At 38.2% G+C, this 72,089-nt stretch overlaps 1 pseudogene; it reads left to right on the top strand.

Annotated features, from left to right (window-relative positions):
• Positions 1-23,301: 23,301 nt before the first annotated feature.
• On the top strand, positions 23,302-24,022 carry LOC125095239 (14-3-3 protein zeta/delta-like; annotated as a pseudogene).
• Positions 24,023-72,089: the final 48,067 nt, after the last annotated feature.

Here is a 72,089-nt window from a genome sequence, read left to right as displayed (position 1 = left end):
CAATTATATCAAATAGTCCCTTGTATTAACAATTATATCATAAATAAATGTGACAAATAAAAAATGTAATCACAATTAAAACTATAAAAAATCTTGGCCCAAGGGATATTTATAATACAGCTAGAAATACCGGAATCAAAACTAAAAATTTATAATGTTTGATCCTTTCTAAGTTCTTCTGCAGCTCTAAATACTGATATCAGAGGAATGATTCTTGTTGCATGCCTCTGAAAGTCTGAGCAGATATTTCATGAGAACTTGCAGCTTGCCAAATGTCTTGACTGAGGCAGGGACTCTGATGGCTACAGGTGACTAAGGTATAGCCTCTGTTTCTGAGAAAATTACCAGCCACTGGACCAGACTGGATGGAAGATAATCATCTTATATAATAGATTTAAAAAAAAAAAGCCATGTTAGGGGAGCATGGAGGAATGAGACATTCTATCTAACTCGAGAGACTAAAAGAGATATCTAAAGCTATGCGATGATTAGCAACAGGAAAAAAATATCACATTTGACCTGCTTGGGAATATTACCAGAGATGTTGGCTTGAGTGGGCACAGGTGGGCACAGGGAGGCCTGGGACACAGAGGAGAGAGATCCCAACAACCTGGAAGGCCCCGGTCTAACTCCCATCCCTACCTTTTGTCAGGACCAGAATCTAATTTCTCTTGAAAAGAATAACAATAATGTCAAGACAGTCACACTCCATGCCCAAGGTCAAGAGTTTCTCCTGATTAGTAGTAGAAGCTGAAGTGTGGACAGATGGGTGGTGGGAGGCCTCCATGCAGAAGCAGCAAATGAAAAACCGGAGGCTTCAAAATCTGCCATAACTTCCAGTGTACAGTCATTAGTCGAGGTTTTTCCAGGCCATCTGTGGGAATGACATTCACTGTGTCTCCTTCCTTGTGGTCTGAGTTCGTGCTCTGAGGACCAATAATACCAGGCTTCCCTCTTCAGTGAGGTGACAGGCGTATTCCTCAGAAAGTCATGAAAAATGTCAGAGATGTTTGTGGTAGAAGAAAATAAATATAATAAGAGGTTTTATTGACGGTAGGAACTGAAGAATTTCTACTGGAGGGCAAATGATAAAAGCTTCTTTCTTAACTCCAGAATGAGCGTTGGCGGTGGTGGAAATTTGGCTTGTATAATTAAAACCAGCAGCCCGGTGTCCCATGATGTGGATTTTGAGCTAAGATTATCAGCAAGTGTCTTCCATATTGCTCTTCATAGATTTCCTGAGTATAGTAAGGAGACAAATTAAGAGACTCTTCATTTACTTACTGGTTCCACTCCCTTTTTTGGTTGTATGTTATTTAGTTACCTGTAAAGTTTTATTGGTGAACAAAGTGAGCAACTTTACTTTTAGGGAGAATACATTTTTGTTTTTTGTTGTTGTTGTTTTGGGGGTTTGTTTTTTGTTCATTTGTTTGTTTATTTTTACGTAAGTTGCTTATGGTATATCTCTGGCTATAAGAACTTTTTTCCTTTTTTAAGAAAATATTTTTTTAAATTTTTATTTATTTATTTGAGAGAGAAAGCATGTAAGAGCAAGAGGGAGCAGGAGCAGGGAGAGGGGAAGTAGGAGAGGAAGAAGCAGACTCCCCGCTGAGCAGGGAGTCTGACCTGGGGCTCCATTCCAGGATCCTGGGATCATGACCTGAGTGGAAGTCAAATGCTCAACTGACTGGACCACCCTGGCACCCCTATAAGAAAATCTTCTAAGATCATGGTGACTCTTCAAGAATGTAAGCGATGTAAAATGGGAAGTGTGAGGGAATCTATTACTCTGATAGGTCCTGGTTTCCTAAGATTGTGCTGGTCGGGTAGCAATAGTTTATTTCTTGTTTCCACAGATATTGGCCAAACACCAACCTTTGCCTAGATACATCTATCAATATTCTTCAGATGAAGGCCTCATAGGTTGGTAAATTGCCAGGGAGTCCAGACGCATTTACCTTCAATTTTGAGGGAGATCCAATTTTTATGAAACACCTAGGGGAATATTCCAAGGAACCACAAACCTCAAGTTTATTAATATTTCAATTCTAGAAAAATCTGCCTATACTTCTGATTAACTAATGGCCATGTCATGGTCACCGAAAAAACCCTAAAGAGATAGCATCTTTGTGATGAATAGTCTGAGAAATTATCCATGTATTTTAAATATGCTGCAATATCATAAAGCAGATAAGGATCCTCTTAGGTACTTTGTTTTTCTTCCCCACACTTTCCTTTCTAGTGTGGCACCCCTTATCTCACTTTTTCAGACATTCGGAATTCTCAAGACTTGCCTCTCTATTCCATCTACCTATACTTCCACCTCTCACAGAATCTTCTTATGAAAGAATCTAATCTTTTTTTCATGATTATTTTATTATGTTATGTTGGTCACCATACAGTACATCATTTGTTTTTTTGATGTAGTGTTCCATGATTCATTGTTTGCATATAACACCCAGTGCTCCATGAGATATGTTCCCTCCTTAATACGGATCACTGGGCTAAGCCATCTCTCCACCCCTCTGCCCTCTAAAACCCTCAGTTTGTTTCCCAGAGTCCATAGTCTCTCATGGTTCATCTCTCCCTCTGATTGCCCCTCCCCTGTCATTTTTCTCTTCCTTCTCCTAATGTCCTCCATGCTATTCCTTATGTTCCATAAATAAGGGAAGCCATATGATAATTAACTTTCTTTGCTTGACTTATTTAACTTAGTATAATCTCCTCCAGTTCCATCCATGCTGATGCAAAAGTTTGGTATTCATCCTTTCTGATGGCTGAGTAATATTCCATTGTATATATGGACCATATCTTCTTTATCCATTCATCTGTTGAAGGGCATCTCACTCTTTCCATAGTTTGGCTATTGTGGACATTGCTGCTATGAACACTGGGGTGCATGTGGCACTTCTTTTAACTACATTTGTATTTTTGGGTATATACCCAGTAGTGCAATTACTGGGTCATAGGATAGCTCTATTTTTAACTTTTTGAGGAATCTCCACACTGTTTTCCAAAGTGGCTGTACCACCTTGCATTCCCACCAACAGTGTACGAGGGTTCCCCTTTCTTCACAACCTCTCCAACATTTGTTTCTTACCTTGTCAATGTTTGCCATTCTAACTAGTGTAAGGTGGTATCTCAGTGTGGTTTTGATTTGAATTTTCCTGATGGCTAATGAAAATGAACATTTTTTCATGTGTCTGTTAGCCATTTGTATGTCTTCTTTGGAAAAGTGTCTGTTCATGCCTTCTGCCCATTTTTTTGACTTGGTTATTTGTTTTTTGAATGTTGAACTTGAGAAGTTCTTTAGAGATCTTGGTTATTATCCCTTTATCTGTAGTGTCATTTGCAAATATCTTCTCCCATTCCGTGGGTTGCCTATTTGTTTTGTTGACTGTTTCCTTTGCTGTGCAGAAACTTTTTATCTTGATGAAGTCCCAGAAGTTCAGTTTTGCTTTTGTTTCCCTTGCCTTTGGAGACATGTCTTGAAAGAAGTTGCTTGGCCAATGTCGAAGAGGTTACTGTCTATGTTCTCCTCTAGGACTTTGATGGATTCCCGTATCACACTGAGGTCTTTCATCCATTTAGAGTTTATTTTTGTATATGGGATAAGACAATGGTCGAGTTTCATTCTTCTGTATGTAGCTGTCCAATTTTTCCAGCACCATTTACTGAAGAGACTGTCTGTTTTCCATGGATATTTTTTGGTGCTTTGTTGAAGATTAGTTGACCATAGAGTTGAGGGTCTATATCTGGGCTCTGTACTCTGTTCCACTGATCTATGTGTCTGTTTTTGTGCCAATATCATACCGACTTGGTGATCACAGAAAGAATCTAATCTAATCTTATGTGAGTCTTGATGCAATTTTAAGTTAGTATGTTACTTGGGACTCAGGGAAAAGGAAATAAGGATGGAAGTGGGAGAGTGTTTTACATTTTTTTTAATTAATTTTTTTTTTTTTTTTTTTTTTTTTTTTAGAGAGGGAGATTGAGAGCATGCAATGGGGGTATGGGGGTGGGAGAGACAGAATCCCAAGCAGACTGCATGCCCAACATGGGGCTCAATCTCAAGACCCTGAGTTCATGACCTAAGCTGAAATCAACCTGAGTCAGATGCTTAACACACTGAGCCACCCAGGCACGCCTAGGACAAGATGGTAATTTTAGTTTAATTTTTGAATAGGTAATACTGTCCTATGATTTAAGGACATTTCTTATTTCTTTTGTATGGTTCCAGAATTTTTATGCATCAGAAAGAAAATATAAATATAATTTCAGATCTCCTTTTTTACTTAAAATGTCACATATTATGTACACTATTCACATTTTACTTTCTTTACTTCATACATCTTGAAGATCTTTATCAATCCATAGGAAGTATGTTTTTTTTTTTTATTTTTACACTCACACAGAACTCCATTTTATGATACACCATAAATTACTTAATCAGTTTCCTGTTTAGGAACATTTGAGTTTCAATCTTTTACAGTTAAAAACAAGGCTGCAATGGGGAACTCTTTCAGAAGCCATTTTGAAGATGTACCCGTATATCTTTGGAAAACTTCTCAGAAATGGAACCTGGGTCCAAGGGTATGTGCACGTGTAATTTTAACAGATCCTGCCAAATCACACTCCCACTGGCAATGTCCAACAGTGCCCGTTTCCCCACAGCCTCAACAATCAAGTGTGTTACAATGAAAGATTTTTAATCTTCATTGAACAAATTTCCAGGATTAGAGAGCTTTTAAAGAACAAAAGAATCTTGTTTTATACCTAAGAACCTTCTCAATCTTCTGAAACCCCTTCCCTTGGGCAGAAACAAGAAAGCTTGCTATGTTCCAGGCACCAGACCAATGATCAGGAAAACAAAGGTAAATGGGTGTAGTTTTTACACTCCCTTATCCTTCCCCTCCTAACTCCCTTCAAAGCTGCAAAGCTTATTGATTTTATATTTCAAAGTAGAAGGCTTATTCATTAAACTTACCTTTTCTCCATCCTTATGTGTGCAATTATAAGAGCTTCTTAACTGCTCACTCTCTCTCCCTCCCAGCTGCAGTCTACAGTCTCTCTTTGCCTAAAGCATCCTTCTAAGATATGACTTGAACCTTGTCACTTTGTCACAACCTCGAATGGCTTGGCTTCTGGGACAAGGTCTAGGTTTCTTAGTCCAATCCTTAAAGTCTCTCACAATCTCACAATAAGCTGTCTCTTCCGTAGATCCCTCGGACCTCAGCTGATGGATGATGTGATTTCCTTCTTCTGTAATTCTCTTTCTTTTCTTCTTTGCCTGGAGAATTCTCTCTCAGCCTCTAACTTTGATTTCAAGTGCCATCTCTTTTTCATGTTTCCTCAGAACTCTCCTCCAAACTCTACCATGCTGATTAGAATTAATTATCACCCCCTCCTCAGGTACCTGTAAGATTGTCCTATACTTTTGTTTCCTCCTCATAAGTGTGAGGTCACTGAGGACAGGGGCCACTTCTTATTTATCTTTAGGTAGTGAGTGCTCAGGACCATGGTCAGAAAGGCTTGATAACTTGGATTAATTATTTAATAGTAGTTGGTTGGTGAAGGTTCTGGACCAGTCCCAAGATCATATTCTAAAGATAAATAATTTCAGTCTTATGGCTGGTAGAAATAGAAATGAATAACTTTGAATTCAGTGAACCTTTGCATCTGTTTTATCACAAAGTTGTGTTGAATTTCTAAGTTCAGATTCATGAATCTAGCCAACATCTGGGTAAGAATGCAGCTTTTCACACAGTGGCAGAGAATGGTTAGACACTCACCCAACCATTCCTCTTCTTAGACACAGAGCTGACAGCTGTTCCTATCAGCTCTTGAAGTTAGGTGAGGCCATGGACTGAGTTCAGGCCAATGGAATACGGATGGAAGCAATGAATGCCTTTTCCAGGTGTGACATCTTAAAGACTCCTGTGAAATGTTCCACACACACTCTATTCTCTCATTCCCTGCCTTGATGCAGTAGGTCTTAGTGAAAAACAAAGAGACCCTAGAAAATGGTGGAGTTCCATATATTAGAACCATGGTTACTAGTGTATATAATGGACGGTGTATATTAGAATTATATGGAAGGGCACTCATCAAATATCCAATTGGATTGTGATCAAATTAAATAATAAACCTTCTATTGTGTTCAGTCACTAAGGTCATACAGTTGTTTGTTTCTGCATTTAGCTTATCCTGAAAATACACGATAGGAAACACGCGTACATATTCATGTTATTTAATTGACCTGCCACTCAGGTCCTTCACCAGGGGAAGGGTGATTTGCACATGGGCAAATGGAACCAAGTTAGAGTGGAGATATCACCTGCTCTCCTTCAGAGGGAGCTCTAGAAAGAAGTCTGTGGATCTTACCCTGTGGCTGTATGGTCAGCGCATGAGCAAAGCAGATGACAGGTCTTAGTCAGGATTCAAATGCCAAGATGCTTGACAGTGAGGGATGGTGTCATTTTGATAAATGTCTTCTCTTCTCATCATTAATTGTTGCTCTTTATGTGCAGACACTACTTTGATTGTTCTCTGCACACAGACACTGTACTCCCACATAAACATCTTCATGTAACTTCTTTTTAGGCTTGTCCTAATTCGCTGGTGAAAACTCATTACTCTGAATCCACTGTCACCATAAATCCTGCCTCAGCTTCAGAATACTGAAGAGAAGAGGCTCTGCCAAAGTATTTTTCAGCATAGCTTTTGTCTATTTTTTCTTACGTGAGGTTTATCAGCATAAGTTGACCTAACGCCATTTCTAAACTCTGTATTCGTTTTCACTAAGCATCATACGTATAGGATTCCTTTTTCTTCTGTAATACTCATCCTCTGGGAAACCTTACTTAGTCTCATGACTAAAATAATCTATGTGCTGGTAGCTCATAGTATATACCACAAGCCGTTTCTCCAGAAGCTTATCTCCAACTGCTTACTTGCTATCCTTCCTCTGAGTGAGTAATATGTATCTCTAATGTCAAACTTAGTTCCTGGTCTTTTCCCTTCTTTCAGTCTTCCCAGCTCAGTTGATGGCAACTACGCCCGTCCGCTCACACACTCTCTCTGCGCTCATGCCTCACTGTCAGTCGGTCAGCAGCATACCTGGAATTCAACCACCTCTTACCACCATGACCAATATGAACCTTGCCCAACCACCACTATCTCCATCTGGACCGGTGCAGTAGACTCCTACTGCATCCCTCTCCCTCCCCGTTTCCCCTCACCCCTAACCTCATAGACTATCCTTAACACGGCAGCTGGAGTCATCTTGTTAAATGTGAGGTAGATAATGTCAGTCTTCTGTTCAAAACTATTCTAATAGCTTCACATCTGTATTAGGCAGGCCAAGCTCTGCTGCTGAAATAAATGTCCCTTAACAATCTCGGTGACATGTGGTAGCAAAGCTTTATTTTTCATTCAAGTGATGTCTGACATGGGTCAGATGGTTCTGTTTCCGTTTAGAACTCTTGAATTTAAAGGTTATGGTAGTAGAGCAGGAGGATATGAAGGAAGCAGAATGTCTCTTTACTGCCTTGACCCAGAAGTGATACATATCATTTCTGCTCAGAGTTGGGACCTGGCATATCCCCAGCTGCAATGGAGACTGGGATATGTAGAAGAACATATGGTTATTCTGTGAGTACTGACTCTGGTCACATCATTTATCTCAGAGGACTAGCCAAAGTCCTGCTATGAACTATAAGACCTTATAAGGTCTTATAGACCCCCTGCTTCTCACATTTATAACCCCCTCCACCCCATGACTCTCTAACTCCATTCCTGCTGTTCTCTTTGTCATTACCATTATCCCAGCCTTACTGGCTTCCTTGATGTTCTTTGCACAATTCAGGTACACTCTGGCTACAGAGCCATTCACCTGCTATTCACTCTTCCTGGAATGTTCTTCCCCCAGACATCTGCATACCTCACTCCCTCACTTCAGGTTCTAATTCAGAATTCATCTTTCAGCACCTGCCCTGATGTTTTATATCCCCTTTTCTTACCGTACTTTTCTGTGTTTTCTTTTATATCCCCTTTCCTTATAGTACTTTTCTGTAGTATTATCCAACACATATACTTTTTCTTAATTATTTTGTGTATTAATTATTTCACCTACTGAAATAGAAGCTCTGTGAGGTCAGACCTTTTTGTGCCAGCATCTAGAATGAGTCTTGCACATGACTGGCATGTAAATAATTGTTCAATGAATGAATGAATGAATGATTTTTTTCTAAACTGTCCTATCATCCTCTATTATCCTTTCCCTCACTCTGAAATGATATAATCCTAGACTTCTCTAACTTCAGCTACCTTCAGGCCAGACTTAAGCAAACAACCTACAACATATGTCTGTGACAAAAAAAGATAAGAAAATCAATTCAGCAGATGTACCTTGTTAATGATAGAAGTAATGATATGCTGTATGCAGACAACAACATATTAACTACTTCTCTCTGTATGCCTGTCTCTGTTGAAATGTAAAAACTGTCAGCACTAGTCTTTCCAACATATATTTCACTCAGACCTGACTCAAATGTTTTTCTAGTTTGCTCCCCTGCAGAATGGCACCACTCTCGAAACAGTGGTCTAAATGTTTGAAGAGTAAGAAACCCTTCAATCTTATGGCTCTGTATTATGCTACACAACTCCTCTGATCTTCCTCATAGGTACAATTTTATATCCCTAAAATTATTTTTAATCATTTCTGCTGCTTGTTATTGGGGAATAAAAGCATTCATGTGGACAGAGCCAGTTGGAGGTAGGAAGTAAAATCATGGTTTAGGCTCTTCCACAAAAAGAATTATTCTGCTGGGAGCTGCCCTCATTTAGTGAGGGATGATTAGCACCTACCGTTGGTTTCCTAGCAACACAAACTTTTCCTGTAGCTAGGATGGAGGGTCATTTTTACATCTTCTCTTTATTTCTCTTGGATTCTAGGAGAGGAAATTAGTCTGGAAAATTCCTACCACATCAGATGTATTGCAAAGGTGTGTGGGGAGAGTCAAGAGGAGCGGGGGATGACCATGAATTTTGAGAGAAAGATAAAGAGGAAGGAGAAGAGGAGAGGAGGGGATGGAGGATGGAATTGGAGGAAAAATTCTTAATGACTTTAGTCAGAGGGCTCAGAAGAGTTTTGGGAATTTATATGATCCTTGTAGGCCTATAGAGGCCAAGAGAAATGATGCTTACTCATCAACTTAAAGCTTCTTTTGTGGGATGAATTGGTTGAACACACAGACCTCTGCCTAGACCTCTGCCTTTCTTTCCTTTTATGTGCCAAAGCTACAGATTTTTGTCCTGTCTAAATTCTGTAGGTCTTTTACACAATAGCTATATTTGAAAGTTGCTTCCTGATTGCTTCTGTTCACCTCCTAGAGAAGCTACATTTTGATTAAATACACCAGTTTTGAGGTCCCAGTTAGGTCTGGCTTCATCCTCTGATATCCACTTATTAGCTATGTGATGTTGACTAAATATTTATCTCTGGAGTTTCAGTCTCCTTATATGAGATTAGGAATAATAATTCTTGCATGGGAAGACCCCCCTAGTGACTTTGGCACTAGCCATGTGTCCTTTCTCTTTATTAATATTGCATTGATTTGGTTTGGAACATCAATGTGTCTAGCTTTAAAAGAAAAGATGGTCCAATGTAATTTTCAAGGTTTGCTTATGGGATATTTCTGGACAATTAGCTATAAGCAAATATAAGCAGAAGACTATTTAGTAGAGCTTCCAGGAAAGATACTGTTTTTTCTGATTAAAAAAGAACTGACCCAGCTGGAATGAATTTTCTGTTCCCTTCTCAATACCCTCCTTCAATACTGGAGGTCAGACAAGATACCAGAGGTGCAGTACTGATGAGTCACCATGACCATGAGAGCCATCCACAGAGGCAGAGCATGAAGATACCAAGAGCCCAAATCCTTGTAGATATCCTCCTGTGTCTGGACTTGCTCCCTACCTCCAGATGGGCTTAAATATGATAAAAATAAACCTCTATTTTTAAGCTGCTATTTGCTGCTTTTTGTTGAGTTTTTTGCTATTTGCCATCAAACTGATATGCTGTCTTACAGAGATTGTGAAGATTGATTCAATACGATAATTAGTCCAACTACTTACCACTAATCGTTCCCTTATCTATAATTTCTCTGATTCTGTATTATCGATCAATTATTTAAGAAATATATTGAGTCAACATCAAAACAAAAGTAGATATTTCTAATTCCTTGTAACTTTTGTCATCGTAGGTAGAGTTCACCTGATATAATTCTATGACTAATCATGATTTTTCCCTCTTCCCTCTAATATTTCCTAAACAATGTACAGAAAGTGGAGGAAATTCTGATTTTATTGTTTAGTTCTGTCGCTGGCTTGCTTTTTAGTTTTACATAAATTTCTTTCACAAAGTCTCTTTCTTCACTTTTACTAAGAAGAAACCAAACTAGGTCAGCAATTCCCAAACTGTATTCCAGGAAATGTTCATAGATGTTTCAGAAAGAAAGAATGCGATGATGAAATAATCCTGTGAAATGTTCTCTCATTTCCCCATTCCTTTTCTGGAGTGCTATATACTTTTTATATGCCCCTCTCAGAGGTGGCCTATGCCTGTTAGCCCATTAAGGACTAAGAGAAGTGTAACAGAACATACTTGTGATTTTAGTTTATCTAACCAGCACGTCCGAAATTTATTTGATTGCTTGACCTTTGTATTGGCAAATATTACATAATATCTGTCAACCTAAGATTTTTATGGTCACAATTTCAGGAAGCCAGGACCAATTAACCCCCAAATTTCATCTCATTACCAGCATGTTGTATTTATCTGGGTTTTTAATTTTCTGGTACTGTTGGGAATTCCCATCAATTCTGATTTTCACCTCCATTTACTCTAAAACACCAAGTTATTTGGCGTTACACATCAATGGGTGGCAAATTTTATTGAACTCAAGGTAACCAATATGTCTACTTTTATTCAGTAATTCTATAATGCTTAAAACAGGAGATTGCTTTAGGCATTCCTTATTAGAGAATCATAAAAGGACAATTGAACAGCAGCTGGCTGTGGTAAGCATAAGTGTTCCTTTTAAAAAAAGATCTGCAACTGTCTTGGTTCTTTAAAAAGAAAGTATCTGCTTGGGTCTTACATCATGGCTTTTGTCAATGCGAAGATTGGAGTGATACTTGGGGATGGCACGCAGAAGCCATCAGGGAAGAGACAGAGCTTAACAACAGTGCAGAAGTGTGGATCAGGGGTTCTGCCTCTCCTCTCAATGATGGCAAGCAGCAGTTATAGTTCTTAATGTTTGTTCTGTCTTAGGAGAGTAAAATACTTCAGGCTTTCACATGCATCTCTTTAGGGAATAAACTGGAATAGGGGAGGGAAATGTGAGTAGATCAGATTCATTCCAATATAAGTGTATGCTTCTATGCACGTGTGTGTAGAAAATATACCAGTGGTGTAGCCTATGAGTAGACTAGTGGATAAATCCCACCCATTGTTCTTGGCTGTGTTTTGCAAATGGATTTTTGCTTTAGACTTATTAGGGATCATGGTTTAAACTTGTTTATTCTAGGAAAACGCTCAGCTTTTGTCCTTATCTTATTACCCTTCAGATCTTGGAAAATCAATTGATTTTCACCAAAATCTTAAGAATCCAATATAAACATATTTATTCATTAATACTATAAGATTGACTTGATTCATCCTTCGAGAAAATTAGATTCATCCAAAAGACAGGTCTAACAAAGAATTTATTCCTTATGAGGATTCCTTGTTAAGGGTATTAATTCATTTATTCATTAGTTCATTCACACACTAATCAATCAATAATTATTTATTGGGTGACTACCATATACTCTACTATTCCTATAGAGTCAGAATATTGATCTCTATTAACAGTACTTGAGACCCACAAACAAATAATTAATATCCTGGCCTTTTTCTCTGTTCTCAATTCAATACAAAAATTTCATATTCTGACAATAAAAATCTTATGATTTATTAAAATGTCCAAGGTTTTGGATTTTCCTAAATGATGAGCAATGAAAGTAAGGGAGAATATTTACTTTAAAAATTGTCAGTGTCCAAAACACAATTCAAAGGTAATTGAAACTAATTCTATTTACTAATAGTAATACTAACTTCAAGGTTAGAGAATGATTTTTCTCTGATGATTTTTTTCCCCCCAGATCCTGGATCTAAAACTCATCTGGCTCCTATAGTTTGTTACACACATATTGTGGATATGGCTTTGAAAAGATTTTTTAGGAAAAAAATTGAATTATGTTTTTCAATGGTCATATAGCATTTGTATAGGGATGCTGCTTTTTAAAATCTCTTATTATTCCATTTAATAACTATTAAGGGATTTTAACTTCTTGGTTTTGTCTTTTCCCAGGTGTCCTAAACCACATCACCTCTACTTTCAATATTATAGGAGGCTATAGGTAAACAAAGCAAAAGAAACAACTGTGATGGTTTCTTTTAAACAGGTAGAAGTCTTTTGTAGAACAAATAATGTATTGATTTAGTAAAATCTTACTTGATTGTTAGGGTTTCTTTAAGATACTCAAGTCTACATTTAGTTATTTGAAAAAACATCTTGTTAAAAATCATTTTTAATGCTCTGTTTTAGAAATTATAAACCAGGGGTGTTGAATTGTCATGTTACCAACATATTTTATTTTTGAAAAAATTTCAGGACCTTTTTTTACAAATATATTCCCACTGCCTTGTTTAAAGTTGTTGTATGCTAGATTTTAATTCAATACCTCTCTGATGTTTGAGTACCTTCCTTTAGCCCCCATGAAAATAAATTATAATAACTTTTGATGGCTGGAAGTTTTTAGAAGAGTTGGAAACAGATCTCATAGAAGAATAGCCGAGTGGAAGATATTTTGGTGCCCGTAGAAAGAGCAACTGCTCAACTCAGTGCATTTTGCTGTGTTCATCTTCACTGCTTTTCTTTTACAGCTTGAAGGTACTGTTGAAAAAAATTTAAATCATATTCCCCTATTTATGGTTGATAATTTATTTTTTTAAGATTTTATTTATTTATTGAGAGAGAAAGAGAGAGAGCATGGGTGGTGGGGAGGAGCAGAGAGAAAGAGAGAAGCAGACTCCCCTCTGAGCAGGGGCATCCCACCACGTGATGCAGGGCTAGATCCCAGAACCCTGGGATCATGACCTGAGCCTAAGGCAGAAGCCCAACCAAATGAGCCACCCAGGCAGCCCCTGCTTGATAACTTATTCTGAGGATTATTTACTTTTTATCAAAAAATTATTTCTTCACTAATGCTATTTTAGTGCTTTATCATTTTTTTTTTTAAGATTTCGTTTATTTACTTGACAGTCAGAGATCACAAGTAGGCAGAGAGGCAGGCAGAGAGAGAGGAGGAAGCAGGCTCCCTGCTGAGCAGAGAGCCCGACACGGGGCTCGATCCCAGGACCCTGGGATCATGACCTGAGCCGAAAGCAGAGGCTTTAACCCACTGAGCCACCCAGGAGCCCCTAGTGCTTTATCATTTTTTTTGTTTCACTTAATTCTGTTGATGTCACAGGCATGTGAATATCTCTTGTAATTAAATGAAAGTTAGTAGAAAGTTGGACTCATGTAAAATTGTTTTGTCTACTTTCTGACGTCACTTCTGGTATGAAACGTGTGGTGTTTTCTGACACCAACCAATTCTATGATTCTCTAATTCTCTGATACCAACTGGGGTTCTACCATTTAATTCAATTTTGACATTAATTTCCTGGAGGTAGCACAGACCCCACAGGTCAAGGACTCAGCCCCTCAAGACCACCCTCTCCTCAGATGCCAGCTGTAAGTGAGGGGCAGACAGTTTACCCCCTTCGTGGCTTACTACAAATTCAGAGGTTCCCTGTATATGCAGGTATATATATATTATGCAGGTATAATAATTCATTAGACAACCCACAGAACTCAGGAAAACACTTCACTTATGTTTATCTGTTTGTTATAAAGGACATACCTAGAAACAGCCAATGGAAGCAATGCAAAAAGCAGGGGTGAGGGTGAAGGAAATGGTAGAGCCACCCTCCCAGCCAGATGTTCACCAAATTGGAAATTCTTCAAACCCTGTCAAGAATTTTGATGGAGGTTCCATTATATAGGTATGATTGATTAAATCAGTGACAATTGGTGATTAAATCTCTAGTCCTTTCCCTGGAGGTTGGGGATAGGACCAAAAGTTCCAACTCCCTAAACATGGCTTGGTCTTTCTCATCACCTGCTTCCATTCTCAAGCTGTCTAGGGTCTCCAACCACCAGTCAGCTCATACTTAATTCTTATCATTCCAGAGACTAAATGTTTCAGGAGACAAACACTAAATATGTCTTTCTTATTATAACATAAAAATAATTCTCTTTTTAGGCAATTTATAGGAGAAGTACCCTTGTTCATTAAATGACAAACGCTGTTACTTCCAAATTGACAATCATAAGCATGACAGGAATTTAGATTTAAGAAAATATATTGTTAAAAATTTAAAAAACATGTTTAATAAAAATAAGATATATGCGATATTCTCCATGACTCCTAAACTACATGGTGAAGGAACATGTATTATTTTTTTAAAAAGTCTAATCCATTAAAGATTAACCATTTTGTAAAATACAATAAAAATAGATTACCATAAAAATAAAGTAAAAAATATTGGACCATACGAGATTTCTATTTTTAATTTTTTGAGGACCCTCCATACTGGAAATTGAATCTCTATGTTGTACACCTGAAACTAATGTAGCATTGTGTGTCAACCATACTCAAATTAAAAAAAATTAAAATGAAGTAAAACAAAACAAAAACAAAAACAAAACAAAACTAGTGAACAAAAATACAAGCCCCCGTAGACAGGAAATTACGATGTCAAATTGCTAAAAAATTTTTTGAAATGCTTACTCTTACCCTTTGTAATTATCTAGTTAAGAGCTGGTAACAGTTTGCAGACCATCACAATCTATGGATCATACTTTGTGTTGTATTGGTATAGACTGTCTGATAGTCTCATGTCAATTTAATTGAAGAAATAAAATCCAAAGGCATAAGAACCACTAATATACTAATCATGCAAGAGTTTATTAATTTCTTCAAGTCATCTTTGAACATTTTCTTAGCCTGAAGAGTTAATACTTTTATTTTTTGTTCTTATCTCAGCCAGAAATAATCTTTCTGTTAGAGTTGCATGAACATATTTTCACTGTTATTATTATCTGTGTAGCTTCCTTTCATTTCCTAAACTGTGAGTTTTTTAGGGCTTAAGATCATATTTTTTTTTCTTATTTGGGACTTGCTCAGTCTGTGGGAGACACTGAGACACCTTGGCTAAATATTTCAGATTCCCCATTGAGCGATAGTGTGGGGATAGAAAGACAAAGACATTTGGCCTAAAAAAGGATATTCAAATGGGCAATACTAGCTTCAGAACATTTTGTGATTGTGATGGCTGACAATCTTCTGGGCTTGAGCTATGGTTCAGCTTCTCCCTTTGTCCGATCTTACTTCCTTCTTTTTCCTTTCACAGGTAATGAACCCTAATAAACACCTTGCACCTCAAAATGCATCGCAGCATCTGCTTCTGGTGAACTCAGCATCTAATACAGTCCCTCACACACACAATGAGCAACTAAATAAAACACCATCCTCGTCTTCATTAATGTGGTTTAAGAGCTTCTTGGCAGAGTTGGGTTGAGAGAGGAGTAGCCTTAGGCATTGACCTCATCAAAGGGGATGAAGATCTGGCTGAAGAGTCCTATAATTGTGATGCTGATGATAATGATAATGATAGCTGCTCTTACTATGTGGTAGATATACTTCTATGACAATACCATGGGAGAGGTACTATTATCATTCTCAGTTTAAAAATGAGAACATTGAATAAGAGAGAGATTCAGAAATACAACTTTCACCTCATAAGTGGTAGAGCCAAGATTTGGGGCCATTTCTTCGTTTTTACTTACTTTTTTTAAAAAAATCTGATAATGAATATCTCATGAAAGCAGGGATTTTTCTCACCTGTGTTCATTAATGAACACTTCAGAACTGCAAAAGTGCCTGGCACATAGTAGGAGCTCAGGAAATATTTGTTGAAAGAATGAATAAATGAATGACCATCAGTTAAGACTTCGAGGTCAATTTCAGAAAGCATTTACTTTGATGGTAGGGATCAGTTCATTTTTTTATTTTTATAGACCTGGGTTATATAACATAGTGTTGTGTACTATTGGTGTTTGTTTAATTAAACTAAGTAAAAATAGAGCTTTCTAGTGACCAACATACTAATTTTGTACCTGCTAACTTAGTCTTCATAAATTAAACTTGAGATGTCTTCTGGGCCACCACCTTTCTGGAGAGCCTCAGAAGACTCAGGGATGCTGTGCATGGAAACTGCATCTATGAGATACCCTTTAGGAAAGTAGAAAAATTTTCCCTTCTTAGGGCATAGCACCCAGGATGCGAAGTTGGACTCTTGGTGCCTATGTGTGCATCAGGAACCCTGAGCCAAATGATGAAACCCAGGGTAATCATCTAGTGAACCAATGGGATATTCCTTCCTGAGAATCTAGCCATGGAACAAAGAGACACCAAATCCAAAAGTTTTTTTTAAATTTGAATCATGTTAAGTATAGAATGGTGGTTAGATCTATGAACTCTTGGCCTGAGCCTCCTTGGTTCCTGCTCCAGCTGAGGTTTGATGGTGACCCAGAGACACCACAATGATCTTCTAACAAATATGCTCCTTAGCTGAAACCCCAGTGACTGGCAACACAAACCACCCCCACAAACACCCTGGGCTCAGGGGCACATCTGTGTTCATTTAGTGGTGGGACATAGCATAGAGGACCAGATAAGTTCACCAGCTCGGGTAAAATGGGAAGCGCCTGATTTTAGTGGAGATGCAAGCACGTGGGACCTAGAGTGGAGGTGGGATAATCACTGAGGATATTTGGGGTCTTTTATCTATAACTTCAGCTGGCCAATTCTAATTCCTGCAAGAGAATACCAAAGAGCAATCATCTGAAGAATTATTATTTTTTTTTTCAGTTTTGGAGTCAGGGAACAGCCAGGTTTTTTAGGTTACCATAAACTTATAAGGTTTGCTTGAAAGTATTTTTAAAGTCCCACTGATTTTTTGCTTTTTGTTTTCTAACTCTAGAAAGATCATTAAAGTGAGCTCTCTCTCATGCCATGTTGGCATTCCCAAGGAAGATTCATGATTGGATGATGTTTCTGGGCAATATAAATCAAACTTGGTGGCCGGGATATGTTGACGGCTTGAAGTAAGTGAAAAATAAATTAGAAAGGGAGAAGGCCTGGGGTAGCAAAGACATAAATTTAAAATTTACATCTCAAAAGATGAAAAATTTGAAAAGCCGTTTTGAAAACCTGGCTTAGACTCATCTAAGTGAGTGAAAATGGGGAGCAAGGGGAATAAGTTAGGAGCATGCGAATGAATTTGGTTTACATAAAAGTCCTTATAACTCCAAAAAAGAAAAAGTACATGATTAAGCAATACCAGAAGTTCCTCTCAAAAGGTATTACAGCCTCAAGAGAAATCATTTAGAATGTTTTAAAAACATTTAAACATTAGAATAGATTACTTTTGTCATTTGAAAAGAGAACATTATATTGAAGGTATACAGTCATCAGGCTAGAGCAATGTTTCCATGATGAATTTATTATATTTATTGGACTTACTTTTCTTGTATTATGCACCTTTTTTCCCCATAAGTCTAAATGCTCATGATTCAGAATTTGCATTAGTTATTGGAACTAAGGAAAACAAATATCCTTAAGAATGACAAAAAAGAAAGAGGTTGGGGGCTTTGGGTTCCAATAGACCTTGCATTTGAGCCTGTCTCTTAAGTAGCTGTATCATCTTGGACAAGTCACTTGGTCTCTGGACTTCAGTGTTCTCAACTCAGAGGTCTTGCCAAAAATAAAGTGAGATACCTCCCTAAACCAAGTATCACAGTGCCAGCTCACAGTAGATACCTAGTAATTGTAGATTATTAATAGATCCCTCCTTCCTCCCCTCTGAAACTTGAAACTTAACAAAGCAAGATTTTAATTTATGTAAATTTGTCCTAGTTTAGAAAGAAACAACTCCCTTGTGGCAGAGATAAGGAGGATGATTATAAAGTTCTACTAAATTAATAAAAAGTGTGCATTTCTGATCTACAGAGGGTTCATTCTACTAAAACTTATTCGAAGTTTCCACATATAATGGTTTATACACCCACTACGCACACCTGCTGCTCTTCCTCACTCCCTTTTTCTACGGAGTAAGGTAGGGTAGGGTCAGGTTGTATATTATTTAAATCAGAATTGAGGGTAAATTGCATCCATAGGACTTTAGCTTTAGGAAGTTTGAATACATTTCAAATGAAGACTTTTGAAAAAAAATTAAATATTTGATGATACAAACTTTCTTTCTAGCTCTCTCTCATCTTCTCCTCTTCCTCAAATCATGATATGACAATTAAAATATTTCCTTTACAGAGCTGTAGATACATGAATCTTGTCTTATAGAAGTGAATGGCATGATGACAAAGGTTAAAACCTGGCTCTTGAAAGCTTGATTTTCACAATCAGGGATGTGTGTGACTAGACAGTGAGTGCAGATGATCTGGATGGAGGTGGGGTGATAAGAAGAATTTGATTTAGTTTACTTTACATATAAGTTTTTCTCTTCTTTAAAAGGCCAGATGCTAACTATTTCAAGTAATTCTGTAAGAGATTTCTGAAAGATGTTGCTGCTGATGGTGATGTGCATTCTTTCATGTTTCTGTCCTATGCCAAGATCATTCTAGCATTTGCTTAGGGGGTCCTCTGTGTGGGCTACTACTTAATAAAATGAGACACCATGGAGGAACCCCTATCTCCTTCCGCCAGAAATCCTGGGTCAGGAGTTGATAGAAGAGTTTTTTAAGTCTGCTTGTATCTTATAGATAGAGTGATAAAAGGACCTAGTTTTGGGGTGCCTGGGTGGCTCAGTGGGTTAATCATCTACCTTCGACTCAGATAGTGATCTCAGGGTCCTGGTATGGAGCCCCGCATTGGGCTCTCTGCTCAGCAGGGAGCCTGCTCTCCCCACCCCTTGCCTGCCTCTCTGCCTACTTGTGATCCCTGTCTGTCAAATAAATAAATAAAATCTTTTAAAAAAAGAACCTAGTTTTAAGCTAAGGAGGTGGGGGGAGATGTTTAAATAAGCCTTTATTTCTTTTATAATATGCATATTTATTATAGAAAAAATAGAAAAATTAAAAATTCGATGGAAGAATGCCAATTCCTCACAAGTCAAACACCCCAAGATAGCCACTGACAGAATAGTTGTAAATTTCTTTCCAGAACACTTCCCAGGTGTCCCAGCAATGGTGGAATGAGGAGCCGCAAGCTATTGAAAGCTCATTCTTCTAATCCGGCTACGTGAGAATGATAATCTCTGATGGGTGAGGAGGTCGCATGAGGATGTCAGGGACGAGTCGTGGGTTGCAGGGACTTAGCTCATTTCCTTCCGCATTATCCTGGATCCAAATGATTTGTCATTTTGGCTTGGAGTGAGGAGCAATGCTCACCTCCTTCCCTCCTACCTTATGGTTCTCGTCTCTTGAGCACATGTGCATCCTGCTTGTCAGCTGGTTCCTGTCAGCTTTGCATGTAATTGCGGGGGTTTGCCAGTCCCCTTAGGGCTTGCTAGCTCACACATGGTCTGTATGGATTCCCGGATAAGCCTCTAAAGGGAGGGTGTAATGGAACAGGGCAGAGCATTAGCAGTGCCTTGCTCCAGAAAACATTTGCCAAAACTTACATTTAGAATGGCTGAACTGATATTTCTCTAACAAATAAGAACTTCTCAAGTAGTCAGCCATGGTTCCATGAGAGCTGAGATTTGATAGGGCAAGTTTCTCTCTATGCCAGGGATGGCACAGAGCTGGATTGTGTAATTATGGGAAAGTTAAACCACTGGAATTTACTGAGAGGGTTGTGGCTAATGGCATAGACTTTTAAGTAAATAATGCATGCTGGGCTGGGGGGCACAGAAAGATCTTCAAAGCGTGCTTTCCTTACAAAACTTCCTGCTATGGAAAAATCTGAATCTGGGCAGAGAGAAAACAAAGAAACAAATAAATTGTAAAAACAAAACAAAACAAAAACTTGTGCAAAAAACCCCAAGAGCTCTCACATCCCTCTCCCTTACTTCAGAACTCTTTCTAGTGATAAGCTCAGGAGTGAAATATTTGGAAGTAAGAAATGCTGTGACTAAACAATGTGTGCCTCTCTTTTCTTCCCCCTGAATTGGAATCCTCAAAAATGAGACTCTTTGGGATCACAGAAATTCTACTACAGGAATATGGTGACTGATAATATCATGTCAGCTATTCTAAGTCAGCCATGAAAATGAGGGACAAGCCTGTGGGATGACTGGGAAGTAAGGGGAAGGGTAACCCGATAGAGACTGAATGAACTCAAGGCATGACCTGTTCTAAGACCTTCACTTCCCTGGAATCTGCCATGTTTTACAGTTCTTTAACATCCAGGTGAACATCCAGTTTAACAATCTGAACTCTCAAGTTCTGGAATTATTTCCATTTGACCATAATCTCCAGTAATCTTCAGACTTCCACACATAGGACCAAAATGTGCATCTTATTATCTCTCCAAATTGTTTCACATGTGAGACCTTATACAAAAAGACCTACTCTCTGACCATCATCTCCCATCCTAAAAACTCTCTCTTACGTGTTCCCACAGCCCCTGCTTTCAGATCTCATTGAGACTTCCAAAATCCCATGTCCTTCTTCACAGCTACCAACTACTTCCTGCCTGTCCCTTCTTCCCTACTTGCTATCGAGGCTTTAGCACTGTAATCCTTCTCTTATCATTCATCTCATCCTCTTACTCTTTTTTTTTTTTTCTAATACATCTGCCTGTTAAACACCCAGATCTGGAATTCCATATTTAAACGCCCATACCTGGATTGAGGAGCAGTGGGGAGAGAAAATCCATACAGCCACAAAGGCCTGTGTTCATAAGTTCATAGTCATAAACTGAACTCAAGAGGGTAGTGTAATGGTTAAGGATGTGACCTCTATGATCAGACTGACTAGAAGCACATTCCAGTTCACCGCTTACTGGACGTGAGACCTCGGGCAAATTATTAAACATTATTTTTTCTATGACTACATTTCCTTATCTGTATCATGGGAATCTAAAAGAAATTGCCTCAGGATCTGTTATGATCATGAGATTTCTTGTGCAGAGAGCAGTATCTGGCATGGACTTCAAACCCATCACCTCTACTCTACTTTCACAAATGATACTTTCCACTTCATAAAGAAAACAGAAGCCCTTAAATGAGAGAAACTCATCATTGGTTCATAAATTTAAGGAGCTGTTATTGTCTTTAATTTGCAGAGTTTGTTTTACTATTCTAGGACATGCAGAAGATAATCTTGATATTGTTTATTCGTCCACACCCAGAGGGGGAATAGAGTACCTTATAGACTATGAAGTTGGCATTCCCATCATTTACAACTACAATATTAATCTGACAAATATGTATTGTCGAATATTTGGTTGTAGACACATGCTTAGGCAAAATGAGGGATAAATGGGTAAGTGGGATAGGTATCACTAAGCAGAATTGGATTGTTCTTAAATATCTAAATCTTGTCACCTCCAACTTGATAAATAACTTCATGTAATTTTTTTCATTTTATGTCTTCCTTTTCTTTTCTTTCTTTATCTTGAAAAAATTATCCCCCGTGTTTATAACTCCATTTTAGAGGTGTTCCACTAGAGCATTCAGTTAAAAACAAACAAAACAAAATAAAACAAACATGCCTGGATATAAAGTGGAAATAGATTATATGTACTAAATTGAACAATAGCTTCTTGCCCTATTTTTAAAATTCAGGAATTTAAACAATAAATATGGAATCCACGGGACTAGAAAATTCCAACCCGGGGGCAAGTCAGTTGATACACTTGGGTGTGCTTTCTCTCACAGTACAGCCTCTATCACACCTGCAAACTTTACTACCATCCAAATGATTTACAGCCATGTAAAACGTCAACTATAAGCAATATGACAAAATACCAAAATTAGATGTCACTCACTGTTTTATGAGCTACAATGTTTAATAAAATAGTTTCTTGGTAAATTCTCTTCTCTACCCCAGCTGTTTTTGTGATATAAAAGAGGATATTCTAGGTAACATCAGTAAATGCAGAAGAAAGGCAACTCCAAGGCCCTCTTCTTCCACAAAAACAGTAAATAAACTGACAAAACGCTCTCAGAATCAACCTTATCAGAACTCTGGAAACTAACCAAAGGTTTACAGCAACCAGACAAACATTTGATCAAGCAGAAGGTGGCTGAAACTCAGTACAAGAGCTTCATGGTGTTTTAGCTTCCCTTGGCCCCAACCTCGCTCCCCAGCTCAAGAATGGTCTTGAAGAAGGCAGCCTGAACTCCTGGTATGGGTTTCCATACTGGCTAATGTAGAGCCAGCTAATCTGCTGGCTAATGCAGAGCAGATCTGTTCTCGAAGAATTATGATTATGAGTTTTGGCTCATATGGCAGTTTCCTGAAGGACTAACTCAAAGGACTGGCATTTATTCCACCTAACTCAGAATTCTTTACATGAGAGACTTGTGGTGGAGAGATGACTACATGGAGACATTTGTCACAAACCTTTAAAGGCAAATTTCTTAGTGGCTGCCATTTGGAGCAAGGGATAATAGTTGGAGGAAATAATAGAGACACTGAAAACTTACTTACAAGGCTAGATGCACATGGGATAGGATGCATACTCAGAAATATTCCAGAAAGCACTAACCTCTCACCTTCACTGAGCTTTTGACTCTGTGCAAGCAGAAAGTGAAAGTTAGATCAGAGTTGTAAATTGCCCAGCTGAGTAATGAAGGTTTACTCTGCAAAGTTTATTTGCAAAAACTGGGAGTTTTTTGGTGGTGGTGGTGGTGGTGGGAGTTCGGGAAGAGATTCCTAGAGGTTTAAGGAAATCTCTGTCAAATCACTAGTCCACCACTAAAGTAACCTAATGAGACATGGGTGTCTACATATGACAAAAAAGAAATACAGATTTTACAAAATTAGTTCAAACAAACAAATGCAGCCACCATAAGCAGCAATAACAAACCCTGAGAAAGGGGGAGAATTTGGTTTCAAGAATTGCAACATTGTGGGCAGAGTCTCAGCCTCGCTGCTGCCACCCAGAGACTGCTGAACCCCCGGCTGTCCTCTGCCACCCACTCCGGACACAGAACATCCAATCATAGATAAAAATGAGCTGATGCAGAGGGCCAAACTGGCCAAGCAGGCTGAGCGATATGAACACATGGCAGCGTGCATGGAGTCTATAACTGAGCAAGGAGCTGAATTATCTGATGAGTAGAGGAATCTTCTCACAGTTGCTTATAAAAATGTTGTAGGAGCCCATAGGTGATCTTGGAGGGTCGTCTCAAGTATTGAGCAAAAGATGGAAGGTGCTGAGAAAAAACAGCAGATGGCTTGAGAATACGGTGAGAAAATTGAGACCGAGCCAAGAGATGTCTGCAATGATATACTGTCTTTTTTGGAAAAGTTTTTGATCCCCAATGCTTCACAAGCAGAGAGCAAAGTCTTCTATTTGAAAATAAAAGGAGACTACTACCGTTACCTGGCCGAGGTTGCTGCTGGTGATGACAAGAAAGGTACTGTAGATCAGTCTCAACAAGCATACCAAGAAGCTTTTGAAATCAGCCAAAAGGAAATGCAACCAACACATCCTATCAGATTGGGTCTGGTCCTTACCTTCTCTGTGTTCTATGATGAAATTCTGACCTCCCTGGAAAAGGTTGCTTTCTTGCAAAGACAGCAAGCTAATAATGCAATTACTGAGAGACAACTTGACATTGTAGACATTGCACACCCAACGAGACAAAGCTGAAACAGAAGAAGGAGGAGAAAATTAACCAGTCTTCTAACTTTTGTCTGCCTCATTCTAAAATTTACATAATAGACCATTTGTCATCCATGCTGTCCCACAAATAGTTTTCTGTTTACAATTTATGACAAGTTTATGTTACTTCTTTTTGGATTTCTATATTTCCATTGTGAATTTTACGTTGAATATTAGGGGAGTAGAGCAAGTTAACATTTAGCGAGTTTTCTGTTTTCATCTTGAGGTGGTCAATATGGGGATGTGGAATTTTTGTAGTAGTTATAAATGTTTGGCATAGTACCTTTGGTACATTGTGGCTTTACAAGTGCCAGTGTTAAAACTGCTTCCATATCTAAGCAAAGAAAACTGCCTACTTATTGGTTTGTCCTGGTGGGGAATAAAAGGGATAATTTGTTCCAGATACAGGTGTAGTTTTTCTGGGTACTTTAAGGTTTGGAGCACTTACTAGGCTGTAGTAGAAATGGATATTCTGTAGATACTACATATTGAACCATGAGTATCTGTGGAATACTCACTCTTAATGTGCACACCTTTCGATTATAGTTGCAGAAGTGTTCCTTTAGTTGTCACCCAATTTACTCTGGATAAGGGCAGAAATGGTTCACATTCCATTTTTTGTAACATTCCCTGCTGTTTGCTTTCATTATTTTTGTTACACTCCTTGTATTTGTATTTAAATGTTTTAGGTAACCTAAGAACAAATGTACAAGTAAAGATGAAGTAAAAATGAATTGCTTGATACCCAGTACTTTATGTATATCAAGCACAGCAGCAAAATAAAAATTCCATGGTTTTAACTTTTTTTTTAAAAGGTTTCATGGTTGTGTGTGTGTGTGTTTTGGTTTGGGTGTTTGTTTGTTTTTTATACTTGCCTAATATGCATGTGCTGTAAAAATAGTTAACAGAAAAATAACTTGAGATGATGGCTAACTTTGTTTAATGTTTTATGAAATTTTCATGAACAATCCAAGCATAATTTTTAAGAACACATGGAGTAAGTTCATATAAGTGGAATAAAAGTTTTATGAATGGACTTTTCAAAAAAAAGATTGCCACATTATAATACTCAAAATGTCCAGCTTTCCAAAAAAATTATAAGGTATTTAAAGAAATAAGAATGTATGGTCTATACATTGGAAAAATAAAAGTGCATACAAACTGTCTCTGAGGAAGCCTAGACATTGTACTTAGTAGATAAAGACTTTACATCAGCTACTTTAAATTTGCTCAAATGCTAAAGAAAACCATGCATGAAGAATTAAGAGAGAGGTGAAAATGATGTCTCACTAAATAAAGAATATCAGTAAAAAGAAGTTATAAAAAGTAACCAGGTAAAAATTCTGGAGTTGAAAATTACAATAACTGAAATTAAAAAAAAAAAACCTCATTAGAGGGATTAATAATGGATTTGAGCAAGTCAGAAGAAGGAGTCTGCAAATTTGAACATAGATCAATTGAGGTTAGTCAATATGAGGAGAAGAAAGTAAAAAGAATGAAGAAAATGAAAAAAACCTAAGATACCAGTGGGACACTATCAAGCATACTAACATACTTTTTAGTATACTAACAAGCATACTAACATACTAACATAATATCACTCCTATAGAAGAGAAAGGGTTAGAAATAATATTTGAAGGGGCGCCTGGGTGGCTCAGTAGGTTGGGCCGCTGCCTTCGGCTCGGGTCGTGATCCCAGGTCCTGGGTTCGAGCCCCACGTCGGGCTTTCTGCTCAGCAGGGAGCCTGCTTCCTCCTCTCTCTCTGCCTGCCTCTCTGCTTGCTTGTGGTTTCTCTCTGTCAAATAAATAAATAAAATCTTAAAAAAAAAAAAAAAGAAATAATATTTGAAGAAATGATAGGTGAAAACTTCCAAAGTTTAATGAAAGACTAAACTCTACACATCCAAGAAATGCAATGAACTCCAAACAAGAAAAACTCAAAAGAGATCCACATGAAAACATATGCTAATCAAACTGCTCGGTGCCAAAGACAAAGAGAGAGAATGCTGAAAACAGTAAGAGAGAAGTGACTTCCTATGTGCAAGTCATCCCTAATCAGATTAATAACTGATTTCTCATCAGAAATCATGGAAGCCAGAGGCAATCAGCTGACACATTCAAAGTGTTAAAAGAAAACAAACAAAAAAGGACAGTTAAGCAAAAATTCTATATCTGCCAAAACTATCCATCAAAAATGAAGGAGAAATTAAGACATTCCTTGAAGAATAAAAAGAGTTTGTTTCCAGTAGACCTGCTCTGCAATAAATGCTAAAGGAAGTCCTTCAGGTTGAAATGATAGGGCACTAGAGAGTAATTAAAATTGCCTGAAGAAATAAAGAACAACAATAAAAATATATAAAAGTCAGTATTAATCTGTTTCTGGTTAGTAACTTATACATTTTTTCCTATATTATTTTTTAAAAGCTACTACATAAAACAATTATAAATCTATGTTGCTACAAACACAGGTACAAAGATGTAATTTGTAACAATAATAACATAAAAGGTGGTTGGTGGAGATATGTAGGAGCAAATGTATTATATATTATTGGAACTAAGTTGGTATTAATTCAAACTAGATAGTTGTAAATGAAGATGTTAATTGCAACCCCTAAAGCAAAAATCAAGAAACTAACTAAAAACATATATGGTAAAAGAAATGAGAAAGAAATCAAAATAGTCTACTAAAAATGTTTGTCTAACACAAAACTAGGCAGTAATGGATGAATTGGGGAAATAAAAGATGTAAGGCATATAGAAAACATAGCACAATGGCAGAAGTCCTTTCTTATCAGTAATTTTATCATATGTAAATGGATTAAACTCTCCAATGAAAAGGTGGAGATAGCAGATGGATTAAAGAAAATGGATCCAACTATATGTTGACCACAAGAGAACCACTTTGGAATAAAAAACACAAATAGAAAACAAAAGGATGAAAATAGTTAATTTCATGTGAATGGTAATCAGAAGAGAGCTGGTGAGACTATCAGGTAAAATAGAACTTAAAACACAGATTTTTACAAGAACAACAAAAAAGTGTCAATACATTAAAAGATATACTAACTATAAGTATATATGCACCTAATAGCAGAGTTTCCAACTTTATGAAGCACAAACTGACAAAGTTCAAGGGCAAAGTAATTCAACAATAATAGTTGGTGACTTCAATACTCCACTTTCAATAACAGACTGAATAGCTAGACAGGAGATGAAGAAGGAAATAGAAGACTAGAAAAACAAACTCACTAGTACTAACAAGATATATAGAAAGCACTCAGCATGATAATAGCAGAATACATATTCTTTTTGATTATACATGGGATATTCTCCAGGATAGACCATATCTTAGGTCACAAAATAATTATAAATAAATTTTAAAAGAAAGAAATCATACAAAGTATCTTCTCTAACCACAATGGAGTGAAATTAAAAATTAAGAGCAGAAGGAAATTTGGAAAACCCATAATCTGGAAATCAAATAACACACTCTTAAACAAGCGATGGGTTAAAGAATAAAATCACAAGAGAAATTAGAAAACACTTTGAGATGAATGAAGACAAAAATAAAGTATACCAAAATATATCAGAGCTCAGAGAGAAATTTGTAGCTATAAATGCCTTCATCAAAGGGAGAAAGATCTCAACTCAATAAGAACTTCCCACCTTAAGAAACTAGAAAAAGATCAAACTAAAAATCTAAAGCAAACAGAAGAAGTGAGTTAAAAAATATTAGAGCAGAGATAAATAAAATAGGATTACACAAACAATACAGAGTCAATGAAACCACAAGTTGGTTCTTTGGAAAGATTGACAAGCCTTTACATAAAGTGACAGAGAAAGAGAAAAAAAAAGAGAGAGAGGCCTCAAACTACTAAAATCAGGAACAACAGGAGACATTATTACTGACCACAGAGAAACACAAAGCATCATAAGACAATACTGTGAACAGTTGCATGTCACTGAATTAGATAATTGAGCAAAATGGACAAATTCCTAGAAACATGCAAACTACCAAAATTAACTCAAGAAGAAATAGAAAATATGAATAGACCTATGTAACAAGAGATTGCATCAGTAATTAAAAACCTTCCAACAAAGCCTGCAACCAGATGGTTTCATTGCTGAATTCTATCAAATGTGTAAAAAAGAATTAACACCACTCCTTCCCAAACTTGTCTAAGAAATTGAGGAAGAAGGGATTATTTTTTTAACTCATTCTGATGCCAATGTTACCCTGATACTGATGCCAGACAAAGATACCACAAGAAAATAAAATTGCAGACCAATATCCCTTGTTAATGTAGATGCAAAAATTCTCAACCAAGTAGTAGCAAACTGAATCCAGCAACATATTCAAAATATTATATACCATTACTAAGTACAATTTATCCCAGGAATGCAGGGTGTGTTCAACATAGAAAAATCAATCAATATAAAGAATAAAGGATTAAAAAGCCCCATGATCATCTCAATCTAGGAAGGAAAAAAAAAGACAAGATCCAGCACCCTTTGATGATAAGAATACACAACAAATTAACAGTACAAGGGGAGTCTCTCAACCTGATAAAAAACATCTATGAAAAATCTACAGAAAATATACTTAATGGTGAAAGACTGAAATCATTTCCCCTAAGATTAAGAACAAGGCAAGCATGCTCACTCTAACCACCTTTATTGAATGTTGCACTGGGTGTTTTAGCTAAGGATATTAGGGAAGGAAAGAAATAAAAGGCATCCAAATTGGAAAGGACAAAGTAAAATTATCTCTATTGGCAAATGGAATGATCTAATAGAAAGAAAATCCCAAGAATCTATAAAACAAAATAAAACAAAAAACTATTATAACTAATCAATATACAAAATCAGTAGTATTTGTAAGAGCAGTATACAAAAATCAGCAGTATTTCTATATACCAGCAATGAATAATCTGAAAATGAAATTTAAAAAACCATTCAATTTACAATAGTATCAAAATGAATAAAATACTTAGGATTAAATTAAAGTTAAGAAGGGGAATTCTTGTACACTGAAAACTAAAAACAAAACAAAAAAACCACTGTTGAAAGAAATTAAAGACCAAATAAATGGAAAGACATGCCATGTTTGTAGGTTGGAAGATTTAATATTTTTAGGATGGCAGAACTACCCAAAAGGATGTACAGCTTTAATGCAATCTCTACCAAAATCCCAGTGTTCTTTTTACAAAAATGGGAAACACTGGCCCTAAAATTCATATGGCATTGCAAGTGACCTTGAATAGCCAAAATAATTTTTAAGAAAATAGCATTGGAACAGAAATCAGTTGCATTTCTCTACACCAACAACAAGACAGAAGAAAGAGAAATTAAGGAGTCCATCCCATTTACAATTGCACCCAAAACTATAAGATACCTAGGAATAAACCTAACCAAAGAGACTAAGAATCTATACTCAGAAAACTATAAAGTACTCATGAAAGAAATTGAGGAAGACACAAAGAAATGGAAAAAATGTTCCATGCTCCTGGATTGGAAGAATAAATATTGTGAAAATGTCTATGCTACCTAAAGCAATCTACACATTTAATGCAATTCCTATCAAAGTACCATCCAGTTTTTTCAAAGAAATGGAACAAATAATCCTAAAATTTATATGGAACCAGAAAAGACCTCGAATAGCCAAAGGAATATTGAAAAAGAAAGCCAAAGTTGGTGGCATCACAATTCCGGACTTCAAGCTCTATTACAAAGCTGTCATCATCAAGACAACATGGTACTGGCACAAAAACAGACACATAGATCAATGGAACAGAATAGAGAGCCCAGAAATGGACCCTCAACTCTATGGTCAACTCATCTTCGACAAAGCAGGAAAGAATGTCCAATGGAAAAAAGACAGCCTCTTCAATAAATGGTGTTGGGAAAATTGGACAGCCACATGCAGAAAAATGAAATTGGATCATTTCCTTATACCACACACGAAAATAGACTCAAAATGGATGAAGGATCTCAATGTGAGAAAGGAATCCATCAAAATCCTCGAGGAGAACACAGGCAGCAACCTCTTCGACCTCAGCCGCAGCAACATCTTCCTAGGAACATCACCAATGGCAAGGGAAGCAAGGGCAAAAATGAACTTTTGGGATTTTATCAAGATCAAAAGCTCTTGCACAGCAAAGGAAACAGTTAACAAAACCAAAAGACAACTGACAGAATGGGAGAAGATATTTGCAAATGACATATCAGATAAAGGGCTAGTGTCCAAAATCTATAAAGAACTTAGCAAACTCAACACCCAAAGAACAAATAATCCAATCAAGAAATGGGCAGAGGACATGAACAGACATTTCTGCAAAGAAGACATCCAGATGGCCAACAGACACATGAAAAAGTGCTCCATATCACTCGGCATCAGGGAAATACAAATCAAAACCACCATGAGATATCACCTCACACCAGTCAGAATGGCTAAAATTAACAAGTCAGGAAATGACAGATGCTGGCGAGGATGCGGAGAAAGGGGAACCCTCCTACACTGTTGGTGGGAATGCAAGCTGGTGCAACCACTCTGGAAAACAGCATGGACGTTCCTCAAAATGTTGAAAATAGAACTACCCTATGACCCAGCAATTGCATTGCTGGGTATTTACCCTAAAGATACAAACGTAGTGATCCGAAGGGGCACGTGCACCCAAATGTTTATAGCAGCAATGTCTACAATAGCCAAACTATGGAAAGAACCTAGATGTCCATCAACAGACGAATGGATAAAGAAGATGTGGTATATATACACAATGGAATACTATGCAGCCATCAAAAGAAATGAAATCTTGCCATTTGTGACGACGTGGATGGAACTAGAGAGTATCATGCTTAGCGAAATAAGTCAATCGGAGAAAGACAACTATCATATGATCTCCCTGATATGAGGGAGAGGAGATGCAACATGGGGAGTTGAGGGGGTAGGAGAAGAGTAAATGAAACAAGATGGGATTGGGAGGGAGACAAACCATAAGTGACTCTTAATCTCACAAAACAAACTGAGGGTTGATGGGGGGAGGGGGTTGGGAGAGGGGGGTGGGGTTATGGATATTGGGGAGGGTATGTGCTATGGTGAGTGCTGTGAAGTGTGTAAACCTGGCGATTCGCAGACCTGTACCCCTGGGGATAAAAATATATGTTTATAAAGCTGTAAAAAAAAAAATTATGTTCTAATATAAACCAAAGACTTATATACTAACCTATGCCCATTTCTTGAAAAATTAAACAAATGTGATGAGGGGCAACTTGTAAATATAATTTAGACTGCCAGAAATTCTCTGTAAGTTCTAATATCAATACTATTAAAAATTCCACTCATTGCTGGATTATAGGAAAAATAAAGATTAAAGAAAAGTGAAAAAAAAAAGAAAATAGCATTGGAAAACATATACTTCTTGGCTTCAAAACTTACTACAAGCTACAGTAATCAAAACAATGTGGTACTGTCGTATGTATATCAATGGAATAAAATAAAAAATCCAGAAATACGCCTATATATCCATGGTTAATTGATTTTTGACAAGGGTGCCAAGACTGTGCTGTGGGGGAAAGAGCAGGCTCTTCAGTGTTGTTCTGGTACAATTTGATATACACACATAAAAGAATAAAGCTAGACTCTTGCTTAGTTCACATAATATACAGAAATTATCTCAAAATAGAGCAAATATCTAAATATAAGAGCTCAATGTATAAACCCTTAGAAGACAGCATAGATGTTAATATTCATGACCTTGGATTTGGCAATAGTTTCCTATTATGAAAACCAAAGCAAAAGCAACAACAACAACAAATAAATAAATTGGACTTCATGAAAAACTCTTACTCATCAAAGAACACTATGAAGAAAGTTAAAAGACAACCCACAGAATGGAATAAAATATTTATAAATCATTAATCTGATAAGGGACTAGAATCCAGACTATATAAGTAACTTGTGAAACCAAACAACAGGATCACCCCCCATCCCCCCGAACCACAACTAAAAAATGGGTAAAGGACCTGGACAGATAATTCTTCAAAAAAGATACACAAATGGATAATAACCACATAAAAAGATGCTCATCATCATCAGTCATACATTGGGGATGGGGATGTAAAATGGCATAGCCGCTGTGGAAGACAGCTTGGAAATTCCCCCAAATGTTAAACATATAGCATATGACCCCCAGTTCTACTCTCAGGTATGTGTCAAGGAGAATCGAAAACAGTGTCCAAGCAAATATTTGCCCATAAATTTCACAGTAGTCAGAAAGTGGAAACAACCCAAATGTCTATCAACTGAAGAATGGTTGAACAAATGTGTTATACAATGTGTTTTACAATGAAAAACTATTCAGCCATAAGAAGAGGGGAATGACTGATACATGCTACAACATGGGTGATCTTGAGAATATTCTTCAAAAGGAAAGAAGACAGACACAAAGAGCCACATATCATATGATTCCGTTTATGGGAAATGACTGCTGAGTGGATACAGAGTACCTTTTTGGGGTGATGGAAATGTTCTGGAATTAGATAGTGGTGATGGTTGCACAGCATTGTGATTGTACCAGAACCCACAGAATTGTACCTTTTTAAAATGATTAAAATAGTAAATTTTATGTCATGTGGAATTTTACCTCGATTAAAAAAAAATCAGGGAAACATTAAAAAAAGGAATGCTTCAAATGAACACAAATAAAATAATGGTTTAAAATGGCCTCAAATAATCTCGACTCTCTCTTCTTGAGTTATAGTCATCTCCTTAGTAATGCGGTCTTTGCAGTAGAGGCATGTATCATGCTGCTATAATTAACACAATTTCCTTGTGAAATTACATTTGCAAAACTATAGATGTGTTTTCAGTTGTCTTTTATTCTTTCCAGAGAGCATGCCATCATCATGAATTATGCCAGGGACTGCGATAATTTAATCAATATTATAATTAAACAGTCCCCAGTATAAGTATATATTTATATACTATGGCGTTGACAACTGGCTTTTAAAAGAGTCTAGAGTTTAATAGTTTTGCGCATCATTTACAGTTCTCTTGCACCACTGACGTGATTGATTAGCACCACAATAAGAAATTATGTCTTCTGCAGAATCCATCCTGTATTGGGAGAATTGATTATATTTCCCTGGGGAGGTCAGCTCTCATAATGCAAATGTTAATTAATTTTTTGTATTAAAAGCTAAATACAAAGCTTGAATCACTTTTATTAGGAACTTCTTTTAATTAATTCACTGCCCTTTGAACCTAAACAGTTTATCTTTTGGCACAAGCATCCTATTAAAGAACAAAAACAATTGATTGTGCAATCATCCACATGGAGTCTCCCAACTAGGTTACAGACATGCTGGGGTGGCCTCTCAGGAGCTGTTAAATTTAATCATAGACTGTTAGCAGGTTTCCTTCCATCCATTTTTCATTCTCTCTCTCTCTTTTTTTTCTCTTTCTCTTTGAAAACAATGCTTGGAAGAATAAGTCAGGAAGTTAAAACAAACAGCTTCATTTCATCCTTTAATGTGAGGGTATAGAATGGAATGGGATTACATATGCTGTGTATTTCAAATATATTATACTAGAAAACATCATGTGAAAGATCATTTTGGTTATGTAGATGGTAGAACAGCCTATAATTAAACTAGAGAGCTGCTAGGATATATTTCATAGGCTTTTCTGGGTAATGAAAGTTCATGACTCTGATAGAGACCACCTCAAATGTATTTTACTAGAAACTTCACTGGAAATTTAAATTCAAATGTAGCAATGATGGTTTGCAGTTGACTGGTCTCTGTAATGGCCAGGTCTATCTGCAAGTCGTGCAGAGTTTTGAAACTCTGTTATAATCTAGCATTTCTGTATTAAAACTCTTTTTTTTAATTAATTTGATGAAACATACTTTGGTTAACATCCTATTTAAATTCAGATTTCTGGAACCAAAGGTATCTTATTCAATTCTTCCTAGCATGGGATCATTGCAATGGTTTATTTTCTTAACGTTTTTTCTACCTTCTTTTGAAAACTTTTGTAAGCCTGCAATTAGTTTGAAAAATCTCATTAGGTATCAAATGAGAAAATCGTTAAATGTGCTCACTGCAGAAAGCATGCCACACTTGGAAATCTACATTACTTGGTGTGTTTCACTTCAGAGTCCAGTGCTAACCAGGCTATTAGAGGAGGCTACATCAAGGGACCATCTCTCATTTCTGAATATATGTGGTTCACCTGTGTATACTGATGGTGATAAATATTTTGGACCTCCAATTTTGACCTAATTATTCCAAACAATTTTCTTTGTATTAATTATTTATGGCTCATGGAACTTCCTCTCTGATATCTCTGTGCAGGGTCTAGCTGAAGAAAAATGACAATTTAGGTGGATTGCCTTGAGTGTTATTCTTTCTATCCCCATCCTCCTCTCTATTGGTAAAAATAAGTATACATTTTCCTGATTTCTTATGTTGGTGCCTAAACTTTCTTTTGTCTCACTCTTATAGTTCTTTAATATAATATCCTATTGAAACACATTTCATCTGAAAAGTACCTGTTAGAGGCTATCAGGAGGTCTGAACTCCCTACACCATCTTCCAATGCCCCCCAAAGGGGACAAATCATAGCTTTTCAAAGCTGATAGTGCATGAAATCTAACTCTAGATGATGAAATGGTAATTGGGGTGTTGTGTGCTTTGCTGTAGTGTAAAACTGCATATTTTCAACAACCAGGGTGACAATAATAGCAATTCTTTTTGAGAAGGAGGGAAAGAGGAGGGGAGGGGCAGAGAGACTCTGAAGCAGACTCCACGCCCATTATGGAATCTGACACAGGGCTTGACCCTGAGATCATGACCTGAGGAAATCAAGAGTTGGATCCTTAACCAACTGAGCCACCAAGGTGCCCCAATAATAGTAATTTTTAATGATAAATCATGAAACTATAAATATTCAGTTTCTTACCTATTCTCATACTCTATGGAAATAAGATTGCTTTCTGGATCAGTCCTGATGTTGGAGGAACTGGGGAATAAGCAAATAAAAGCCAGAGATCTCAGATAAATGTATCTACAAATAAAAAGCTGGAGCAGGGACGAGAGGGGTAAGAGACAAGAAAACCTCAAAAATTGGGTTAGTGAGAATGTTGGGGGGGTTTGGAGGGGGGTGGGAGCTGCTGTAGCATGTGAGTGAAATGGGGAGTGAGAGAGAATAAGGGTTTTTAAGTTTTGTCTTACATTAACAACATGCTTTTCCTTTGATGATTTAAAATATCCAGAAAGAAAAAAAAAACCAGAAAGATATTAGAGTAGGTTAAATGCTTTTAAGTTATTTTGGGTGCTGAATTGATGCATCTTTGAATGGCACTCAAAGTAGAGCTCAGAGCACAGATTCTGTAGGTTGCTCAAGTACGACTGTGAACGCCCTCTTGTGGGCATCTTGACTACTGCCTGCCTGAGCAAGTTGCTCTTTCCCTTTCTTTCCCTCCCTTCCTTCCTTCGTTCCTTCCTTCCTACTTCCTTCCTTCCTTTTTTTCTTTAGATTTTTAATTTTTAAGTAATATTTACACCCAACATGGGGCTTGAACTTACAACCGCAAGATCAAGAGTCACATGCTCTATCTACTGAGCCAGCCAGGAGACCACTGGGCAACTTTTAGTATATGCTTCAGCCTTACACACGCTTTGACATGTCCAGTGAATTTCAAAGCCTTTCTTCTAATCAAAACCACCTCTCTTTTGACCAGGTTTCTTGAGAATCTTGCTTTTTGTTGCCTATCTGTTGGGTTCCTCTGGACTAGTTAAGGTTCTAGTTAAGGTGACAAATTTTCCACCTGATATGAATTTCTAGAAAATATGTCTTGACTCAGGAAATTTTCCAATTGTGGACATCTCAGGTACCACGAATAACCAATGACACTTTTCTTTTTCCTCGCCATCAAAATATATCAAGTAGGAAGCTACTACTTTGTGCACTTCCCACTTGTTTCCCTATTCTTTCTTCAAAAAGATTTGTTCCCTTCTGTATTCAGTATAAGAGAGGCTACTAATTAAAGAGAAGTCTGACTATGAATCAATATGTAGCCAAATATTTGTTAAACATGACATTTTGCTAAATGCTGGGGTTATGGTGGAATGCTAAAAGACAGGGTTCCCTCAAGGATTACATTACCCTGATAATCAAATGAGAATAACAAACAATAATCAAGGAACCAAACTGTGGAAGGAGCTGAGATGTCCTTCAACAGATGAATGACTAAAGAAGATGTGGTTCATATATACAAAGGAATATTACTCAGCCATCAGAAAGGATGAATACCTACCATTTGCATCGACATGGATGGCTGGAGGCTATTATGCTGAGTGAAATAAGTCAGTCAGAGAAAGATGATTATCATATGGCTTCACTCATGTGTGGAATAAAAAAATAGCTCAGAGGATCATAGGGGAAGGGAGGGAAAACCGAATGGTAAGAAATCAGAGAGGGAGACAAACCATGAGAGACTCTTGACTCTGGGAAACAAACTGAGGGTTGTAGAAAGGGAATTGAGTGAGGGGATGGGGTAACTGGGGGATGGGCATGATGTGATGAGCACTGGGTGTTATATGCAATTAATGAATCATTGAACACTATATCAAAAACTAATGTACTATATGTTGGCTATTGAGTTTTTTTTTTTTTTTTAAAGAACCAGATGTATAAATGTATATTTATGAGCTGTTTAGTGCTATGGAAGAAAAATATATTATGAGATCATGTAACAGGGGACCCATTCTAGTGTGGGATCAAGGAAGCCTTCTCTAAAGAAGTAACAATAAAGAAAAGATCATATTTGTAGTTAATAACTAGGCAAAGTATGAAGGAAGAGTGGTCAGGTCAGCCATAGGGAACAGGATATGTAAATATCCTGAGGCAGATTCAAGATGTGAAATGTTTGTTCAAGAAACAAAGGGAGGTCAGTATAGCTAAAGGACTGGAAAGAGGTCAGAGAGAATATGGTATGAGCTTGAAGAGACAGAGGGAAAAATCATGCTGGATTTTATGGGCTACATTAAAGATTTTTTGTCATACAGGAGTGACAGTGGAAACTCATGTGTTTGAAGTAGAAAAGTAGCATGATCAGATTTGCTTTAAGAACATTATGTGAAAAAAGAGGAATGTTGGAAGATGAGTTGAAGACTGTTGCCATGGTGCAGATGAGTTTTGATAGCAGTTAGGTCATGGTTAGTAATGTAGGTGACAGAATTCAGGGAAAGACTTGAAGGACGCATACAAGATAAAAAGATGTAAGACTGAACAAGGAATTGAATATGGATATAAGGAGAAGAAGGAATCAAGGATACCTCCCAGTTTCTAACTCCTGCACTGAACAGAGTGGGGCCCTTCACGAAGGTGGGGAAAAATGTGAAAGATCAGATTGGGGAGGATGCAGATTCATGATGAGGCAGTTTCATAAACCTGCTCCATTTAGTGATGTAGCAGTTTGGGTTGACTTTGAGTTACCCAAGTGGAGGGCATGTCATCTCTAAAGTGAACCTAATAATACTTGTCTTACAGGGTAGTTCTGTGTTTTATAGGAGATAGTATATATAAAGCAGAGTTCCTGTCACTTAAAAGGCCCCCAGTAAAGATGAGGAGATGGCTTGAGTACGATATTATGAGTACATGTGCATAGGAAATCTTGTGTCTCTGTATGTAAATAATTGAATTAATGCTCCCCATTTATATTTAAATTCAGCCAACATAAGGCTACTATAATATAGAGGATAGTTCTTGTGTTTCTTATTAACCTCTGAACTCCCCAGTAATTTAATTCCAAATACAAGATAGACAAGATAATATATAGTCAACTTGTGTTATGCTATTTTATCCCTGCATTCATTTGAGCCTATGAGTTCACAAAGTCAGTTAAAAAATGGCATCCCGGTTCTAAATAATTACAGTATTTTAACTTTAATTTAATTACGGTGCATTGAACAGTAGACCTTTAAAACTATGTAGTGATTTGCCTCAGTGAGTTAGACTAATCAGTACACCTCATTATACTCAACACATAAAAGGATATATGTCTCCCACTTTCTAACACATTCGTTAATGTGCTCCTACAGTGCTATCAAAACTGGTGCGTGAGCACTTGCAGAGCTTGTATTTTTCTCTTTAAAATTAAAAAAAAAAAAAAAAAGATCCTTAAGTGCAAGGTTTTGCAGAGAAGAGCTGTGGAAAAAGAATGTAGGTGAGTTGAGAAGCGAGCTCTGTCCTGACAGCATTTGACTCTGAAGGAACCACAGAGCAGTGGTGACTTAATTTTTTTTCTGACAGGTGACATAAAGATGATCTATGGAGTCATCACTATCTATACGTGGGTGGAAAAAGAATATTGGGAAACCCTAAGTGCAAATAACAGTGCAGTGGACATCTAGGGGAGGCTCTCTGCATTTCTACATGAAAGATTTCTGTGTGAACGAATATTACATGTACCTTCTTTGAAAAGACCAGGACTAAATTAGTTTTATGGGAAGACTGATAAAGCTTTAATCAGCTAACATTAAGTGAAGATTTTTTTTTAATAGATGTTTATTCTAAAGGAAAACAGTTACCAAAAACCAAAACAGTTTCTGAGCTATTCCTCAAATTCTCCAATTATATAATAGGCTAATTGTATGCACACCAAAGCAGGGGACGGGATGGGGGAGGAGAGGTGGAAGAGGCAGGGGTCAATGTTTTAAGTGAAAGTTAAAGAGGATAAATAAGGTGGGGTGATTGGACAGTGAGAATGACAGGTCTGATGATTTTCATCATTCTTGACTTGACTGTGGGAACAGAAGATGAGGCAGCCTATGACTTGAAAGACATCCAAGCAGGGAAGGCTTTGGGTCCAAATGGCCCCAGCCCACCTACAAGATGGTGTGGAATAAACCTGCAGCCTTAATGCAGATACGTACCAGCATAACAGAACTGAGAGTATCAAATAACAATCCTATAATCCCCAGAATATTAAATAGTGATACAGTTTTATTTATTTACTGATAAATTGCAGGAGATGGTCTGGCACCTGTGGTTTGGATAGAAATACACCATTGCTTTTTCTTATCCTGCTTCTAATATTCCCACATCCATTAGACTTTGGTTTGGACCTACAGGAGCTAGGGCCTTCCAAATTTTCTGTAGTGGAAGAAAAAAAAAACTTTGCTCTTAGATCCATGCAAGTGGGGTGGTGATGAAGGAGACCCAGAGCACTCCACAGAGAAGGTCCCCTGATTCCTGCTGCTGCATGATTTCCACGGCTACCCCTCAAGCGTTCCGGTATTTCTCCTCTAATAAGCAGATATCAGAAACATTTCTCCGGATTATAAGAACTGAAATGGAAATTGACATTTTCTCTTCTCTTTTACGTTTTGTCCTCCCACAAGCCCAGTGGGCTTTCAGAAGAACACCTATAGTTAGAGAGGGCTTAGTGGGAAGAATCAGATTTTTCTAGGATTTGAAGAAGTTGGGGCACCTCTGGGTTTATAGGAACATATGTCAGTGCGGTGACCACAACTTCTAGTGTGTTGCTTCCTAACTTTGTCCTAGCTATGTCTTCAAACCAGGCAGAAATGTCTCCAGAATCTCGTCTCTGTCTTCTAGTTCGTACTGTCTTTCAACTTTCTTGGGTCTCTTTTCATTTTCTTGGTCAGAAACAAACAAACAAACAAAAACAAAACCCAAATTCCTTTCTATGTGGGATCTCCAGCATTTTCTCTCAATTCAGCCTGCATTACCTTGTAGGTAGTATTCTGACCTTCCATGGGACCATATTCTCTTATAAGAGGACACATCTCCCCAAATGTCTTGCTTTCTTTGGACATTGATAAAAATCAAGGCACTATGTTGTCACAATATTTATATCCCTGACAGGTGCCCTGTTGCTTTGAATGAGATTTGTACATGTGCAGTCTGTGCCTCCAGATGTACCTGGTATAAGATGTGTTCTAAACTCTCAAGCCATGCTTTCCATGGGAGACTGCAAATCATAACAGATTGGAGGCAGTGGGACCCACCCCTGTCATTTACACATTCCTGGTGTGTCTGCCTGGGACATTCTCCTCTGTTTAATCCTTCCCTAGCTAACTCTTATGATTCTAATGACCAATTAGTAGGTCCCTTCTCATTGATCAGATTTTATTTATGTTTCTGCAACAGTTTTCCTTTTGCTTTCAGCTCCCACCAACACCCTCTTTCTATTTTTGTCTGTCTGTCTGTCTGTCTGTCTGTCTCTCTCTCTCTCACACACACAGACACACACACACACACACACACACACACACACACACACACACCAGCTGGAACATGGCCTGTCCTCACTTGATACTTTTGAATGATTACATTAAGGCTTTCATTCCCTGGCTTCATTGCCCCTTTTTTCTGTCCTGGCATTTCTAAAACTATTTGGCATTTGGAAATTTCTTACACGTACAATGGAACAAAAGGAATATCTGAATGACAGGGGTGGGTCCCACTGCCTGTGACCTGCTATGATTTGCAGTGTGCCCTGGAAAGCATGGCTTGAGAGTTTAGAACACATGCTATTCCTACCAGGTATGTAGATCTGGAGGCATAGACCGCACATGTATGAGATCTCATTCAAAGCATCAGGGCACCCAGGGCCATAAATATTGCAACAACATAGTGCCTTGATTTTAATGATTATTTCGGATTTTTTGTGGCTGTCTCCATCAAGCCAGAGTAGCAATGACTTGTTAATACTATGTGGATATATGGATAGATAAGGAAGCTAAAATGAAATTTGTCATCCTGCACAGGTATGATACTTTCATACTGGAGTAATGACTATTTTTAAACACACACACATACACACACATAGATGGAAGAAGTCATTTTCTCTTTTATTTTTTCTATTCCTGTCCTTAAAAGTGTTCTGGTTTATGTGACCCAGAGAGTTATTCTTATTCCAAATTTATAAATTGAAACATTGAGGATACGTTTATATAACTGGAAAGTGATTTCTCCTTTTTCAACTCTTGCTAAAGAAATAATGATACTTTTTTCTGCCTCCAACATAAAAACGTTAGAACATTGTTTAGTGATGTTCTGTGCTTTAAGTGTTTACTCTGGTAGGAGATTTTATTATTCTAGGTACAGAATGTTTTTTAAAAAATGTGTCCAGTGTTGATACAGACACATTCAATTAAGACAAACAAACAAAAAAGTATTTTCAAAGCTTAGGCCAACATCCCTTTAGAAAACACGGGCTCTGATTTCTGTGTCCTGAGAGCTGAAGAGCTGACCCCAGTGGAGTGCAACTTCCTCTATACTCTTTGGGAGCAGAACACAGGTGCTGAGGGTAAGAGGAGGAGCATTAAGCTGGGTGCTCATTCAGAGTGGACGCCGAGGAAAGTGGGTGACCAGTTCCCCCAAAATGGTACTTCCTCAAAAACATAGTGCATCTTATTGAATGGAACCCTGTCCCTCAACCACTGAGCATCGCTTGGTCAGAGCCTTCTTGAGAAAGATCCTAGCCCTGTTACCTGATTGTGAACACAGAGTTCAAACGAGTGTCCACAATCTCTACTCTCCTACCATATCTGGTCTCTCATCCTTCCAAACAGAGCTGACCTTCACTCAGAGGGACCCTGAAGACCCTTCTATCTCCATTTCTCTCCTGAGTTTCTTTTCTATTTCTTAGTACCTCATCTCCCACGATTCCTACCCACCCCTGCTGGTACCCTTGAACCAACCTTCCAGAATCCTACATGGATTGATTCAGAGAAAACAGTTTTCTGTCCACCTCCTCTGTTTTTCCCCTCCAGCTTTACTGAAGTATAACTGGCATGTAAAAAAAAAAACACTGCATGTTATTAATGTATATAATTTGGTGAGTTTGGACACATGAACTTGTTTTCCCACTGCCAAAATCTAGGTACTAAACATATCCATCACCTGTGTCTCTTGGTTTTGCTTATTTTTGTGGTAAAAACACTTAACATGATATCTAATCTTTTTTTAAAAGATTTTATTTATTTGTGTATTTGACACAGAGAGAGAGAGATCACAAATAGGCAGAGAGGCAGGCAGAGGCGAGGGGGAAGCAGGCCCCCCACTGAGCAGAGAGCCCGACACGGGACTCAATCCCAGGACCCTGAAATCATGACCAGAGCCCAAGGAAGAGGCTTAATCGACTGAGCCACCCAGGTGCCCCAATAGCTACCTTTTTAACAAACCCTTAAGTACACAATACCTTCTTGTAAACTGTAGGAACTGTATTCCAGCAGACCTCCGGAACTTACTACTCTTGTATAACTGGAATTTTATACTCATTGAACAACATCTTCTATTCCCCACCGCATCCCCAGTAACTGTCATTCCATTGTTTACTTCTATACCTTTGACTAGTTTTAATGTTCCCTGTAAAGGGAATCATGTAGCATTTGTCCTTTTGTGATGGACATAGTTCACTTAGCATAATGGCTTCCAGGTCCACCCATGTTGTTGCAGTGATCACCCCTACTCCCAGTTGTAATGTGGAGTGACCATGATCAGTGGCTTCTAGCATCCATTAGACTGACAAATAGAACTTCAGTAGTCTTGATCTTTCTCACGTGATATAACTTAGAGGCAAAAAATTTCCCTTCCCGGGGCACCTGGGTGGCTCAGTGGGTTAAAGCCTCTGCCTTCAGCTCAGGTCATGGTCCCAAGGTCCTGGGATCGAGCCCCGCATCGGGCTCTCTGCTCCGCGGGGAGCCTGCTTCCTCCCCTCTCTCTCTGCCTGCCTCTCTGCTTACTTGAGATCTCTCTCTCTCTGTCAAATAAATAAATAATCTTTAAAAAAAAAATTTCCCTTCCCACCATGCATGAGAATAGGAAGGAAATGAGGGATGAAGGGAAGAGAGAAACCACATTGTCACATTAGGCATTAACTTTTATTTCAACAGCCATGAGTTTGGGCTATTGTTTTTAGAATTTAAAGTAATAATAAATTAATCTATCTGAGCATTCTTGGGATCTTGGTTTTATAGGAAGGGTCTTCTGTGAGTCCATTTTATTTTTACTTTTTGACATCTGTTTCTTCACCAGAAAATGACATCTCTTCCTTTGCTCATAAAGCAAGAGAAGACAGAGTTAAAAAGAGGTTAAATCATTTGTTAAAATTTCTCTCATGAGCCTTCTGCAGAATAGGGGTTAGAATCTAGAATCCCTGGTGTGTAGGAGACATTAGCCCAGGTAACCCTAATTTCAGACAGATCCCTTCAAGTAGAGCTAAATTTTATGCAAATTCTCATGGCATCTATTTTGCGAACAACTCAGGAATATAAGGAAAAAAATCTTTGACCCACTTTATAAGCCAAACTAGCTGATGCAAGTAGTGGTTGATGCCTTATGTTCTGCTTGTGTAGAACTGAACATTTCTAAGTGGGTAATGAAATTCAACCAAAGGTTATGTCACAACTAAAACTCAGAAGATCAAATCTGGTCCAGTGCTTCAACATCTGACTGGGCAAGATGGATACCAGTGCCTCCTCCTGGTGGAGTCAGGGTGGGGGGTTGGTAAGGGGGAGGTGGGAAAGTGGGGGTCGAGGGTAGGGGTGTGTTGGTCTCTGTGGCTTTAGCAGTTGGTTCGTCCCATGGTCTGCAGGCAGTCTGACAGTTTCACAGGAAATGCAGAGAAATGATTTATTCACAAACATTGCTGAATTTGAAAGGTGTGATTAATGATTATATTTGAAGAGACTGCTTATTCAACAAGCACTGCAGTGGCCCCTTCCTCCCAGCCAAGTCATTCAGTAAATAGGGTGTTCTGGGATCCTGACTAACTTATTCTCGCCTCATTTACATATTTTGGTTTACATTTGTTAGATTCCCCATTTTATTCTTACTTTCCTAAGGTGTGATATTCTTGATTCACAGAAATGGATCAGTGACTCAAAAGTTGTGAACTGAAGCATGAAAGTAGTGATGAAAACAGTAAAGCAAATACCACAACTTCGAATAACATCATAAATATAAATAGTGAGCAGGGCTTAGATCGGATATAGAATGTGATGCTGCGTGTGCCGAGATAACTGGATTTCTAAATGTGAGGCGTTTTCACAAGCTGTAAAAGAAAAGTGCAAATAAGAACAAAGGATGTCTGAAAATCTGATTTTGTTGGACCAAACTTCTGTTTTACCTTAAGATTTCACTGCTCTGTCTGATAGAAAACTGTCAAAGAGAGGCATGGAGACACCAAATTTTCAAATCAATCTGAAGCATAATCACTGTATTAGAAGGTTTATCAATATTTTCTTCAGAACAATGAGAAACTAATGCTTTCCACCATTCAATGGACAAATTTATTTCTGAAGGCTGAGAAAAAAGGACATTCAGAATTTCCCTCCTTATAGAGAAAAAAAAAATACAAAACAAAACCCTATGCCAGTCCCAATGTGGTTGACAAGCTTATAACATTTGATGACAAATATTATGCTTGGAGAGAAAGTATGATAAGCTACTGGAAGAATCTTTTTATCAAAGGATGCTGTTGGATGTCATATAATATCAATGGCAGGGTACCAGATATTTTGTCTTATAGTAACAAGGTCACCGATGTGCAGAATGTGTGAATCAACTCTTGCCAAGTAAGAAAAGATATTCAAGAAAACAGAGCAAATATTTACTGAGAACTTTATCTGTGTTCTTTGCCTTATGTGTTTTATCTCATTTAATCCACCGCAAGCCCTCAAAAAACAAAAGTTCTGCTAGAATGGGCTTCATCACTAACAGTCTGTCTCTTTTCTAGTATTTTTTTTTTTAACTCAGTATGAAAACACTGAGTGAGGAACAATTGGGCACATTGGAAACACAGATACACACACACTCCATGTATACAATAATAGGACATAGAAAATGCAATAAAAAGAGAATTCAAAGTCCATTTGTCATTATTTCCCAAGTTGAAATATTTGACCTTCCAGAGTTCGAGAATAATACACTTTGGTGGAAAGTTGACTGTGGTTTAAAAAAAAAAAAAAAAAAAAGCTGTGTTTTCTGAATTTATGTTTTATCTGACTCTATGTAACTGATAGTACTCCTTTTTAATTGTTTTATTTTTAGTCAATTTCCTAATTGTGGAAAACATTTTAAAAATGTACTTAAAGTGAGTGGCTTACTTATGTGCCAAATGTTAACTGAGGGATCTACATGCACAAAACCATTGAGAAGTACAGTGTAACAGAAAAACCAGATGTTGGGTTCTAATTCTGACTCCAAGATAGTACAGCTTTACTGCTTAGGCTCATTATTTATCTCCCCAGGTTTAGGTACTTTCATCTTTAAAATAAAAAGGTTAATTTTTTTTAAATTTTAGAATAAAAATAAAATAGTTGATTTTCATCAGCATTTCTCAACTTCAGCAGGATTGATATTTAGGACTGGATAAATCTTTGTTGGGAAAGGAGGCTTTCTCATGCATTGTAGGATGTTTGGTAGCAGCCCTCGTCTCTACTTTCTAGAAGCCAGTAGCATCCAGTCCTCCTTTTCCCACATTATGAGGACCAGAAATGCTATTTAGGCAGAAATGCATTTAGGAGGCACAAAATGGCCTCCAATTGAGAATCGCTAGTTTAGTTATTCTCCAAGGCCAAATCAACTTTAAATTTCTATTAATTTTGTGAATTCTCTCTGGCACGTACAGTTTGTGACTTTAGGAACCAGGACTTGATGATTCAGGAAATTCTCAATTTTTCCAGATGGCAGATAATACTAAAATTAAGAAATTATTTTTGAAAGCATGGCATGAGAAAAAGCCAAGGACGTGGCGGTAAAGCATTTCATTGAAACTCTTTGCTGAAACTTTGGGAGATCAAAAGTTCAGAATACTCAGTAGCAAGAGATTAAAGTTACCAGATCTCGATCAAACCAGAGGGCCTTAGGAAGCTGAAGGGCACTGCCTTTCCGCCATTTCAGCAGAAGCTAAACATAGCGAAGAGATTATCCATAGATGATCTGTGGACGAACCTTTCATCTAATAGAGTGAACATCCATGAAATCCATGCCCACAAGGTTCTGGAGAATTTTATGTCAGCAGAAACACTGCCAGATTGGGTTGAAAAGCATCTAGAGATTGCAAAGGCTCTCAGACCCAACATTCTCCTGATAGGAGGCAGGCAGATAAAACTACTCAGCTGAAATTCCATTGCTGCCATTTTCACGAAAAGAAAGCAAGACTGGGAGGAAAGAACTAGGAGCACCGACAGTGAAGCCCAGAGCACAGGGGTCAGAGTTGAGAGCCACAGCAATGTTGACACCTGAAGAAATTTGACCAGCTGGGTTTCAAAACTCTCTGTAGCAATGACTACTTTTTATTTTCCATTTTATTCCTTTTTTTTTTTTTTAAAGATTTTATTTATTTATTTGACAGACAGAAATCACAAGTAGGCAGAGAGGCAGGCAGAGAGAGAGGAGGAAGCAGGCTCGCCGCTGAGCAGAGAGTCCGATGCGGGGCTCGATCCCAGGACCCTGAGATCATGACCTGAGCCGAAGGCAGAGGCTTTAACCCACTGAGCCACCCAGGCGCCCCATTTTATTCCTTTTTTATCCCCCTCACATCTGAGTATCTATAAATGTTATCCTATGCCTGCCCCACCATCGTATGTTAGGAGCTGATAACTCAGTTCTTTTGTTGGGTCCATGGTCAAAGGAGCAAGACTGATACAAAGCAAAGGTCAAGCAAAGCTTTATTTTGAACCAAGCATCGAGCATCAAACTGACCGGCCAGGGCCGTCTCTTGCAAAGAGGCGACCTCTCTCTGCCTTACAGACTAGCTTTTAAGGGCAAAGGCCATGTGGTTGGGCATGGCCACTCATAGGTGGCCAATGAGATTGTAACACACAGAGAAAGCTGCACAGTCATGCTAGGTCACACATAAGTGAACAATTGAATCAACTGAATTACAATTTACCCTATAGTAGATATTTGAACTAGCCTATCACCTTGGTCAGAATTGGTGCCCAAAAAGTGCCCAAAGGGTGGGGCCCATACTCCTTGGTAGCTAGGGAGACAGTATGCACCCTCACTGATTGGATACCTCCACCTGGCCTGACTCATCCTTGTATTTGGGCTTTGTTACCTGGGACTGGTTTCTGGGACTTGTTTTTAAGTAAGTCCCCTGGGGGGAAGGGGAGCAGGGACATTTTAAGTTTTACTGTATAGACAACAAAATCACTGTTTAATCGGATGGAATCACTCTGGCTAAATAGGCCCTTCCACTTTAAATCCATAATACCACAGATAGAGAGAAATTGTGGTCAGGATCTTCACTTGTACATACTTAGATGACTGAGCTGTTGAGATTTTGAACGTTTATGCTGATGAGATTTTGGGCTTTGAATTAATACTACAATAGGATGAGACCCTGGGAAACCTTGAGAGAGCGTGAATGTATTTTGCATTTGAGAGCCATGTGAATCTTTGGTGTCTAGAGCAAGAACCATTGTCATAGCATTTCTAAAAGATAGGGAGATTTACAAGTGATCCTGATTTAATCACACAACCCCTTAAAAACAAAAGAGAAAAATCAGAAAGACCCAAAGCCTGAGGAGGATTCGAGCCATTGTTCATTTGAAGGTGGGTGGGGAGCACAGGAGGAAAATATGGGTGGCCTTAAAAAGCTTCATGAGCCTCCCCTCTCCTGGGGAAAATCATCAGCAGAGAAATGGGGATCTCAGTCCTACAACTGCAATTAACTGGATTCTGCCTGCTTGAAAGCGTGGAAGTGGATTCTTTCCTAGAACCTCCAGATAAGAATCCAGCAAGGCTGACCCCTTGATTTGAGTCTTGTAATACCCTTAGTGTGGAATTCTGTAGAGCCTTCTGGACTTCTGAGTTATGGAGCTGTAAACTAATATGTAGCTATTGTTTCAAGCTAAGTTTGAGATAATTTGTTAAGCACATTAGAAAATGAATATATACACTAAATGTAAAAAGAGCTGCTGAAAAGATATGATTTGAACAACAAAATAATAATAACATAGTAGAAGACAGCAATGTAGCACACATAAGAAAAGTCTTTCTAGAGCTTAAAAACATGAATTCCCCCCAAATATTCAGAGATGAATTGAAATGGAGGATGGTCATTGTTCAAATGTAAAAGAGTGGCTTATAATATCAAAAGGAATAAATATCCTCCAATAAGTATAAATGAATGGAGATAGTGACAGAAATGTAAACAAAACAAAAAGACCGACAGAAAAATCTAGAAATGTAATGAATGTAATCAAAAGGAATAAATATTAATATAATATTTGTAATATTGTAATAGATATATTTTTGTATTTTTGTATATTTATTGTACAATAAATAAAATTTATTGTAATAAATAAAATTTGTAATATTGTAATAATGTAATAAAAATGTAATCAAAAGGAATAAATATCCTCCAATAAGTATAAATGAATGGAAATAGTGACAGAAATGTAAACAAAACAAAAAGACTGACAGAAAAATCCAGAAAGAATAAAACACAAAATAAATGACAAGAGAACAAAAATTATGAAACCAGCGGAGATGAGAGAAAAGAAAGAAGGGATAAAAGAAAGAAAAAATCATGAGAGATTGTGCTTTACTCTATGAAAATCAATTAAAAAATGTATGGTGGAAAGAATAACTTTACAGGAAAATATAATCTACCCCAAATGACCCCAGTACAGATAGAAAGTGTAAACAAAGCAGTTTCCCTAGGGGGAAAAAAAAGTGCAATGCTGTAAAAAAGCTCCATCATAAAAAAACACCAGCCCCAGAAAAATTCTACTGAATCTTTCTAGAAGAGGTCACCTCAGTTCTGCTTAAAATGTTGTCGAATATACAGAAAAAAAGTAAACTTCTAAATTCTTGTAAAGAGAAAAATATATATCAACACTTGATACAGATTGCACAAAAAGGAAAACCATAAATTAATCTTATGTACAACTATCAAGGCAAAATTCTTTAAAAAAAAAAAAACATGAATAAACAAACCATGAGAGACTGTGGACTCTGAGAAACAAAGTGAGGGTTTTGGAGGGGAGGGGGCTGAGGGTTTGGGTGAGCCTGATGGTGGGTGTTATGGAGGGCACGTATTGCATGGACCACTGGGTGTGGTGCATAAACAATGAATTCTGGAACACTGAAAAGAAATTAAAAAAAAATAAAAATTAATAAAAAAAAAACTTGGCATGATTAAAATCACCAGAAGAAAGTAAAAATATATATATATTTTGTAATTTACACAAAGTGCAATTATCCCTAAAATATAAATAGCTACTTTAACTGAGGGGGAAAAGATTAATAACCCAATAGAAAAATGGGCAAAATATATGAACATGTAATTCACAGAAAAATATAATTGTAAATGACCTTTAAACATATGACAAATAATTAATCTCACTGTAAATAAGAGAAGTACAAATTAAATTATATTGCTATTTTTCATGGATCATTTTGAAGAACATCTAAGAATTTAGAAATAAAGAATTTTGGTGAGGCCATGAGGTAACAGTAACTCATATATTTTGGGGAAATGTGGTGTTGGACGGTCCCTGTATAGGGGCATTTGGTAATATCTAGAAAAATTATATCTGCATATATCTTTCTCAGCCACCTTACTTCTAGCAGTTTAGCCTAAAATTACAGTGGAAAAATATGAAATGATGGATGTTCAAGATTATTCACTGTGGCATTTTTTATAGGAGCAAAAGATTGAAATCAACCCAAGGTTCATCAATTGGGGACTGGTTGAATATTGTGTAGCTCCAAAAAAAGAATAAGGAAGGTCTTCATTCACTCATGTAGCTTGAGAACCAGGATATGCTTTTAAGGGAAAAGACCTAAGTACAGAAAGAAAAATATATATGACGTGCTACCTTTTGTGTAGGAAAAGGGGTTAAAGGTATAAATGCAAATGTAAATAAGTAATTTGAAAAAGAATTACTATAGAATTAACTAACAGTGAGTAAAAAGTATTGCCCATATGAGAAGGAAGCAACAGAAAGCAGAGGACAGTGATGGAAATGTGGCTTCTCTGAGTGTAATTGGTTATATGGCTTTGACCTTGGGATTGTGTAATAAGGTTTTACATATTCAAAATTTAAATACAGTGAAAAAAAAAGGAAGCTACTCCTAAAGATTGAAAAAATTATAAACATCTGTTACTGACAGCGACACAGAAAGAGTATTTTCTCACACATTGGTGGTGTGAATTAAAACATTGTTCTGAAAACCACCTGCCTGGTGATATTTATTAAAGTTGCGCGCGTGTGTGTGTGTGTGTGTGTGTGTGTGTGTGTATGTGTGTGTGTGTGTGTTAACCTAACAACTCCACTCCTGGAAATCCATACCGGAGAAGTAATACATTTATATTGACACTGTAGTAAAAATCTACAGGCTAAGTTCTTGTTTTTATGGGAATGATTGTCAAAATCATCATCTATCTATAACATGGAATATTATACAATATTCAAAGAATAAATCAGAACTGAGAATGACAAGATACAGAAAAGTGTGCATAACATCATCTTACTTTTATAAAACAAGCAATGAGGAAAAAACCATGTAGATATGTACATGTGTGTGAGAGAGATTATATGATTATGAGGAAGATACACAGGACTACAGAGGAATAGAAATTACCTTTGGGGTTGGGGCAAATTCCTGTGGGAATGAGGAGGGCCAAGCAAAACAAAAACAAAAACTGGGGGCAAAAAACTGCTCTAAAATGGATGCAAACAAAGTGTGCTTGCGTTTGCACACTTTGACTGCACTTTGCTTTTCTGCGAAATTGTACGCCTGTGCAAATGTGACAAAATAGGCCTACATTTAAGAAAAAGCATGCGGGTATAAGCTTAGATATGGTATACATAAATAATGCTGACCTAAGCCGTTGAAAAGAAAGATGATGTATGAGGGGAAAGCAAAAAAAAAAGTAAAAGGGATCAAGACTGGAAGACTGGAGGAAAGAGAGACCAGGAAGAGCATGGGAGGAAGGAGGCTTCCAGAACAAATGCTCCAGAGGTCAAACATGAGCCTCAGGTTACAGGACATGGCCTGGAGAGATAGTTGCTAGTTTCCTGCTTGGTGATAATTTTCTTCAGCAAAGCCTTTCCTCTTGACTCAAGCAGAAATGATCAATGTCTTCCTAATATCGCCTATGATCTAGTGTGTACCTGCAAACATCCCATCATGTTGTAACTTCTCTCCTTTGATCTCTCGTCATCTTCATTATTGACACTTTTGTGAACTTGGCCTCCATGCCCGTGTCTTACACACAGAAAGCTTTATACAAACATTTACCAAATTGATTATTTAAGTTAAATAGATAAGGTTAGAACATAGGTCTTCTTTCTCTGTTGTTACGCTACTGCCCTGAAAATAATTTACAGTATAGAATGGAGATGCTGTTGGAAGTTTCTGAAATACTTATTTGCAGTAGTCCCGAAGAGCAGGGATTCTCTCTGGGGAAGTAAAGAATGGAAATAAGCAGGAAGGAGAAAAAGAGTGAGACCAGCTTCCTCTCCCGTTCTTTAGTCTGTGGCTGCTGGGAAGCTCTGTATATAAATAGGGAATAGTTTAGTAGAATGGCTAAACCATCCTGTTTCCTATTTGGGCAACCACACCTGGGAAGAGGATTATCGTCTTTGGCATTTGCAAGTTCAGAAGGGGCAAGTTTAGGGAACTGTGACAAAGGTGGTCTCTTCCACCCTAGGATGCCAGGAAGTGACCTGTTCTGTGAACCAACTCCACTCTAAGGAGAGAAAGGCCTGGGTTCTGGGAAGCCGAAAGCTCCTTTCTATTCTCCCATCTTTCCCTTTGCCTTCTTTCCCCATTCTCCATGTAAATCAGATGTCTGTGCTATACATCCTCTCTCTTTAACACACCTAGAGTTGTGCAAAGCATTTCCATCACCACTGTGTTATTCCCCTCATTCCTTATTGAAACCACAAGCTTTGGGGCTTGGATTGCCTATGTGTGGTCTTAAGTCATTCTAAAAATACTAAATCTATTGAACAGCTTTGAGTTATAGGAGCAGAGCGATAAAATGTGTGCCTTTCCATTTCAGGGATCTAGGTGCATAAATAACTCTTAAGCAATAAAATATTATAGCTTCATACTTTTTCAAATGTTAAGTTCCTATGTGAAGTTGAAAGTCTAAGAAAAATGTTATGTTTTAATAATACTGTATTACTTAACCATTTCAATTGCTTCATCCACATGTTATTGCAGTGTATGGATTTCTTGCCCACATATTTCTTTTTTTGTGCATGTGGTTTTGAAAATAGTTAAAAATCTCCAATCCTAAAAGTAGAGTAATGATGAAGGTTGCCCTACTTAAGAACCATCTCAGAATAAACCATATGTAGAAAACCAGAACCAATAGGATATATATAAATCAACAGAATTTTGATTATGATTCTATTTATGTGTAGAGCTATTTTATACATGTATGTATATCCATATAAGCATACAGATACATAGAGAGAGAGGAGGAGAAGGAAGAGCAGGAGCATGAGCAGGAGAAGGAGAAGAAGGAATTAGCTTACACAGTTATGGAGGTTGAAAAGTCCCAAGATCTACCAATCTATAAGCTGGAGAACCAGTGGTGTATTTCCCGTCTGGGTCCAAAGACGTGAGAACTTTGAGAGCTGCTGGTGTAAGTTACACTTACTTGAAGGCAGGAGAAGATTAATTATTCAGGTAGACAAAGTTCCCTCTTACCCAGTTTTGTTTTGTTGGGGTTTTTTGTTGTTTTTGTTTTGTTTTGTTTTTGGTTCCATTCAGGTCTTCACCTGACTGGATGGTCCTTATCCACACTGGGAAGGACCATCTTCTTTGCTTAGTCTACCAATTCAAATGTTAATCTCACCCCAAAACACCCTCACAGACACACCCAGAATAATATTTGATCAAATGTCTGGACACACTGTGACCCGGTCAAGATAACACATAAAATTAACCATCACACCATATGAACCACAGCACACTCGTAAAAAATATCCTTCGCAAGCACAGCTAGAGCATTAAAGAGGTGTTTGACCTCCCTCAAATAACAGTCATATAAGATAGTAAAACTGGCAGCTGTGGGTCAACAAGCCATTCTTTTTTTTTTTTTTTTTTAAAGATTTTATTTATTTATTTGTCAGAGAGAGAGAGGGAGAGAGAGCAAGCACAGGCAGACAGAATGGCAAGCAGAGGCAGAGGAAGAAGCAGGCTCCCTGATGAGTAAGGAGCCCGATGTGGGACTCGATCCCAGGACGCTGGGATCATGACCTGAGCCGAAGGCAGCTGCTTAACCAACTGAGCCACCCAGGCGTCCCTCAACAAGCCATTCTTATGCCCTGAGATTGACATGAGTCACCAATTGTGGATAATCGGTACAATTTATTTCATCTATTGTTTGGATTGGAGTTCAACATAAATCTTAATTTGGCACCATTTTGGTGAAATTTTAAGTCCTATTATTAGATAGATCAATTGCTCTTATTTAGAAACATTTTATGTAAGAATTTTCTAAGATAGTTTTTAATAAATTATGTCTGACAGTTTTTTTCTCACCAAGATAATTAATTTTATATTTTCTCCCCATCATTAAATATTTTAAATATGCAAGTCTGTTGGCATTTAGTACTGTCTATCACAGCAGTGCCAAAAAAGCCTGCAGAATCTTGTTTTCAGAGATTTTGTTCACAAGCTTCCTTAGTAGGGTATAATTTGCATAAAATAAGCTTAAATTGATTACATATTTCTGATAAGATTTTCTATTTCACAAGCCTGGAGTTGAGAGAAGGCATATGTGTGTCACCACTGGCTGGTTTTCCTCCCTCTAGGAAAATGGCTGTCTGCCACCCTGAGACCAAAACAATGTACTAAAGTCATGAAATAATTTTTCAGTGTTCCTTTTGATACTGGTTATGCATTCCATGACTATTAAACTTGTACATACCTGATTAGCAAGCTTCAACCAAATAAATAAGCAAAAGGAGAATCAGGAAAAGGAAAACCTTTTACAAATGATCTTCCATACCCTGAGCTTTATACAAATGGCCCTAGAAGTGGAAAAAGATATGAGCTTGGGAAATGTTTGTTTGGGACTTTGGGGTCAAATCATAATGGAACTTATTCATTCAGCCCCCAAGAGTCAGTTCAAAGTTCTAAAGCCCATAAAAACGTAAATGTATTTTCCTTGCTTGCTCAGAAAATCATCAACATCTCCCTTCCCTCACTACAGTTTTCATTCAACAAATATTTGTTGAATGTCTACTAGTAACAGAGCTAGACACTTGACTAGAGAGGTAAAAGAAAACGTAAAACCTGTTTCTGTACTCTTGGAGACTACGGTGTAATAAGGGACACATTAACGAAATAACCACATGGTGAATAGATCACCATTATAGCCGACTGGAAAGAAAATGAGCTACAAGCTGGCCCAAGCCAACACGATAGTTTGCAATGATAAGGTTATTTACAGCAGATAAAGATAGGCTTCAAAATTAACTTTGGCCGGGTCTGCAGTTCTTCCCCACTCCCGGACTGATAACTAGGTGTCAGTTACAGCTACAGGAAGCCTCAGATGGAATTCTGTCACATCAATAGTTATCAGGAAGCTTGACATCCAAAAAGAGAGAAAAAAAAAAAAAAAGCATTTATAGAACTGGTCTGTAAACGAGGTGAAGTTTCAGCTTTTGGCCGAGGAATGTGGGCGGGGTGTCTCAAATGTCAATGCCAGTGCAGAGAAGTCACTGTGGATTTGTGTCGAAATGCATAAGGCCAGGGGCCTGCAAGTCTGCATTTCCAGCCAGCTCTCAGTAGGGCTGAGGCTGAGGTCCCCAGACAGCACCCTGAGCGGCAAGGCTGTTAGGCGCCCTAATTTAAATCTTCACTTGAAATTAATGTGACAGCGTTCCGGCAGCAAGATTCAGGTGTCAACATCCTCCGTGGAACCCAGAACCAGATGGCCTCCTAAACGTAAGGCAGGGTATAAGCCACTGCATTTGCTCAGCTCTTTACTCTCTTGCGCAGAGGCGAGAGAGGGTGAACTGAGATTTCTAGCCAATCCACATTTTTAAAATGCCAGTCATCAAACCGGTGAAAATTATCTTTAAACATGCAATTTACTGATTGTGAAACCCTCTGGGGGATTAAGAGATAGTTGAAGTCTTTGTGTAGCTGTCCCTGGATTAGAGATTTTCCTTTTTTTAATTAAATCTTTTAAATGCTAACTAACCACTCCTTGCATGTGTATTTCAGATTAAGGTCCTTCGATGATGAATTAAACACCCTCAAGATAGAGATCAAGAAAAAAAAAAAAAGAGATCAAGACACACGCCCACGTGCCCGCGTGAGCGCGCATACACACACACACACACACACAGTATATGAGGAAGGATTTTTAAGTTATTTATGGGCAATATAAATGGTTTATCACCCGGGTTCTATGCATGTCTGGATAAAGAAACACGGTCCAACTGGGAGTAGCTTCCCTGGAGAAGAGCTGAAATGTACAGGATGAGAAGGGGTTGCCTTGGAGGTGGAAGCATTCCAGGCCAAGAAAACAACAGCGTGCAAAGCTCACTCCCACAAGAGACAAGCTGTGTCTTACCTCGGGCTGCCATCACATCATTATATAGGTCACAGCGAGTCTCCCAGGGTGGACAAAGGAACATGTTTTTTTTCTGTTTCCCCTGGGAGCATAGAGTCTCAGCCCTAGAGTAGAATTTGACAGCAACTGAGTCACAGTACCTTCTGTGATTAAGCTGCAACACTGAGCTTCCTCGTCACTCAGTTTTGTCTTCTGCCTAAACGGATAGCGCCCCAGTTAGCACCTGAAAGGAGAACCCAGCTTCTCCTGATGCTCAGAAAAGGCCGGAGGCTTTCGGGGGAGAAATCCAGTGAGTCAGCTAAGAAACCCAAGCACTCTTCAAGGAAAAGCATCTGGTAGCAATAGAAAGCTTTGCATTTGGTTCAAGGAATGCTTTCATATCTCATTCAGACTCACATGAATCAAGACAGAACGTGATGGCGGATGACAGTTATTTTGACGTAGCCACAAAAACAATCCTGTGTAATGGCGGGAGCGCAGATTTGGATTACGATGAATGAATTCCTGATTTGGAGAAATTTGTAGTATACGAAATTTGTCCTTAAAGAGAGACTTTATTAGAATTTTGTATTATGCTTTTTCTAACTTAACGCAAGTCAAATGAATACACAATGCAATTACACAGAATACACGTTTGTCCTTCATGTATGACATTCCTCCAAACTCACTGTCAGTATAGTGTGCTCTTTGAATTTTTTTTTCTTGGACTCAGATTTTTTTCCCCCCTCCTCCCCATTCTGCTAAAGATGAGCAGGTGAGGCATCAAGAACGGGAATGGGCAGAGAAAAGGACATAGATGAGCTTTGGTGGGGGAGTTAAAGGTTTTGTTTGTTTGTAAAACTAATGAGCTCATTTGGGGGTGAAAATCCATCATCTTCCGAATGACATTTTAATCTCAACAGGCAACACAACCCAGCAGGCATGTCCGATTTTACCGTTACTGTGTGAGGATAAATTGGTTTAGGTGAGAGTCTCCTTAGTAATAAAGAGAAAATTGTACTAGTTCACCTGCTAACTCTACTGCTTGGCTTTGGATTACATTTGCATCCAGTGGAGTAAAATGCGTGTATGTGTTTTTATGGCCTGTCCTACCACCTCCCGATTCAGCCCTAATACCTCCATGGTCTCTACCGAGATTTTTCAGAACTGGCACAGGCTAGAAATAGAAATGGCTTCAAAAAATGTTCAGATACACTCATGGATGAGCCGTGTAATTAATTATTAAGGGAGGCTGCATGGTTTGTGTTACCTCCCTGGCCTTTTTATGGTTGAGATCAGAGGCAGTAAACGCTTTCTCCTGCCAAATTGCTATCAGAGACAAAAAGGAAAACTACATGGACTGACCTGATGGATGAACATTTTTATGACCTTTTCAGTTACCTTCTATTTTTACGAAAGGGAGCAAACACATAATATCTTCGGTAGATTGGTTTAAACTGTTCAGACCAAGTCGGCCAGGAGGAATGGTCTATTATAACTGAGCAAGGCGGGATATGATCTTGAAAAGCAGGGCTGCCAACATCATTGAAGTGCAAATATGGCGTTAGTCAAAATGTAATTGCACAGTACTGAAATGATTAGCTAGTTATGCAACTATTTTTTATAGTCATAAATTTAAAAAGTATTTGGGAAGCTTTTTGATTGGTGCACGGGAGTTCATCATCCCATTCGGCTTTTCTATATGTTTGACCTTCTCCATAGTAAAACTTTTAGGGTAATTGTTAGTGATGTCATGATTGAATAAGGGAGCTATAAAAGTGCGTGTTTGGCATGACCAATTTGTAGCTAATCTGGTATCATTTAGTCTTGTTTAGCACTTGACCACTTAATGGGCCATGGGCCAACATAGATTGGAGATGCAGTCATTCCAGTTTCCAGGGCTGTCATGAGTTCACCCCGAAGGGGTGGCACAGAGGAGAATATCCAGGCAGCCCAGAGTGGGTGACTGCCATGCTTGGGGAACACTTGAGAGGCAAGCCAAGTCTCCTGGCCACCAAGGTGGGGGGGATGGGCCCAATGAAATCTCTGCTGGGGCTCAGATTGGAGTTGATGAGCCTGGTTGGTATCCAGGAGAAACCAAGAAAGGAAGGACTGAGAATGATCAGAGAGATGAGGATTAGGTCAAAGTAAACAGAGACCTCAAGGCTGATCCTGGGCTCTGCCTCCCATCTTGGAGCTGAATACTGCATTGTACTGAACTTCTCATCGTATGAGAGGTGCTGAGAACTGGCATGAAATCCAGACCTACCTGCTCAACTTCACTGAGTCTAAAAGGAGATTGTTCCCTTCAGAATCTCAGATTTGGATAGACTTTCATAATTCATCTAGTCTGAACATCACTAAGGACTTCACAGAGGTGGTGGAGTGAGTAAGCAGAACATTTTTTGAATGAATTAAATACCTAGAACCTAGTTCTTGTAAAAACTCAGCACAAACCTAAGACATTAGATGCAAAAGGTGAGTTCCTACTCTTGGTTATTGTTCTCCCTCCAGTTCTCAATGTTAGCCTGTCTCTCTGGTCTCAGAAATAGAGGTTTATTTCCGATTTTAGCAGGTCATACTGACAAGTGCTGAAAACACCTGCTTCTGATCTTTCTCAAGGCTATTTAGAATCTGACTTTTATCATATGTATGTTCTTCATCCAAGTATCTGGGCTCCATTCACTGTTTCTTGGTGGTAGGCAGAGTTGTAAGCCATGGAGATATACTTTTTAATGAAATATAATTCTTGCTCCCAAGTGCTTGTAGATCTGTTCTTATGACGTCTTTTGGGCAGTTTCCACATTGGATATTTCAAAACTGAGATTGCCTTTTTGCTAAAAAGGTGTCTCTGTGGTTTGCATGGTGGGGTTTCTCACTGTAGACCATCTGCTCTGTCTACTACCTTCACCAGATAACAACAAGAGTTGCAGGTAGTCAGGAGCAAGAAATACAAACATTCACTTCATTCATCAGCCCCTATCAGATTTTCCATTTTTGTGTGGTTGAGGTTGCTGAGTAAATTTTCATAACTTAACCTGGCTGATAAGGAAGATGATACAAACTCAACTCCCTGGAACAGCACAATGCCTTGAAGCAAGGAAAAAGGCCTCATCCACCTCTCCAGACTGTCTGGGTCTTCGTGGACCTTCCTGGATCTTCTGGTTCCAAAAATCTTACTGTGGGATTGTATAAAATTTCTGGATTCCATTGGTTTAAATTTCTCTGAGGCATTCTTACCCAATTTCCCTCTAGAGTGAGTTGTATCCTTTAAAACCAGAAGCACATTTGGCAAGCTGCAAATTGAGGCAGAGAAAATTTTATTCAGAATCCTGGATCTATTCCTCTGCTAGTATTTATATAGAATTTTCTGTCCACTTGCACTGCTGATCTTTTCCAGCTGTAACAGCAGTAGCAGTTGTCTGGTCTTCAGCAAATAGAGATGCTGTTGTCACATCATTAGTTGTTAGAGTTAGAAGCCCAGCACCATTCACTGGGACAATTCTCCTCTTTAAGGCAATTTGATTGGATTCCCTTTCAAACAAGAACCAGAAATAGGAATGATATCTACTCTAATTTAACAAAGCCACTAAATTTCACTTTCTAGGTCAGTGAGTGTTTGGTGCTTTTCGATTTTCCCTTTTTGGTAACCTGATGATCTTCCTCAGTTTAACTTTCAGTAAATGCCTGGATTTGGAGGGAAAAGCAATAGAGGAAAATAACAAACATCATTGTATTTTTTGGATCTCACCTTTGAAGAAATAATAAAGGTGGGTGTTTTCATTTCATGATCACAGTAATTCATCACAGCTGGTGACCCCAGCTTCCTTTTGCCCTTGATAATCATCTCTTTGTATTTACTTGGAGCACGAGGCTATAGTAATAATACTAGTAATTGCAACTATTTACTTATTTCACGCTACAAGCTAGGAAGCATGGGAGGCACTTTACATATATTTTTTCTTCTCAGTCCTTGGAGTCAAACTGGTTATTATTACCATGACTTTACACACCAGGAAACTGAGGCATAGAGAAATTAAGATAATAGTTCAAGGTCTTATAGCTTCATATTGTCTTATGTGTCTAAGGTTCATTGAAATCACTCTCTTGAAATGTCCTCTTTACTCATATATATGCCCATTATGTATTTTAGAATGTATAACTCAGGAATAGCATGAGTAGACTCCCTGCTCAACACAGAGCCCTACACTACAGGAGCCTCTATCTCATAACCGTGAGATCATGACCTGAGCTGAAGTCAAGAGTCAGATGTTTAACCAACTGACCCACCCAGGTGCCCCAACCACACTTACCTTTCAGGAATTTTTGGTTTCTATAAATTATGATACTTCTTATCACATTCTAGAAGCCCAATAAACATCAGGTCCCTTTCCCTCCTATAATAATTGATGGTGGTCTTTGTGGTTCTTTTCTTATGTACCCTATACGATAAATCCCAGCGGAGAAGGGGTGGGTGTGGCTAAAGCTGCATCAGTCCAACTATCCCATTCCTTTGACCTCAGTGATTGGTCCAGGGAAAGGCACATGGCTTAAGCTGCACCAATCAGAATGCTCTCCAGAATTTTCCCGACTGAAGTTGACAGGGATGACTCTTTCCTGGAGGATCATGGACTCATGGACTCATTAATATTTGTAAGTTCAGAGATGGCTTCTGCAGCTTTGGTCCCCTCCTGTATGGGTGGAGCCGATATGTTTGAGGGTTGGTTAAGCCCACAAAGAAGGAATTGCAGGGATAAGAAGGGGGAAGAACGAGAGCAAGACAAAAAGTTCAGATTCCTTTCTGGTCCCCAAATCTTGCCATTCCTAAGTCTATATTCAGGTTTAGCTTACTGTTAAGTTTAACAAACTGCTTTTCACATGCTTCCTTCCCTTAGAAATTTGAGGTTTTTCCATTTAGTCATTCTGTCATTAAGTCCAAACTAAAACCGAAAATACATGATGTTGAGGGTTTACTTCAAAATAATATTAGGATGGAGTAGTGGATGAGGATGTGTGTAGGGTAAGATTGGCCATGAGTTGACGAGGTTTTTTTGAGGACATGTGATAGGCACATGAGGGCTTATTATACTATTTTGTTTAGTTTTCATAAGTTCTAAATTCTTCATAATATGTTTAAACAAACAGCACAGACAATAACAACAATAATAAAAAACACAGACCAAGCCATGAAACTTCATTTCATGTCCCCCAAAAGATAGATATGACCTAAGAGCAGTTCATAATAGTTGGAAAGGGAAAGCCCTTTTGGTGCTTGGAAGAGGAGACTGCCAAAGAGAAGGAGAGCAAGGAAGAGCTCAGTTGATGATAGCCTGGCTCTCTTTCGGGGTTGAAATCTGGAAAGAATAGAGAATGTGAAGAAAAGCCTTGCTAAGTCAGTGAGCTTTTTGTCTCATTTTCCCCTTTGCATATACCATCTCAATGAGCTCTGGAGCAGTGCAGTAATGTGGCTTTGGGAAGTCAACTTCTTTTTTAATCATTCATTCATTCATTTGTTTGCTCATTCATTCATTCATTCAGGTAATGTAATCTGATTCAGGAAAGAGAAAAGCCTTGCTAATGCAATGTCTGGCATGTAGGTATACTCAATAAATATTTGTTGAGTTAATGAATGGATGAAGGGAGATGCTATAAAGAAACACCTTTAATTATGGAACTCTTTTGACATTACATCAATATTCAATCTTCTACATTTAGAACCTGCCAGAGCCTGCTACAAATTCTATTTTGAAGGCCGCAATAACTTGGCCAGGAAAACATTTCCGCTGAAATTTTGCATAGACATCCACAGCTTGGGATTTCTAAGTGACAGAGTTTGAAACCCTAAATCAAGTTTTCTGGCTTTGAGTGACAAGGATGTCAAAAAGATGGAAATTAATCTTTCAAAATATGGTTTTTGCTTGTTGAACTGAAGACCTTTTATTTTCTTCTGGGTAGAGCAGCTCTTTCAAAAGGATGAATTCATGATGTAGACTTAATTGCTTTAGTAATTTCAATAACAGTTAATTTTTAAAGGATGTAACAAGCTTTTGTTGTATTTATCTGATGGGAATCTAAATTGGCTAGTATATATATATATATTTTATATTAGATGGGAAGACTACCCTATGTTCATCAATGCCCCTATTTATAGCATTCATTCAAACCACAGCTATTTGTTGAGTACAAGGTACTATGTGCTGCATAAAAGAATGAGAAAGGATGGCTTATACCCTCAAGGAATTAATAAGCTAATAGGAAAGAGAAGCGATATAATTTTGGGCCCTTTTATAGGCAAGTTGGTTGCTTTAAAAATAAACAAGGAAGTTGTCATAAATTATGTGCTGCTGTCTGGCATGAGCCATGCTGTTCCACCTCGTTCTTCCCACCAAGCAGCATTCCTGCAGGGCAGTACACAATGATAATTCTTCATCCCACTGTTTCTATTTGTCTTTGAACATGTGAAGGTAAACATAACTGGAGCTAAGAAAAATTGAGAAATCAGAAAAGTTTGTGTAACCTAGGTGTCCCAGACATGTCCAGTCTTCAGAAAACACTTTCTTTTTTTGAAGGAAACTATTTTTAGAACAGTTTTACATTTACAGAAAAATTGCTATGGCTATATGGTATGTATATATAATTAATGAACGAATAGAGATTAGCTAAGGTCCATACTTTATTCAGATTTCCTTGTAGCATGGTTTTCTCTTAGCTAAATAAGGATAATCTTTAAAAATGAGAGAAAATGGGGGCACCTGGGTGGCTCAGTTATTAGGCGTCTGTCTTTGGCTGTGATCCTGATCCCGCGGTCCTGGGCTCCCTAGTCAGCAAGAAGTCTGCTTCTCCCTCTCCCACCCCCACCTCGCTTGTGTTCCTGCTCTCGCTGTGTCTCTCTGTGTCACATAAATAAATAAAATCTTTTTTAAAAAAATGAGAGAAAACAGAAGGTAATAATATGGGAAGAAAAAAAAAGTAAGGTTTTACTGGCTACTGTGTAACTGGAATCCACAGACCCAGAGTTTTCATGGGGACTACTATTGGATCATTTTTCCTGTGGCTTCTGCACCTGCCTCCATTTTGAGAGGGACAGTTGACTGCTTTCCAGGTCTTAGCTTGAAATAATCGAAAGGGCTCATTAGGATGGTTTTCCTAAAATAGGGCACAATTTGTCATCAAAGTTGAATTCCAGTTTCCTCTTCAAGAGAAACATCATTGTAGAATGATTTCACTGATTTAGCCCACACCTAGCCATCAGATTAAAACAAATATAGATATAGATTACATTTACCTTCATTATTTTGGGCTCCTCTTTGATATCTTTTCCACACTATGAGCTGACTCAAAAATGTCCTCATATAACCAGTTTGGACTTTGCAGGCTCCTGAAACTGTCTCCCAACCCAAGAATATAAGAAATATACAGGAAAATGAAAATAGTTTTCATGGAACATACCCTCCACAACAGGTATCAACTCTGTCCTGGCTGGCCAAGTTCCATTGTCCCTGTTAGAAGTTCTTTATTGGCTAGACATTGCAATCTCTACCTATTGTGGTAAAACCATGCAGATGTGAATTGGCACCTGGGGTGTTTGGGTGGCTCAGTGGGTTAAGCCTCTGCCTTCAGCTCAGGTCATAATCTCAAGGTCCTAGGATTGGGTCATGCATCAGGCTCTCTGCTCAGCAGGGAGCCTGCTTCGTCCTCTCTCTCTCTCTCTCTCTCTGCCTGCCTCTCTGCCTATTGGGATCTCTCTCTGTCAAATAAATACATAAAATCTTAAAAAAAAAAAAAAGACTTTAGAATTGGCACCTGGGCCAAATGGCATGAAAATACCAATTCTAACTTCCTGTGAATGCCTTGGAGTGATCTGTAAATAACTATGTATTCTTAGGTCCCTGGTGGGATCTTTGACCTTAGAATCATTTTTTTAAAATATTTATTTATTTACTTAAGAGAGAGAGAATGAGTGCCAGCAGGGGGAAGGGTAGAGAGTTAGGGAGAGGGAGAGAAGCAGAGCCTGACCTGGGGCTTGATCTCATGACTCTGAGATCATGACCTGACCCAAAAATCAAGAGTTGGACACTTAACTGACTGAGCCACCCCAGAACCCCCAAAACATTTTTCTAAATTGGAGATCTATGGATCCTAAGTTAGGACTTTTTGGCAGTCCTGACCTGAACCCAGATGTGCTTTCTATTCCATCCAACCTTTTTTTGCCCTAAGTCACTTAGAAGCATTTATGGTTTGCTTGATCATTTGTTTTTGTTTCATTTAGAATTTATTTATATGTTACTCATTTTCTGACATCTCATTTCCACACCATGTGAATTATGTTTAAATCTGAAAATGAACTTTCAGACCAGACTGGGTCCTACAGATACAGGAGATTCTATTGAGAACCAGGGGAGAAAATACCACTGTGGACTGAATTTAGGAAAATTTGAATGGAAGAGGCTGGTTTTGAGCTTGGGCTTGAAGTCAAGAGAGGTCTTAGAAGGAGAGGAAGGCAGGTCAGAGTCAGGGGAGCAAGGAGACCAAAGTCATAGGTATTGTATGATAAGACAAACATTCTACTTGAAGCAAAGGCTATATGGAGGGCAGAAGTGAGATAAAGTTGAAGGAACTAAGGTAGGACCACTTAGATGAGGGTTATTGATACTAGGTCAGAGAGGAATGGATCTCAGGCAGGTCTAATACTTGAGTCCACCAAGGGATGCTGTACCTGAGAACTTATCTTAATGCAACAAGGCTCATAGCTACTGCTTGGGGGATAGGCTCAGGTTGTTTTGTACCCCTGACTTACATCTAGGAAGCAGGTAGGAATAGGATCAGTTTCCTGAATGGTTATATGGTGGTGGGGAAGGCACAGAAGTGTATAAATATGCCTGTGAGCATGGCATAGCTGGACAAGGTCCAAGTGGAATCTTCCCTCCATGCAGATGTGTCATTCCTAGAAGCTACACGGCTTCACAGGGACATGGAAGTCTACATTAGTACAGTGTCATCTCCTGTCCTATGGGACCTGCTCTGTATTTTTCCATATCTTTTGCCTTTTATGTTGAACAAACTGATGATTGCCAGAGGGGAGATGGGTGGAGATGGGTAACATAGGGGAAGGGGATTAAGAAGTACAAACTTCCAGTTATAAAATAAGTAAAATATGGAGGTGAAAAGTAGAGTATAGGGAATGCAGTCAATAATATTGTAATGATGTTTGGAGACAGATGGTGATGACACTCACTATGGTGAGCACTGAGTAATGTATAGATTTGTCATTCAGTATACTGTACTCCTGCAACTCCTATAATATTGTATGTTAATGAGACTTTAATAAAAATAATGGGAAAAAAAGAAATTTTATGCCCATCAGCACTTCTAAGTCAGAGAGCAGAGGAAATTAACACATGCTGACCATGTAGTCAATCTTGTACAAGGTGCCTCACTGCCATTATTTACTTTGTTTCCCACAGTAAGTGTGGTGGGGAACTAGAACTGGATAGAAGAGGGTAACACATTTGAAACCCATCTTACATGGCTCCAAGGCTCTTCCTCTTTCTCACACCATTTCTTACAATGAACTGTATATTCTTTTTTTTTTTAGATAATTGTCACTGATTGACAATTTAATAATTATTTTCTATTTTAAATTTTATTTTAATTTTATTTTTTAACATCTTAATTTAATTTAAAAATTTTCAGCATTCCAAGATTCATTGTTTATGCACCACACTCAGTGCTCCATCCGATAATGTGCCATCCTGAATACCCACCACCAGGCTCACCCAACCCCAACCCCTCCCTCCCAAACCCCTCAGTTTGTTTTTCAGAGTCCACAGCCTCTCATGGTTCATCTCCCCCTCTGATTTCACCTTTTCCTTTCCTTCTCCTAACGTCCTCCATGTTATTCTTTATGCTCCACAAGTAAATGAAACCCTATGATAATTGACTTTCTCTGCTTGACTTATTTCACTCAACATAATCTCCTCCAGTCCCATCCATGCTGATGCAAAAGTTGGATATTCATCCCTTCTGAAGACTGTGTTAATTCCATTGTATATATGGACCACATCTTCTTTATCCATTCATCTGTTGAAGGGCATCTCGGTTCTTTCCACAGTTTGGCAATTGGGGACATTGCTGGTATGAACATTGGAGTGCATATGGCCCTTCTTTTCACTACATCTGTATCTTTGGGGTAAATACCCAGTTTCACTGTATATTCCTGACAGCATGACAGCATTACGAAGGTTTTTAAAGATTTTATTTATTTATTTATTTATTTATTTATTTATTTATGAGAGTGAGCAAGAAAGCATGAACACATGTGCAGGGGCAGAGGGAGAGGGGGAGAGAGAGAATCTCAGACTCTGTGCTGAGTGTGAAGCCCAACTCTGTGCTCAATCCCAGAACTCTGAGATCATGACCTGATTTGAAATGAAGAGTCAGACCCTTAACCAGCTGAGCTATCCAGGCACCCTTTAAGGGGAAACTTTTAAAAGGTTAATCTAGTATCCAATCTGGAGTGAACTGGAAAAGGGGGACTGGAAGAAACGAGATAAGGTTAATATTTTATTTCAGTGACATATGGGCTGTCACTGAAAATATTCAGTGAAAATATTCCTCTGTGGAAACAGCAGTTTTTATAGACTTTTTTTTTTTTTTTTGGTAGAAATTGACAAACTGATTCTAAAATTCATATGAAAACACAAAGAACCTAAAATAACCAAAATAGTTTTGAGAAACAAAGTTAGAAGACTCATACTATATGAATTCTAGACTTATTATGAAAGTACGATAATTAAGACATTGGCATAAGTATAGACATACAAATCAAGATGAGAGCAAAATGGAGCCTGGAAATGGTCAATTAATTTTTTTTTTTTTTTTTTTTTTTTGAGAGAGTGAGTGAGGGGAGGGGCCGAGGGAGAGAAACTTCAAAGAGACTCCTTGCTAATCATGGAGCTCAGTGCAGGGCTGGATCTCACAGCCCATGAAATCATGACCTGAGCCAAAATTAAGAGTTGGGCACTTAACTGATTGAGCCATCCAGGTGCTCCATGATCAATAGATTTTTGACAAAGATGCCAAAGTAATCAACTATGAAAAGAGTAGTCTTTTCAACAGATGATGAGTGAAGCAACAATAACAGTCATAAACCTGAACCCTTAACTCACACCATATGCAAAAAATTACACAAAATGGATCACAGACCTAAAGGCAAAAACTAAAACTATAAAATTTCTAGAAAATATATAGGAAAAGTCTTCATACCTTAGACAAAATGTCTTAGGACACACAAAAAAACATGAACTACAAAAGGAAAAAAATGACAAATTGAACTTTATCAGAATTTAAATTCTTCAGTCTTCAAAAGACACAGTTAAGGAAATGAAAAGTCAAGCCACAGACTAAGAGAAAATACTTGCAAACACATATTTGATAAATAACTGGAATCCTGAATATGTGTAGCTTATAGAATATGTAGAATTCTCACAATTTTCAAAATAAAAAGGCAGGAACTTGATAAAGAATGGGCAAAACTTTGAGCAATTTGCAAAGATATAACAATGGCAAATAAGCACATGAAAAGATGCTCAATATCATTGGTCCTTAGGGAAATTCAAAGTAAAGCCACAAAGAGATACTGCCACACACACTCTAGAACAGCTGAAATCAAGAAGCCTGACAATACCAAGCATAGCAAGGATGCAGAGCGACTCCTAGATATTCACCCAAGAGAAGAGAAAGCATATGTCCACACATATGTCATGTGTGGCTTTATTGCTAGTAGCTAAAAATTGGAAAAAGCATATATCAGCTAATGAACGGATGAACATACTGTGATGCACTCCTATATAATGCTCAAAAGCATTACATTCAGTGAAAGAAACCAGACAGAAGAGTATATGTTGTATGATTCCATTTGCATGAAATGACAGAAAATGTAAAAATACAGTGACAGAAAGCAGAACATTTTCTAGGGCCAAGGACGGGGGGAGGAGATTGATGGCAAACGGACAGAGGTGACTTTCTGGAGTGATACATGATTACACACATTTGTCAAAGTGTAGACTTTAAATAGGAGCATTTATTATATGTAAATAATACCTCAATAAAACTGACTTAAAAATAGTTTTATGCATAAAGAATTGGTAGATTTTTTTTTCTAAATAATAAGAACTATGTGAAACATCTTATGTCCATGTTGGTGTTGGCTTGAGGAAGTTCAAAGCTAAATTTAACACTCAATCATAGTAATAATGAATGCCCTTTGGATTAGCAATGCATTTCCTGTGGGGATAATTGACATTTTGTATTTATTTTTAATAAGCCTACCTTTTGCATGTCTTTTTTTTTTAGTTTTTTTTTTTTTTTTTGACAGAGAGAGAGAGATCACAAGTTGGCAGGCAGATAGAGAGGGAAGCAGGCTTCCTGCTGAGCAGAGAGCCTGATGTGGGGCTGGATCACAAGACCCTGAGATCATGACCTGAGGCGAAGGCAGAGCCTTAATCCACTGAGCCACCCAGGCGCCCCTTGCATGTCTTTCATTATCAGACATTAAAGAGCCTTTTAGAAACAGAGCATAAAATAAAATCTGAAACATACATAAAGTCATAAGGAGATAGGGACTAATTGAGATTAGCAATTGAAAGGTTGAGAAGATAGGACAAAATCATGTGCCCTTGACAAAAAAGAAAAAAAAAAAGGACTGGGATTGTTACTGATTCAATTTGTCTTTCTGCTGTTGGACAGGTCCAATGTAGAGCAAGGGCTGTTATGAAAAGGTGACAGAAGGTTAGAAGATCAAACCACTCATAACAGATTCTAACAGAAACTTCTTTATATGAAGGAAAGTGGTCTGTGTACAATCTGGAAATTATAACTGAATAAAGACCATCTTAACAAAAATGCTTTTTGAGGTCAAGCATTTTAAATGGGCTAGGATATATTTTTACAGGGTTGAGTGGTACTATTCCTTTCACTATGCAAAGATGTAGCTCACTCATTCAGAAAGGCGCTCTGAAGAACTCTGCCTACACCTTTTGTCTACTCTGGGAACTAGAGAACTGGGAACTTCTCTCTATCCATCAAGGAGAATTTATGTAAGGTCCCTAGTATGTATTGATACCTGGAAGATTCTTTCTTTGGGAAATTGAAGATAAACAAAGGATTTATTGTGAATGCCCTGAGTCTACACTGCAGAAGAAAAAGACAAGATTCATTAAGAAGCAAAAGAAATTATTGCAAGAATTATGAAGGATATAAAAGTAGCTCTGAAATCAATCAATTTCTTGTTCCTTCTCACTGTGGAACAGGTTATAATTTTAACCAGTATGTGCTGGTCCTGAACAAAGACCTCTCCTCCCAGGTTCCAAGTTTTCCTTTCACATCCAGCTCATCCTTGTCAGATGCAGTCTGGGATGAACTGATAACATCTTATAATTAGAACTTTTTTCCGAGGTTCAGATTATTCGCCATCTGTTTACTTGACTGTGTGCAGCTTAAATAAAGACATTATCACATGTTATTGGAGGAGGCTTTGCTTGGACTAATATGCTCTGTAAATTGTGGCTGCCCCTTTTCCTGGGTTACTGGGACCTCTGCACCTCTCTGTCTCTCTATTCTGAAAACTTCTCCTCTGTCACTTTGTCTGCCATTCTGCTGTGGTAGGAAGGGTTACCCTCTCTTTCTGGGCTGAGGAGACTGTCAGTTTTTGATAGGGGCCATCTCACATCTCAATTTCTGCCATTAGTCATTGCTATGACACCTGGAAACACCCAACAGCAGTAGCTCCAGGGACTTCACACTCATTCACTTTCTCCCCAGTGTTCTAGAGGCAATGTGGGAGCAGCACTCAAGAGGGTAGCAATTTTGCAAAGATCCTTAGGGCAGAAACTTAAAAGGTTGTAAGGCCCAAAGCTGACCCTATAAAGCAGACCATTCCAGCATTGAATTCTGTCTATACCGAAGATAATTCCTAGAGACATCACTGATTCAGGTAACAAGAGACATATATCTTTGTCTTCTAAGCAAAACTGTGACCACAGGGAGAAGATGCTACCATTTTATACCTACATCAAATAGTTCTTGCTCCAAGACAGTAGTTCTCAATTTTTAGTATACATTTGAATCATCTGGGTAGTTTGGTAAAATACAGATTCTCCTGTATTACTCTTATCAGACAGATTCACTAGGTTTTAAAGCCCAGGAATCTGATGTTTTACCATGTCCCTGAGGAAACGCTAATGCAGAAGGTCCTTTGACTGAACACAGAGGAACACCAATTACTTTAAGAGGTGGACTTAGTAATAGTCAATTAACTTGAGAATCCAGGAAGACCAATGGTCAAATCACAGGCTTCAGTTCTTGGTATGTGAACTTACTGGTTTAGAGTAATATTGATAGCCAAGGTGTTGATGTAAAAAAATACACATTGCTGGGCTCCATCCAGACCTGCTGGAAGCAGGACCCATGAACCTGCTTTCAAACAAACATTCCGAGTGATTCTTAGTCATGTTGGAGTTTGAAGACTACTGGAAGAGAGATCTGTATCCACTCATTTAACTAGGAGAAACCCCTGAAGGCAGGGTGATTAGAAAACACCATGGTATGGAAGTTTCTAGCAAAATTTGGTAGCAGGAAGTAATGGCTTAATTAAAATTCAAATATCAACTCTATTCCTAAAATTCAATTCCACTGTAATAACAAAGAATTGCCTTAGCAAAATGAGAGGAAGTGATGAGACTAGAGTTTGGGATGTGGCTTGCGTGTTTTTCCTTTTTTTTTTTTTTTCTCCCTTCACCCTTTCGAGCAGAGTAAATAATGCCCCTGTAGTAACCTCAACAGTTGCTCTTTTGGTAAGAGCCCAGAGCCAAAAATGCCCAGTTTTCTTTGGCTGCTTTGATATCTTAATGGAATGAATGTGATATTATTTATCAACTGTAAGCTTGATGGAATATATCACATAAATCATCTCAAATGTTATTTGCCACCTGCCTGCCTGTTCTGAAATGCATGCTGACTTAATTAATCTAATTAGTCAATGCACAGATCAGGAGCACATTTACAGCTTCTCTGTCATCATAAATAAACTAGTTTTGTTTTCATAGGCTAAATAATTCATTTTAAAGATGGATACTAGGAAGAATCAGGGAGAGCTGACCTCTATTACAGTAAAACATGGAATAACGATGACAGGGTTTTCTTTTTGTTCTGCGTGCCCTCCATTAACCTTCTATTAAAATACTCCTTTGTGGGGGAGGCTAGGAGGGAGGAGGTGGCACGTGGCAGAAATGTCATGCCCTCCCACCTGGAGAGGCATACCTGCCATTTGCTAAGAATGAGCTGACCCATTTTAACCCTCATGTTTGAAAGACACATGGATTCCCAAGTACACCCATGTGCACCAGAGAGCTGAGGACCACAGATGCTGTAAATTCAGGAGCCCGCACTGCCGGTTGAGGACAATCCAAAAAGAGAAAAGAGAGGAGCAGGTGAGCAATGAGGATGAGCACAGGGAACAGGTTGGATGTTGTGAATAAGCAATTGTTTCTTTTTACAGCCATGGCTACCTGGTGCAGCCAGGTGCAGCTCCCAACTTCAGGATCCACTCCTACCTGACAACAATGGAGTCATGCGACATGGCAGCCCTGAAAGAGACAGTACATGAGAGACATTAGTGTAATGGTTACACCCGCAAGTCCACGGTTAAATAAATCTGAACTTGTGTTGTATCTTCTCCTATTGACACGCTGTGTTCCCTCAGACAATCTATGGAATCTCTCTGTGTCCAGTTGCTCCTCAGTATAATGTAGATAACCAACAGGATGGTTTTAAGGATTAAGTGAGATCATCTGAGCACTTAGCACATGATTTGCTCCTAATATACGTGTGGGGCTCAGGGGAGGAGTATGGAGTCTCTTCATTCCCAGAGCATTGTCTGGGAATTCTCATACTGTCACCTCCTCCTCCTCACTGCCCAACTAACAGTCTGCCCTGGGCTTTCCCGCAGCATCAGGAGGAAGAAGCTAGGGAAGAGGTCCACGCTGGACCCGGAAGCAGGCTTAGCTCATTTGGGCAGCGAATTCCTACATCAAATGATGAACAAGAAGGCAGGGCTGGGGAGTGTGTAGAGGTGAACAGTTGGTGTGGTTTCTCCCCCTCATCTCTTGGATTGGCTCATTTTAGAAGCTTGGATCTGTTTAAAAAAAAAAAAAAAGGAAAGAAAGAATAGTCATAAAGCACTAGAATTGCAGATCACAAAGAGTGAGCATTAATATATGCAAGGAAAAAAAAAAACACCAACAATAACCAGAATGGTGTGCAGACTGTGACCTATGAATCTCATTTTATTATAAATGCATGACAGCTTAACAGAAGAGGGTGAAGGGTAAAGGAGCTGACCCAAGTAACTCAGGAAAACAGTATTTTGACTGAGATCCATAAGAATAACACCGGTTGCTAGCTGGTAAATTTGTTTCTTCTGATAGTATCGAAGAATAATTC

The sequence above is a fragment of the Lutra lutra genome, chromosome 3 (genome assembly GCF_902655055.1).
Source record: "Lutra lutra chromosome 3, mLutLut1.2, whole genome shotgun sequence".
Lineage (NCBI taxonomy): Eukaryota > Metazoa > Chordata > Mammalia > Carnivora > Mustelidae > Lutra > Lutra lutra.
The sequence above is the reverse complement of the archived record's forward strand: the minus strand, read 5'-3'. Positions and strand labels throughout refer to the sequence as shown.